The sequence below is a fragment of the Lycium barbarum genome, chromosome 8 (genome assembly GCF_019175385.1).
Source record: "Lycium barbarum isolate Lr01 chromosome 8, ASM1917538v2, whole genome shotgun sequence".
Classification (NCBI taxonomy): Eukaryota; Viridiplantae; Streptophyta; class Magnoliopsida; order Solanales; family Solanaceae; genus Lycium; species Lycium barbarum.
Genome location: NC_083344.1, coordinates 110,807,613 through 110,879,701, shown reverse-complemented (window position 1 = coordinate 110,879,701; position 72,089 = coordinate 110,807,613). Strand labels below are relative to the sequence as shown.

Genomic DNA, 72,089 nt, shown 5'->3' with positions numbered 1-72,089 from the left:
TGGTCCCTTGGTGCACCTTTGTATCTGCTTCCCTGACCATCTTACATTACCAATCCACAAGTCAAAACACTTTCTGTATATTATCCTTTCCTCGGTAGAATGAGCACATAATGCTAATACTACGACTTGAGAATTAGACAATATGCAAATCATGTTTGATCATATGGTCTTCCACACTAGTATCCCTTTTGCAGTGTGTGTGAACCTGCAATATTGTAGCATATCCTTTCCCATGTAACTATGATCAGAGCCACAAAGCAAGTCCTGAAATCTGCACTGGTTCCAGTAGAACGCCAGTCCTTGAGTCCCATTCCTGCACATCTCCTGAGAATTATTATTTGCTGTAGTAAATCCAAGGTCCATGTAGTAGATTTCACCTTTCGATCCAAGTCCTGAGCCTCTCAAATCATCTCCTGGGTGAATAGGATCAATAGGACAAAGTATGTGATCAACTTTGGTTTTAAGTTGAACCTGATCCTTTTCCTCCAAAGAGGAATCACAAATCCTACTTATACTCAGAAGCCTAGAAATTATGATGGTTGTGTACCAGTGTCCAGAAACCATATCATCTCCTTTGTGACAAAGATACATGGAGAAAAGTATTTGAATAACTTTACAGTGTATGAATTTGAGCTAGATTTGCAATACTTCATTTCCAAATTGAATAGGATCAGTATTACATTTCTTAGAAAAAGAACCTGATTTCCTGCTTTTGTGACAACTCCATTCAAGTTTTGAGAATCCCATATCATTTCCTACATGAATAGGATCAATAGGCCAAAGTATTTGATCAACTTTGGTTACAATTTGTACCAGATCACTACTTCAGAGAGTAGGATCAAAAGGCCAAATTATACTCAGAGAAAAGTGCGAGACTGATCTCTGCATAATCTTCCTGTGAGACCATGTCATTTCCTAGGTGACTAGGATCCATGGTGCAAGGTATTTGTATAACCCTGCATAAAATGGATTCAACCCAGGCTTGTACCACCTCATATCCAAACTGTGTACGATTAGTGGTCCATTCCTTAGTAAAATTCCTATTTTCCTGGTGTTTTGTCAAGTCCATGCATAATAGGTGCCTGCAAAAAAGGTAGATGATATTAGTGTAATAGATCATAATGTTCTCCTCCCATAGGATTTGAACATGATGGTAGGAATCCTCCAAACCAGCACTAACAACAATCATCTTTAGAATAGCCACTCCTATCCAAATGAACCAGCTTCCACCAGAAAGTTCAATCCACACCACCTTCCTCCTACTCATTTTCAAACTGTCAACAGAATGGGCACCTAGTGCCAATACCACACACTGGTAAAATGTCAATGAGTAGGTCTTGATCCCACCTCCATCCTCTGCAGCTACCACCAAATCTAACAACTCTAATTTCACATCATTTCCACTTAAACATAGATCAATGAGAAACCACCTAGTCAATTTCCTTAGTAAATCTGTCCCATCCATATCACTTAGAACCATGAATAAGAATGAGCATATTCAGACTTGTATCAAATCATTTCCTATATGAATGGGATCATTGGTAACAAGCATAAATAGTGTTGCAAACGAGTGCACCATTCTGATTGTCTCAACATCATGTCCTGTGCACATAGGATCAATGAGACAGTAGTAATTATAGGCTTTGACCCTGCATGCATCTTATCATTTCTTAAGACAAGATCAATGATACAAGCAGTGTTTCTTGAACATGATTTCCTGGCAATTCTATTTCTCCATATGACAGGCTTTACATTTGTCACAATGTAATCTGCAAACCAAAAAAATAGGTTAGTATGAAAAATTACCATTATACTCTCCGTCAGATGAACTTGAGTATAATGATAAATATTTTCCCGCACCAAATCACCAGGTCTCTTAATCAATATCTCTTCTTTGTTCTTATCCTTAAATATGGACATAGGATCTTGTCTCTATTCAGGATTTTCTTTCCCTTTGAATCCAAGTCTGCAAATGAATTGGTTGTCACCACTCCATGATCAAGAGAAAAATTAGCCAAATGATCATCCAATTGGTTTCCTTCCCTCATACTGTGCAAGACCTGAACATCTGCATTGTCAATTATATCAAGAATCTCCTCTACTTCAAAAGCATTGTTCTAAGGTGGTTTCCACTGTCTATCCAATATGTTTTTCATCAGTAAGGAATCAGTTTCAAGTATGAATGAATAAACATGCTGAGACAAACAATATTTAGCAGCTTCAAGTAATGCCAAGGCCTCAGACTTAGTATTAGTTGTTTTTTCAATTTCCTTTGCATGAGCAAACACCAGGTCACCTTCATAATTTCTCACACAAAAAGCAAATGAGCTTCTATCAGGATTGCCCCTAGTAGCACCGTCAGTGTTGCATTTCAAAGTGCCCTCCTCAGGTAAATTCCACATGACCTTAGTAACCTGCAATCTTGGAACAAACTGCTCTAAGATTCTAAGTGTTTCAGACCATCTATGTGGAACTGTCTTGATCCCAGGCTTCCTCAATCTCACTAGTTGTTGAATAATGCTTGAAACTTGATAGATTACTCTACTAGTAGTTACCTTGTTTCCATGCTTATCTCCATTCCTTTTCTTCCACAATTTCCACAAAATGATAGAAGGCACAACATAAAAAATAGGCTTGATTCTAGGTAGCAGATCAACAGTCCGCCACTTTGTTATGACTTGATGCAAGTGTAACCCTTCAATATTGATCCCTCCAGCACCACGGAAGTATGACCAGGTCCTTTGTGCAGTCTCACATCTCAGAAAGATGTGAGGAACAGTTTTTTCTCTTAGTTGAACATAACACAAGCACATAAATGGCATACGATAGCCCCAGCTTCTAATTATATCATCCAAAGGAACTTTGAAATGCCAAACTCTCCATATCAAGAATGTAATTATGAAGGGCAAACCTTTCACCCACATCTTCTAATAAACCTTTGTTTTCTCAGTTTTACTTTTTATGTACTCCCATGCAGATTTCACTGAAAATTCTCCATTTGTTTCCAGCTTCCATATTGGCTTGTCAAGTTCATCAGGTCTGGAAAAAGGCTGAAGATAATTGAAAATATAATCTGCATACTCTTCAGGCAAGTTGTTTCTTATGGGTGGAACATGCCATCTTCCTTCAGTCACAACATCTGGGACATTATTAATCTCTTTATTGCAATAGAAATCAGATGGAACTAAGAAATATAAATGACCAAGACCAGTCTAATTATCAAACCAAAACAATGATGAGCCCATTCTTAGCTGTTACCATGGTTCATGATCTATCAAATCCCTTGCTTGGATCATTTTCTTCTATATCTAAGATCCTTTCTTCCAAGGCACCAAAATAGGATTGTTTTTCTTCAAGTATTTGTTACTCATTAAAGCGCTCCATAAAGAAGCCTTGGTTTTAAAGTTCCACCATACCTTAGCAAATAATGCCATAGACATGTCTTCTAAAGATCTAAAACCAAGACTACCCTCTTCCACAGGCAAACAAACATGTTTCCATTTAGCCCAATGGCTGTTGTGTTCCCCTATATTGTTGCTCCAATAGAACTGAGCAAAGATCTTATGAAGTTTTTTAATGACAAATGATGGTGGATTAACAGCTGACAACAAATGCATAGGCATGGACTGCAATACATGTTTGATTAAAATTGCTCTACCACCAAAGGACAAAAATATCTTTTTCCGACTTTGCAGCCTGTTTCTCACTTTGGACAACATATCAGAGCAGAATGACATTTTACTCTTACTATAGTATATGGGGCAACCTAGATACATCAATGGAAAATCTTTCCTTGCAATACCAGTGACCCTTTCTACTTTTTGGAACTCTTCCTCATCCACTCTATCATGCAAGTAGACTGAACTTTTGGCCTTGTTGATCAGTTTCCCTGATGCTTTCTCATAATCAGACAAAACATTCGTAATCAAGCCTAAAGATATCTCACATGATGATGAGAAAATAATAGTGTCATCTGCATAGGATAAATGATTGATTCTTGGACTCCACTTTGGCAAACCAAAACTAGTAAACCAGAGATTATCATGCAATAAATTCAAAACCCTTAACAAAACTTCTGCAGCAATAATGAACAAGGTAGGTGACAATGGACCACCTTGTCTAACACCTCTGGTAGAGTGAAAGAAGCCATGTGGTTGGCCATTTATAAGAACTGAGTACCAGTTGTTCCCAATAATTTCATAGATAAAACTGATGAATCTCTCACAAAATCCCATTTTTCTTAAGACCCTTGTAAGGAAAATCCAAGACAGTCTATTATATGCCTTTGTCATGTCAAGTTTCATCACCACATTAGGAAAAATAATACGGCCATTCTTCTTGCCTTTATCAGTTTTGAGCCTAATATCAGTAATAATTTCCTGTGTAAGCAATATATTTTCCACTATGCTCCTGCTCCTCACAAATCCTTCTTGATTCTGAGAAATCAAACTAGGTAACAATAACACCATCCTCTCATGAACAACTCTTAAAAACACTTTGTTCACAAAATTGCTTAAATGAATTGGCCTCATGTCACCGAAAGTTTCAACAGCTGACTTCTTTGGCAACAAAACAAGGTTTGTGTGAGTAATATATCTAAGCAACTCTTGACCTCTGAAAAAGTCCCTAACCATAATGAATAAGTCATCTCCAACTATATCCCAATAGGTTGAAAGAACTTACCTGTGAAACCATCAGGTCCTCCTGCACTTGAACTATTCAAGCCCAAGACTGCATGTTTCACTTCTTCATTAGTAGGTGATGCTACCAGTTCTTTATTTTTCTCTCTTGTGATCATTGAAGGAACATGCTGCAATATATCATACTGTGTAGGCACCATAGTTTCATGGAATTGATCTTGATATAATCTTACAGCTTCTTCTGCAATTTCCTCCTTATTTTTAAGCCGTTGACCATGTGAATTCTGAATTCTCCTCAACTGTAAAAAACTTCCTCCTACCCTTAACATGTGCATGAAAGAACTTTGAGTTCTTCTCACCATCTTGGAACCAGGACATGCCAGCTTTTTGCTTCCAATACTATTCCTCCAAATGCAGAAATCTAGTCATCTCAGCCTGAACTTTTTGCAGCTTCTCCCTGTTAGCATAAGAAGGATTAGCTTCAAATAATTCTTCATGAACTTTAAAAACCTCCTCTAGATTAGTAATCTGCTGAAAAATATCTCCATATGTTTCTTTGCTCCACTGAGACAACTCTTTCTTCATTTTTTCAATTTGACATTGAATGTCATAAAGGAATTAGCCACCACATCAGTCTCCCAGTTGTCCTTGACAACATCTATAAATGTCTCATGCTTAGTCCAAAAGTTATGAAATTTAAAGGATTTCTTAACTTGCTGAACTTCCTGCTTGCACTTTAGTAACAAAGGAGCATGGTCTGAGCCAAGTTTGGTCAAGTGACTGATTTCCAATCCTTGAAATAGCTGCTGAAATTCAAAATTACGCAAGCACCTATCCAATCTCTTAAAGACACAATCATCAGCCCCACTTCCATTCCACCAAGTAAAAATGCTTCCCTTGTAACCCAAGTCTGTAAGGTTACAGGTCTGAATGCAGTGTCTAAACTCCTCTACTTCATTCATTGAAATTGGCAGGCCACTAAACTTTTCTTCTTCATCAACTATGACATTGAAGTCACCTCCAACAAGCCAAGGTGTATTCATGTCTGAAGCTAAATTGTACAAGGAATCCCATAATTTTATTCTTTCAACCCTGTCACATATAGCATATACCAAAGTCACCACCATCTCCATACTAATATCCCAGTTGGATAGTTTTAAAGTAAGTTGTTGAACACTATCAATCAAGATATTGAATTCATATTCTTCATAAATAAAGGCCCAAATCTTGCATGACACATTACTCAATGCAGTCTCTAGGCCTAATCTCCTTCTGTGGCTTTCCAAGTTATAAGCTTGCTGGAAAGGTTCTATCAAGCCTATAAGAAAGAATCTGTATTTATTATGCATTGTGAGAAGTCTCCTAAAAGCCTTCTTTGTTTTAACTGATCTTATATTCGAAATTAGAGCATTCATCATCACTAATGTTGGGATTTAGATGCAGTTCTCCTTGTATGCACCCCAATGAATGAGGTGCATTATTATCCTTGCTTGTTTTCCTCTTGGTTCTTCCTAAAGCTTTATCAACCTGTTTAGGAGACTAATCTCCTTCTCTTGCAGCATTCAAGAAATTCTAAGCAGTTGATTCCTCATCCATATCTATCTTTGCTTCCTCTCCACCAACAACTGCTACTTGCGAATTCCCTTTGTCTACATTGGCTAGTTGATTCTGCTTCTTCACTTTAGAATTTGATTCTTGTTGCATCTAAATCTTAGGATCAGTGTTAGAAATTGGCATATTTACATAACAATCCTGAGTGATTTGATTCTGCCGTTTTCCATTCCCTTTGCTTCTTTGTTGTTGTTGTTGTGCACTATAAGTATCAATATTCTATTTTCCATTTTGCTTATTTCTCTTTGCACGGCTCCTAGCCTCATGTATTACATCCTTACTCTGAGATTGTTGTAGTTTATTTTACATTGGCTTGGGAGTTTCATTTGCCTGAATCACACCAGTTGCTACACTTTGAGATTCATCATTATCCTCTTGATACTCCCGTATGTTATCTGTAATTTGAACCTTTGCAGTTTTGTCACGCCCCGAACCATGGCCTGGGCGTAACACGACACTCGGTGCATGACTGCATATGACCGAGCGAACCACATGGCTTGCTAAATCATCATGGGGCATACATGAGCAGAAATATAACGTGAAGTGCATGATGAGCTTTTATAAAACATAGTAAGTCATAATATTAAACATAAGTACTTGGTTAAGTCATAAATGCGGACAATATCATAAATGAGCCAAACCGGCTAACCAACTCTAGAAGTTTAATATGACACTTGTCTGGTCTATGAAACCTCTAACATGAGTCTGAAACACGTAACATACTTGCTGGGACAAGGCCCCCAGCATACCTTTATATGCAAAACTAAATAAAGAAAGATAATGTCTAAACCTCGAATGAGATGGACCTCACCAATAAGATGGTACGTGTAGATCCTAATGAGCAGAGGCATCGTCCTGTAAATCCGTACCTGCATCGTGAAACGCAGGCCCCCGAGCAATAAAAGGGGACGTCAGCACATTGAATGTACTGGTATGTAAAGTAACTGAAAGAAATAACATGGGACATGGAATAACATGATAAGAACTGAAACTGAAAACCTGGATATGAACATGAGCATGAGTATGGATACATATATATAACATAAGTAAAACATGATAAATAGGGAGAGCATTTCATAAACCGACAACATGATATCACCATGTGGGTACGTGGAGTCTGGTACCTCGCCGGACCAGCAGAGCCCCCATACCTTGCCAGGGCATAAGGTGGTAACGTGCTTGATGGATCCATTCAGTGTGAAATTAAGGAATCGTCCTAACTGGGCGGAGCGATCCTTGTCCTACGATGGCTACGTAGTTTCAGGCTATCTGGGCCTTCTCGGTAATTCGTGCAACTCCCAAAAACATGAACATGATATAATTGGCTAAGAAGCCCATTATTTTCGTGAATTAACTTGTACTTGTCTTGTAATCATGATTTCATGAAATAACTTGTAAACATGGATTCATGAAATAACTTGTAAACATGATTTCATGAAATAACTTGTATTTAGCATGTATGCATCTTGAATCATGACATGAAGATAGTTATATAATACAATTGTATGAAAACTTGTAGACATGTAGGATATTCATGAAATAAGCATTTTTATTTAAAAACATGCATGCAAGAACCCATGGAATACAAGATATGGGTTTTCATGGATTACGGACGGATTCTCAATAATCATAAAGAAATATTAAGAACTCAATGATGGAATTATAACAATTCATACATAATATAATCATGGACATGGACCTAGGGTTATCATGAGCATGATATAGAAACCCTAGTTTTAGTAGAGAATCATAATTTGTGGATTATGAGGTGTGGGGAAGAACAATGATGTTCCCACACATAGATACTAACTCTACATACCTGGTAATGCCCCAAACTTGAATTAAAGACTCTAACTTTGAAGAGGATTTCCAAAATCTTGAATTCTTGAACCTTGAGAGGATTTTCTTGAAAACCCTAGTTTAGGAATGATGATTTCTTGTTTAGATTACAAGGATATGTATTAGAATTGAGGAGGGTAAGAGGTCGTGCTATGGCTTGAAGGAATGAAAAATAATGATTTGAACTGATATGGACGAATATATAGTGTTCTGAAAAATTGAATTTTACGCCCAGTTAAATACTGGCCATATTTTGAAAGACGGGCCATATTTTGAAATACGATCCGTATTCCATATGGACTACACTGCGTCTCTTTAGTAAAATAGCCATAACTCTTTGCACATATGTCCTTTTGACCCCCATAATATACCGTTGGAAAGGTATTTCAACGTTTTACAACTTTCATCAAGGAAGTTTTCTCAAATTCCAAATACGTTTTGAAATACAAGCCTTATTTTGAAATACGGTCCATATTTAACAATGTAACATCCAAATGCCAAATTCCAGAATGCTCAGAAATCCTTGGTACCAGTTTACGACTTGAATTACGGCCCGTATACTGAAATACGGTCACTGTTCATGGGCGTAAACCCCCATCTTACAACTGAATAGGGAAATTCCAATTCTCACATCCTTTATCTGATTTTTTAAGTCTAGGATCATGGTCAAAGCTTAGGTTAAAGGTACGAGGTGTTACAATATCTCCCCCTTAGGATCATTCGTCCTCGAATGATGGGTCATGGTTAAGAATATGGCTGGGCATGGCTTGAATACATGAATGTGAAGAAAACATGAGACATGAAATGATGTGATTACATGAAAACATGGATACTCTGGCATAAGACATGAAACATGAGCGCTGGATACATGACATGAGCGTGAAATATGAGACATAACATGACATGGGCTATGGAAAGTTATCTTGAAAGTTCTCTGCTTGCTGTTCAAACAAAAATGGGTACTTGGATTTCATATCCTCCTCGGCTTCCTATGTAGCTTCCTCAACCTTCTGGCTCCTCCAGAGGACTTTCACTGAGGCTACTTCCTTAGTTCTCAACTTGCGAACCTGACGGTCAAGAATGGATACGGGGATCTCCTCATAAGCCAACCCATCCTTAACTGTTATAGTATCAGCAGGAACAGCCAAAGACTGGTCTCCTACACACTTCCTTTACATGGACGCATGAAACACAGGATGTACAACAGTAAAATCTTGTGGCAACTCAAGTTCATAGGCTACTAGACCTACCTTTCGCAGAATTCTATAAGGTCCAATATACCTGGGACTGAGCTTCCCTTTCTTGCCAAATATCATAACACATTTCATGGGTGAGACTTTAAGGAATACCTAATCATCAACTGAAAATTCTAAGTCTCTTCGCCTCACATCTGTATAAGACTTCTGGCGACTCTGAGCCGTTTTCAAATGCTTTTGTATGAACTTGACTTTCTCCATAGCCTGATAAACCAAATATGGTCCTAACAACTCTGCTTCACCAACTTCGAACCAACCAATTGGTGATCTACACCTTCGCCCATACAGAGCTTCAAACAGTGCCATCCCAATGCCAGCATGATAACTGTTATTATAGGAAAACTCGATGAGAGATAAGTGATCATCCCAATTACCTTTGAAATCTAGGACACATGATCTCAACATGTCCTCAAGGGTCTGAATAGTACGCTCTGTCTGGCTATCTGTCTGTGGATGAAAAGTTGTGCTGAGGTTAAACTTAGTACCCAATCCTTTCTGAAAGGATTTCCAGAAATTCGCTGTGAACTGAGCACCACGATCTGAACTAATGGACACTGGGGTCCTATGCAATCTGACAATTTCACTAACATACAGGTTGGCATAATCTTCTGCTGAATCTGTGGTCTTGACTGGCAAAAAGTGTGCTGACTTAGTAAGTCGGTCAACGATCACCCAAATAGAGTCATGCCTCCTAGCTGAACGAGGTAGACCTGATACAAAGTCCATATTGATCATTTCTCATTTCCATATAGGAATATCAATATTCTGAGCTAAGCCACCAGGCCTCTGGTGTTCGGCTTTCACTTGCTGACAATTCGGACACTTAGCTTCAAAATCTGCTACATTCCTCTTCATATCATTCCACCAATAAATCTCCTTAAGATCATGGTACATCTTAGTGAAACCTGCGTGAATGGAATACCTGGAGTTGTGAGCCTCTAACATGATTCGCCCTCTGAGCCCATCTACATCTGGAACACATAATCTGCCTCGGTACCTCAAAGTACCATCATCTCCTCCTTGTTCAAAAGCCATTGTTTTATGTTTGTGAATCTCCTCCTTCAGCTGTAACAAGTAGGGATCCGTATATTGTTTCTCTTTGACTTCAACGACTAAAGAGGAAAGAGTTGTATTCTGAACAACCACACTACCATCTTCGGAGTCCAAAAGTCGAACGCTAAGATTGGCCAAACGGTGAACTTACCTGGTCATCACTCTTTTATTTGAATCCACGTGGGCTAAACTCCCCATGGAGCGCCGACTAAGAGCATCAGCTACAACATTCGCTTTTCCCGGATGATAGAGGATATCCACCATCATAATCTTGAAGCAATTCGAGCCATCTCCTCTGCCTAAGATTCAGCACCCTTTGCTTGAAGATATACTGCAGGCTTTTATGATCAGTGAAAATATCGACATGCACTCCATACAAATAATGACGCCATATCTTAAGTGTAAAAACTACAGCTGCCAACTCTAGGTCATGAGTCGGATAATTCTTTTCGTGAACCTTGAGCTGACGAGATGCATAAGCTACAACCTTACCATGCTGCATTAAAACACATCCGAAACCAACTCCCGAAGCATCACAATAAACTACGAACCCTTCGGTTCCCTCTGGCAACGTCAAAACTGGAGTAGAAGTCAACCTCTTCTTCAACTCTTCAAAGCTTCGCTCACAAGCATCTGACCATTGAAACTTAACTTTCTTCTAAGTCAACTTAGTCAACAGAGCAGAGATAGAAGAAACTCCTTCTACGAAGCGTCGATAATAGCCTGCTAGACCTAAGAAACTTCTTATATCAGAAACTGAGGTGGGTCTGGGCTGTTACACTCCATAATAATCCATGCTACTTGAATTAAAAATAGAAATAATGAGTTAAGAAGGTCAAGGAAAGTTAATCGAGTTAGTAAGAATATCGTTATATATATGGTTGCCTTAAGTATCCCGAGGTGACATGGTAACCTAAAGGATTTGAAATCGCGTTATGAGTATGTATATGAGGTAATGTGAGTGACATTTTAAAGTATTTGAGATAATTAGTAATGATATAGAAGATGGACAAAAGATATGAATATACTTTTGCGATTGGAGTTTCGTCGAAGCCTTGTGAGTTCTCTAGTTATGTTTAAGGTTATTGTGATTCTCCGGACCCTTCGAGACGCGTATATGGATTGTTATGGATGTATATGAGTGTGTAAATTTATGTATAAGAGTTTACATGATGTTGGAAGAGGAGTAGAAGTTAAACGAAATGAATCGGAACAACTTCAGTAAAATCTCGGACCCGATTTTAGCCTATATTGTAGGAGGCATATCTCCTAGTATATGAAGAGTTTTAAGGTGTTTCAAAATCCTAAAATGAATTTCATCGAGTCTAGTTTGCAACGCAACAAACCGCTCGTCAACATGATATCGGGATAAGGAGATATGGACGATGCAGGTCGGGCTGAGTGGGGATTAAGACTTAAATATTCACTAATTATGCACTAGTGGCCGTGTGGGCCCCATTACCACATGACAAAATCAGATTTTTGCCATGCTTGAGTTGGGGGAACGTGTAAGACCTTCTTGGGCAGCAAAATGGTCTACTTTATTGACCAAAGTTGCATGCCAACTCATTTTCCAATCCCACAAAGTGAACTTAGAGAGAGAGGCTCTCATCTTCACCAAGGGAAGGGAGAGAGAGAGCCACGGCCAGCCCTTCTATTTTTCTTACCATTAAACCCCTAAAGTGTTCTACACAATCACCATTATGTTTCAAGTGAAGGAGAAACCATATACATGCCATGCAAGCTCCTATAGCTCACGGCCAGATTTGAGTTCTCCAAGTTGATTCAAAAAATATATTTTCTTCAAGTGTTTCAACCCTTGGAAAGGTGCATAGCAACGTGGAGTAGCCATTGGAGCAACAAGAACAAGTATTAGTTCAAGTCATCAAATTCTAGCCAAGTTGAGAAGTTAGATTGCCAAGGTAAGGTTTAACTTTCTTTTGCATGTATTAAGGGTGGTTAAAACGTATGGTAGATGTGTAAATATAAATTGCATGCATGAAATTATGAATGTTGGTGTTGGAATGTTGTTGAAGCCATAGGGGCTGTTTTAAGGTGATTTGGATATGTTGTGCATGTGGAAATGTGAATTGCATGTATGAAATTGTATGTTGATGTTGAAGCATTGTGGAAGCCATAGGGGACTGTTTGGTGTGGAATAATGGACTAATTTTATTTAGTAATTATGGTTGTTGCTATCATAGATTGCATGGTAAAAAGAATGAAAAGAATTGGAAGGTTAAAGGTGAAGTTGTGTTGATATGAACTTGTTGTTATTTTGTTGAGTTGTGGCCGTGTAGTGAACTGTTTTGTGTGGAAGATAGTGAACTGATTTTACTTGGTATTTTGATGGTTGTTTTCATGAATTTTATGATGGAAATGAAGGTATTTAATGGTTAGAGTTGGAACTAAAATTGTTTGTGGGTTGTTGTAAGGTTATAGTGATGACAATGTAGCTTATTGCGTACGAATTTGGTGATATAGTTGTCGTGTGACTGCTGGTCGTATTTCACTGAAATTATATGAAAAGAAGATAAGAAATAATGTGTAAGAATCGTATGTGGTTGATTGGTATGTTCGTAAACGTTTGCAAGAATTTCGGGCACTTCTATGTTGATCGGTTAGGGACTGTTTTGGGTGTGTCGTTGTTGTTCTTATTGAGCTTGGGAGATTGATGATAATTGAGATTATGCATTGTATTGAATGTTGGTTGGGCTGTTATAAAATCGTTTTGACGAAATATCATGACTATAGACTAACAAGAATGAATTGGATGTGTCATAATCGCATGTAAACTATTATCGAGTGTTGTAAGGTACAGGCTGTTTTGATACGTTGTTGTTGATCTTGTTGCGCTTGGAAAATTAATGATAGCCAAGAATATATACTACATTTATGTTGTTTGGGCTGTTGTAAAGTTGTTACATGAAAACGTTAAGGCTACAGACTATTAGGAGTAACTTGAGAATGTAGTAGCCGTATGTGAATCGTTTTTTAATGTTGTGAATGTGGGTTGTTTGGAATGTTATGTGGGCTGTCCGGGTTGGTATTGAACGTATGATTATTGATGTTGGATTGGTTGTATGTAGTTGGTTTGGATATAAGGAAAACGACGTCTAAACATCTAGAAAGGAGTTACTAACGTTAGAATACGTTTTGAATCTCCCTGTAGTTTAACCGTAGCTCTTGACGTCTTAATATAGGTTGAGACATTATTGGGCAGCGTATATATATTGTGTGGCGGATAAGCGCTAAAGGTATGTAAGGCTAACCCTTCTTTCTTTTGGTATGTCTTAGATGTAAGTGATGAATGATATGAACTTTTGGGTAACTCTATTCATAGGTTCTGAATGTGATTCATGATTCTCGTGTTATTCATTCTATATGTACTCAATATGATTCCATTCTTAGACGAGTAAGGTCTAAATGTTTCTTGTGATGGTTTATTGATATAGTACTCCTATTCTGTTCCGAAGGGAACACCCATAAGGTGCCAGTTGGGTTGTGTATATGGTTTTACTAATGATTTCGAGGAAATTAGTTTTATACTAAAGGAAACATAAAGTTTGATTTTCAAAACCACTCCGAAGGCGTGCGAGATTTTACTATTTAGATTTTCAAAACCCCTCCGAAAGGGGTGCGAGGTTTTACTATTACATTTCATTTACGACTTATGTTTACATTCCATAGCATCATCTCTTTGCATTGATATTGGTGGATTAAGTTTGTGTTGACATGATTGTGATATTAAGCCGGAAGCGGCTGCCCGAAGGGGCCATCATTATTAAGCCGAAAGCGGCTGCCCGAAGGGGCCATCATTATTAAGCCGGAAGCGGCTGCCCGAAGGGGCCATCATTATTATGCCGGAAGCGGCCGTCCGAAGGGATTATTGTGATACTAGCCGGAAGCGGCTGTCCGAAGGGACCATTTTGTTAACATGTCGGAAGCGGCATGTGTGTGAGATTGCATTATTTACTTAAAGATTGTTTTGGAGACTTCGTGTATATATTTATGTTTCTTCCAGCGAAGGCTGCAGGTATTGAGTTAGATTGTGATTTCTTCTATCCTAAATCAAATTATGATTATGATTTGTTACCACCTTACATACTCAGTACATTGTCCGTACTGATGTCCTTTTGCCTGGGGACGCTGCGTTCATGCCCGCAGCCCCAGATTGTTTGGCAGGTTAAGTGTATAGCTAAGATGCTTGGACGTCAGCTGGGATTGGTAAGTTCCACCTCATTCTGGAGCTGTGCTGAGTCATGTATAGATATGTATGATTACGGGTATGTCAGGGCCCTGTCCTGACTCATAATGTTCAGTTCACTTCTTAGAGACTTTTGCAGACAGTGTCTTGTAGTACGTTTGTCGAGGTGTCGACAAAGTGATGTCAGTTGAGTCCTTTGTGGATTTTAAAAGAGTATGTATTTTAGATGATTTAGATTGGTCTAAAGTACTTATTGATTGAAAGTTTTCATAATCGTTATAGAGATAATGATTTCAATTTGGAAAAATTTTATGTTCTTAAAAGTTTTTGAAATGACAGGTTTTAATAGAGTGAATGTCTAAGGGTTCGCTCGACTCTGATGAGAGTCGGGTGCCCGTCATGCCCTACCATTGCTAGGGTGTGACATGGGCTAACTCCTTACGGCATCAATATTCTAAGAATCAACTTTAACACCATCACCTGAGATCACATGGCCTAAGAACGCCACTGACTTAAGCCAAAACTCACACTTTGAGAATTTTGCAAAAAGTTCGCGATCTTTAAGAGTCTGCAACACTATTCTGAGATGTTCTGCATAATCAGCCTCATTAAGGGAATACACCAAAATATCATCAATGAAGACAATGGCGAATAAGTCGAGATAAGACTTGAAGACCCTATTCATAAGATCTATGAAAGCAGCTGGCGCATTTGTCAACCCAAATGACATAACAAGAAATTCAAAATGGTCATAACGGGTTCTGAAAGCGGTCTTTGGAATATCAACTTTCTTAACCTTTAACAGATGATAGCCTGATCTGAGGTCAATCTTAGAATAACATTGGGCGCCCTGAAGTTGGTCAAATAAGTCATCTATTCTAGGAAGAGGGTACCTGTTCTTAATGGTGACCTTGTTCAACTAACGGTAGTCTATACACATACTTAAGGAACCATCCTTCTTACGAACAAATAAGACTGGCGCACCCCAAGGAGAAACACTGGGCCTAATAAACCGTTTGTCAAGAAGATCTTTCAACTGGCTTTTAACTCTTTTAACTCTGCAGGAGCCATTCTGTATGGCGGAATAGATATCGGCTGAGTATCGGGAAGTAGATCAATTCCAAATTCAATCTCCCTGTCAGGAGGGACTCCTGGAAGATCTTCGGGAAAGACTTCTGGAAATTCATTTATAACTGGGACAGACTGGAGAATTGTAGTCTGGGCATTTGAATCCTTGACTCGAACTGGGTGGTAGATATAACCTTTGGAAATCATTTTTTTTGGTTTTTAGGTAAGAAATAAATCTACCCCTGGGTACTACTGAATTACCCTCCTATTCTATGACTGGCTCATTAGGAAACTCGAATCTTACAACTTTAGTTCTACAACATACTGTGGCATAGCATGAAGCTAACCAGTCCATACCCATGATCACATCAAAGTCTACCATTTCTAAATCCGCTAAATCAGCTATGGTTCTGCGGCGATAGACTAAAACTAGGCAACCCCTATAAATATGTCTAGCTATGACTGACTCCCCAACTGGGATGGACACCTCAAAGGGTTCATACAATTTTTCAGTTTCAATACCAAACTTTTTAGCAACAAAAGGGGTTACATAAGATAAGGCGGATCCTGGGTCAATAAGGGCATATACTTCAAAAGTGAAAACTGCGAGTGTACCTGTGACAACATCTGCTCTAGCCTATGTATCCTGACGCCCTGTCAGTGCATACAAACGGTTCTGACCACCGCCTGTATTGCCGGACCATGCCATGCCACGCCCCTGCTGGGTCTGATTGTGACGAGAAGCTGCTGAATTTATGGACTGCGTCACATTACCTCCGGTACCCTGTTTGGCTGATGGACAGTCTTTCTGAAAATGGCCCTTCTGACCACATTTAAAGCAGACATCAATACCTACACGACACTCACCTGAGTGTCTCCTGTTACACTTGCCGCATATTGGATGCGTATAAGTCGACTGACCCACACTAGCCTGAGAGTAAGAGCTTGATGGCCTGAAATTCTGCTTCTTATCATTATAGAACTTGGGAAGTGGGGCACTTGTTGTGGATGGAGCAGGTCCTGCTGACCTGTTCTTAAAGAATTTCCTGTTTCTGTTCCCGTTGAACTGTCCGGTAGACTTGACTCTCTTGTTGAATTCCTTTTCTTTCTCTTTCTTCAAGGCTTCCTCCCCCTTTAGCCTTGTCTCATTACCCTGTATGAAAGCAACTATCTTAGAGATGGTCATTCCCCCATTCTGTGCAGCAATATTGGCCCCATCATACAAATGGGAATCAAGTCCTCCAACAAACCTCCTCACTCTTGCCCTAATATCCGGTACCATATGTGGAGCATGCTTATCCAGACTGACAAATTCCAAATAGTAGTCCTGAACTGACCTGCCATTCTGCTTAAGCTTCAGAAATTGCTCAGCCTTAGCCTCTCTGACTTCTATTGGCATGAAGTGGTCCAGGAATGCGCTTATAAATTCATCCGATGTAGCGTCAGGTGCATCCTCACTTCGGGATAATTCCCAAGATTCATACCAAGTGTTAGCAATGCCCTGTAGATGATGAGCTCCAAAAGTAGCTGCTTCGGTTTCTGTAACTGTCATAATCTTGAAGATCTTTTGGAGAGCATCAATGTAGTCCTGAGGTTCCTCATCTTTGTTTGTCCCCGTAAAAATTGGGGATTCATCCGGAGAAAGTCCTTAGTCTTAGAAGACTCTCCATTACCTCCTAAACTTGACCTAGATTCTTGACGTTGGGCCTAAGTTGCTACCAGTTGTATGAGCATATTGATAGCATTCCTAACATCCCCATCCGAATCACTAGGAGGTGTAACTGTAGGAGCGGTTGGGGCTGCTGTCTGAGTCGGAACGGTCTCTTCGCGAGTTGCTTCCGCAGTAACCCCTTGGCTGGTGGCTGTAGCCTTTCTGGTGTATTTCCTTTTCGTAGGCATTTTCTGAAAATATGTACACACACGAATTAGAAAGACATCCTAAAAGTACTGCTCTAACTGCACGATCTAGAATATGAAAGAAGTGAGACAATCCTGAATGTATTGGTGGTCAACTATTTATATGAATGGGGCCTTCACACATATAAAAGTGACCCTACTGGACACGGTTTCATAGACTCCCTAAAGACACTTGAACCTAGACTCTGATACCAAGTTTTGTCACGCCCCGAATCATGGCCTGGGTGTAACATGGCACTCGCTGCCTGACGGCATGTGACCGAGCGAACCATATGACTTACTAAATCATCATGGGGTATACATGAGCGGAAATATAACGTGAATTGCATGATGAGCTTTTATAAAACATAGTAAGTCATAATATTAAACATAAGTACTTGGTTAAGTCATGAATGCGAACAATATCATAAATGAGCCAAACCGACTAACCAACTCTGGAAGTCTAACATGACACTTGTCTTGTCTATGAAACCTCTAACATGAGTCTGAAACACGTAACATACTTGCTGGGACAAGGCCCCCAGCATACCTTTAGATGCAAAACTAAATAAAGAAAGACAATGTCTAAACCCCTAATGAGATGAGGCTCACCAATAAGCTGATACGTGCAGATCCTAATGAGCAGAGGCGTCGTCCTGTAAATCCGCACCTGCATCGTGAAATGCAGGCCCCCGGGCAATAAAAGAGGACGTCAACACATTGAATGTACTGGTATTTAAGTAACTGAAAGAAATAACATGGGACATGGAATAACATGATAAGAACTGAAACTGAAAACCTGGATATAAACATGAGCATGAGCATGAGCATGAGCATGGATACATATATATAACATAAGTAAAACATGATAAGTAGGGAGATCATTTCATAAACCGACAACATGATATCACCACGTGGGTACGTGGAGTCTGGTACCTCGCCGGACCAGCAGAGCCCTCATACCTTGCCAGGGTATAATGTGGTAACTTGCCCCATGGATCCATTCAGTGTGAAATTAAGGAATCGTCCTAACTGGGCGGAGCGATCCTTGTCCTACGGTGGCTACGTAGTTTCAGGCTATCTGGGCTTTCTCGGTAATTCGCTCCCAAAAATATGAACATGATATAATTGGCTAAAAGCCCATGATTTTCGTGAATTAACTTGTACTTGTCTTGTAATCATGATTTCACGAAATAACTTGTAAACATGGATTCATGAAATAACTTGTAAACATGGCTTTATGAAATAACTTGTATTTAGCATGTATGTATCTTGAGTCATGACATGAAGATAGTTATATAATATAATTGCATGAAAACTTGTAGACATGTAGGACATTCATGAAATAAGCATTTTTATTTAAAAACATGCATGGAAGAACCCATGGAATACAATATATCATTTTTCATGGATTACAGACGGATTCTCAATAATCATAAAGAAATATTAAGAACTCAATGATGGAATTATAACAATTCATACATAATATAATCATGGGCATGGACCTAGGGTTATCATGAGCATAGTATAGAAACCCTATTTTTAGTAGAGAATCATAATTTATGGATTATGAGGCGTGGAGAAGAACAGTGATGTTCCCACACGTAGATACTAACTCTACATACCTAGTAATGCCCCAAACTTGAATTAAAGACTCTAACTTTGAAGAGGATTTCTAAAATCTTGAATTCTTGAACCTTGAGATGGGTTTTCTTGAAAACCCTAGTTTAGGAATGATGATTTCTTGTTTAGATTACAAGGATATGTATTAGAATTGACTTGGAATAATTAGAGTAGGCTTACCTTGGTGTTCTTGATGATGGAGGAGGGTAGGAGGTTGTGCTAGGGCTTGAAAGAATGAAAAATAATGATTTGAACTGATATGGACGAATATATATTGTTCTGGAAAATTGAATTTTACGCCCAGTTAAATACTGGCCGTATTTTGAAAGACGGGCCGTATTTTGAAATACGGTCCGTATTCCGTATGGACTACACTGCGTCTCTTCAGTAAAATGGCCATAATTCTTTGCACATATGTCCGTTTGACCCCATAATATACCGTTGGAAATGTATTTCAAAGTTCTACAACTTTAATCAAGGAAGTTTTCTCAAATTCCAAATACGTTTTGAAATACAGGCCGTATTTTGAAATACGGTCTGTATTTAACAATGTAACATCCAAATGCCAAATTCCAGAATGCTCAGAAATCCTTGATACCAGTTTACGACTTGAATTATGGCCCGTATACTGAAATACGGTCATTGTTCATGGGCGTAAACCCCCATCTTACAACTGAACAGGGAAATTCCAATTCTCACATCCTTTATCTGATTTTCTAAGTTTAGGATCATGGTCAAAACTTAGGTTAAAGGGTACGAGGTGTTACAATTTTCCTGCACCTTAGTACCATATTTCTGTACTTGAGCTTAAGTATGTTTTGGTGAAGGATGAGCATCATATTGTTGCCCATGATTCTCATTCTTCGTCTGATCACCCTGCTGCCTAATATGAGTCTCTTTTTCCTTTTTATCCACCACTTCATCATCATTCACTTTTTCAAACATCTTATTAATCTCCCGTGAAGATGAGATGGAGTCAATAGACTATATTGGATCAGCTTCTTTGTCTCCAACAAATTCACCTTCCTCCCCATCTTCCTCAACTTGTTCACTCCACAACTTCCCTCCACTATTTATAACATTATCATCAGCAATTGGAGGAACATCATAGTAAGCCTGGTTAGTAGTAACCACTTCCACCATGGGTTTGAAAGTTGCTTCCACCTATTGTTTAGTCTTAGAAAGAGAAGATTTCTTCCTTCCAATAGTAAACATAGCAGCATTGACATTAAAAGCTTTCTCATCTTGAATACCAACTGCAACTTCTTGAACAACAGGTGCCACCACCAACTGTTTCTGAACAGATTCAGCCGCAATATCCACCACTTGTTGTTCTCAGCCATGCTCATTCAGTGTTATACCAACCTCATTCTGTACCCCTTCTTCATTATCTAGTGCTGCAAAATTATTAGTTGTTTAGACAGCACCAGATTTCACTGCTGCCACCTGCTTACTTGAACCACCAGGCTCCTTAGTTAATTGCAAAGCAACTTGCTTATGAGCATTGTCTTTTACTTCTACCTGCTTCTTTCCCTTTTGAGTCTTCTATTTGTATAAATCTTGCACATCACTAACAACCTTACCACTTTCTAAAACCTTTATTACATGTCTATGATTCTTATTCTTTGCATGGTTTGCATGGCTAGGGTTTGCCTGTTTACTTTTATTTTTGCCTAATTCTGCTTATTTATCCTTTTTGGGATCTGCAACCTGCCTCCCCTTATCTCCATTATCATCCTCTATCTCTTCTTCACTTCCTTTTTTTGGTAAAAGCTCTGGATGGATCTTCCAGCATCCTTCCTCATCATGACATTGCAGCATGCAATTCTTACAATATTTGGGCATAAAGTCATAGTGTATTTTCACCCACTTAGACTTAATAACACTAGTTTTCCCATCTATAGCCTGTATCTGCACCCTCTTAGGATGTGTAGCCAATAAATCAACTTCAACCTTCACTCGTGCACAACTTGGCCTGGTTTTATTCTTTGTAGCCATATCCAAAGTTAATGGCTTACCTACAACTGAGGCCGTTGAAAACATCTGTGATTTGCCATAGTAGTTAGGTGCTAAAGTTGGAAACTAAATCCATGTAATAGCAATAGATGTCTCTTCCTCAGGATTAAACCAAGGATCCCACTTCAACTTGCGCATGGGATAACACTACTACGATTCTTTAATCCAAAAACTTGGCTTAGACAAGAGATTCACATAGTCTTCAAATAACGTATACCTAATCAAAATAAGTCTATTGCACAAGAATCTAATTGTTACTTCTGCCTTCAACTCACATTGTTTTGCTAAATTATCACGTAAGAATTGTAACTCAGGCAAACCATAAGTGAACTTGCCTATAACTGTGTATTGAAGATTCTCCTCAAGAATCATACACTCTAGCTCCTCCATGGTATATTGTAGTGTAGGCTCACCATGCACATACACAATATTCTTCATAGGAAAGGACAATGTAGTCGAAGAAGACGACTGTTCAGCCTCATTAACATTGAAAGTCGAAGGTTTCAATATTTTTGAGTAATCTAATGGTTGTGTGGGTGGAGGTGGTGCGATGGTTTGTGGGGGCTGAGCAACCTCAGGAGGAGGCTGCTCCTTGGCCGTGGAGGCCATGAATGACCTAAATGGAGTTTTCTCTCACTAGGTCGCCAATCGCCTAGAGAGTGAAGCTCTAGGGTTTTTTCTTTCATTTTAATTTTTAGCTTCAAGCTAGTAGCACTATCATATATATATATATATATATATATATATATATATTTTTTTTTTCTTATTTCATCAATCCTCTTCTCAATATTACACTTCAAACTTCATTTCTTGATCCATGCCGGTAATCTCAATGTATATATATATATATATATATATATATATATATATATATATATATATATATATATATATATATATATATATATTTATTTTCTTATTTCATCAATCCTCTTCTCAATATTACACTTCAAACTTCATTTCTTGATCCATGCCGGTAATCTCAATGTATATATATATATATTTATTTTCTTATTTCATCAATCCTCTTCTCAATATTACACTTCAAACTTCATTTCTTGATCCATGCCGGTAATCTCAATGTATCAATTTTGCCTATTTCAAGTTTCGATAGTATAGAAGTAGAATTAAAAACACCGTTTAATTTGTAGGGGACACTTTAATGTGTGTGTGTGTTTTAATATGATAGTCATTTTAAAACTAATTACGAGTGCCTTTTCAAATTACATAACCACAAATTAAATGCCTCGGATATTTTAATCCACAAATATCTTGAATATCTTAATCTCAATTTCTAAATAATAAAATCAAAAAGATAACAAAGTATTTGAAACCTTGAAATTGTGTCTATGTTCAATTTTTTGTGTTAGTATATCTACTTATCAGTGTTGTTCAACTTTTCTCAATTGTGAATATATGTATTTTCAATTTTATTAATTTACTGAATTAATTTTTATATGCATGCATACACATGAAAATTTTATCTCTTCTGCCTCAACTAAATTTTTAATAGTTCTAAAAACTTACTAGTGAATCGTGTAAAGCGCTGATAAATTTACTAATATAATATATAATTTGGATTTGAGCGGATGGATATTCTCAACATTAATAAGGTGTTCGAACAATATTTTGGATGAAATTGAAAAAAAAAATAGAATTGAAGTTGAAATAAGATATTTAAAAGTTAAAAATATGTCTAGATATAAATTTACTTGAAAAACAAAAGATCTTGAAATTTTGTGAATGAAAACCTCCAGCAATATTTCAAATATTGAACTTCAATAATTACAAATAATGGTTAACTTAAGTATTTGCAGATAATGAAATCGGAGTAGCATTTTTTTTTATTGCAAATAATGAAGAAAATGATAAAAAAAAAATGGTCCATTATCTTTAGTAGTAGGTTTAGAATAACCCTTTAAAGTACTAACTAAGTAGATTTGTTCCTTTAAGTTTTCCAAAATGAGCACTTAGTCTCTGAAATATTTTCCAAACTCCTATTGCTAAATTTAATCGGAATTGTGAAAAGAAATTTTACCAGAAGCACCAGTAATTTCAGTCAAAATTTCAAGAACCTCAACATAAATAGAGCCACATCAGACACAAAAGATAGTCTAAAATAACAGAAATTGCACCTCAAAAAGTTGCACCAGACTCTTGAAATAGACCAAAAATAACATAAACTACAAAATTTATTGTGAGCCCCCATCAAACGTTTTCTATTTTAATAGTTTTAATTAAATTTAACAATCAGAGTTGGGTAAATATCAAATAAAGACCAAAATGTCTCACTTTTGACAAATATAAATGACCAAAAATACTTAGTTGATACTTAAGGGACTATATTAAACCTACTATCAAAGATAGGTGACCATTTATGTTATTTTTTCCAAATAATGAAATCGGAGTAAATCAGTTTTTTCCTATCGCATAAAGTCGGGGACTATATTGACATATACCCAAAAGCTTGCAAAATAATTTGTGACCATCAGATCTTTATGCTTTGTCATCGTTTAAGTAAACTACTGAAGAATTTTATGCTCGGTATACTATTACATAGGTGTATATTGTTGAAGTATGCTGCAATAAAATACTATATAATATAGCAGTATATTTTTGGCAATTTTTTTATTTTTGCCAAATTTAAAAGACTAAAAATGCTTAATTGGTACTTAATTGACTATTTTGGACAAACTATCAAAGTTAAGAGACCATCTGTGTCATTTTCTCCAAATTAGATGGCGTACAGCACGGGCCCAACACATTGGATAATAGTGTATCTATGTGTATGTAGTTGTGTTTTGGTAGTGATAATATAATATATATATATATATATATATATATATATATATTATATTGCTAATAAACATACATAAGCTGCACTGTTTTTATGTACAATGTTCAAAACACGATTAATATAACATTGTAGTTTATGCTCCGTATCCAAAACTTTATTATATTAGAGTTTGCTACGAATACAAAGTTTGCAAAAATTATTTAATACTTTTTAAAAGAGAAGACTTGTTTAAAAGGAAACTATTTTCCTCTCTTTGAGACAAAACAATAGCAATATTTAAGCATCAGTTAATACTTTGAATTTTAATTCAATTAATTTAAAAGTGTAAAATATTCTATTGTTAATGTATGTAGATTGGACCTAAACAACACTTATTATTTTTTTATCAAATTTTGATTTGGATAATTCTAATTCTAATTATTAAGTTAATTTTACATGTTTAAAACGAAACAAAGTAGAAATTTGATTTTCTATTTAAACGAAGAACTGCTATTTTTTAATTTTTGGTGAATATTTTTGGTTTAGCTCATTTTACTTGTCATGTTGTCTTTTGCACGTTTTTTTAAGGAAACGTCAATTAGAATTAGAATTTGACTAATTTACCTTATTTATTATTTGATCTCCATTTAATATTATTTTTTCTTTTACGACATTAATCTCTTTTCATATTTATTAGAGTAAGAATAAAGATGAAAAAGTAATTAAATTCTATTTTATTTTAAAATATAAATATTTTAAGTATATTTATTTTAGTAAACATAACAAGTAAATGACATGGCGGAATAGCAAATACAATAGTTAAATATCTAGATTTGATTTCAGTCTAATATAAGAAAAGAAAGAAAATTGTATGGTTTGGCTACTTAACCTTTTGAAGAAAAATAATAATATGGGTCCACGTTTTTTGCTGTACGATAATTTTATTTGCTCCCACTAATGAGTTGATACGCATGTGGCAATGAATCCACCATTATTGACTTAATGAGGATACTTTGGGAATTACATGAATATTGTTTGATTTTTTTAATATGGAGATGAATTTTTTTTTTTTTTTTGATATTGCTTGTTTTTTTAATATGGGGTTCACTTTTTTTTTACATGAGTTTGGAGGTGGTGGAGTCCACTTTTTTTTTTTCAACACAAAAATAGTACCACACTTTTCTTTTTAGTTTGTCTAAAAAAAATGATGTATTTTTATATTTAGAAATCATTTAAATTGAAACTTCGCCTTTTACATTTAATGAAATGATTTAAATCCACACAAATATCTAAGATTTGTTTTAAATCACAAGTTTCAAAAATCTTTCCTTATATCTATGACTTGTTTTAAACCACAAGTTTAAAAAATATTTCCTTTCTTTTTTAAACTTCGTGTTTAGTCAAACTATGTCACATAAATAATGACAGAGAGAGTACCTTTTAGTAATATAATTATGGAATTTTTATTATAGAAAGTATTATAATTCAATTAATTAAAAATATCAATAAATTATTTTACTTAGTCGGCTTCTCCAATATATGACTTTCCTAGTTTGGTTCTCCAATTGAAAGATTTGAAATATACTTTCTCCTACCGAGTTATTTTAAGTATATTTATTTTAGTAAACACAAAAAATAAATGACATGGCGGAATAGCAAATACAACAGTTAAATATCTAAATTAATATCAGGCTAATATAAGAATTGTATGGTTTGACTACTTAACCTTTTGAAGAAAAGCAATAATATGGGGTCCACGTTTTTTGCTGTACAATGATTTCATTTGCTCCCACTAATGAATTGATACACATGTGGCAAAAAATCCACCATCATTGACTTAATTGGGATACTTTGAGAATTACATGAATATTATTTGATTTTTTAATATGGAGTGCACGGTTTTTTTTTTTTTTTTTTAGTTATTGCTTCCTTTTTTTAGTATGGGATCCACATTTTTTTTTAATTACATGAGTTGGAGGTGGACGATGAAACCACCTCCAACTCATGTTTCTATAATAGTATAAATAATGAAATCTGTCATTTTTGTTATTTTCTCCAAATAATGATATTTATTAGAGTTATATCAAATAAAGACAAATATTCTCACTTTTGACAAACATAAATGACCAAAAATACTTAGTTAATACTTAAGAGACTAGTTTGAACTTATTACCAAAAATAAGTGATCATTTTTGTTATTTTCTCCAAATAATCAATAATAGTAAATCGGAAAAGGTCCAAAAATACCCTTGAACTATTGAAAAACGCTCATAAATATCCTCCTTCCACCTTTTGGTCTAAAAATACCCTTAAGGTTTGTTTTTGGCTCAAATATACCCCTCAAACTAACAAAGTTAAAGTTAACTCTTTTAAAAAGCCAAATGGCATTTTGTGATTGGACGCATATATTATTTAATTTAAAAATTAAAAAATATGAACAAAACTGATTTTTTTTTGCATTTCGTGAATAAAAAAATGAAATAGGAAATTATAATTTTTTTTTGCATTTCGTGTATTGAAAAATGAAATAGGATAAAAAAATTAATTTTGTTCATATAAAAACAAAATTGGAAAATATATTTTGTCCAATTTTCCAATTTCGTTTTTATATGAACGAAAAAAAATAAAATATCCTATTTCGTTTTTATATGAACGAAAAAAAAAAATTATCCTATTTCGTTTTTTAATACACGAAATGCAAAAAAAATTATAATTTCCTATTTCGTTTTTTTATTCACGAAATGCAAAAAAAAACATATTTCGTTGATTAATTCACGAAATGCAAAAAAAAAAAAAAACATTTTCGTTCATATTTTTAAATTTTTTAGTTTTTAATTTTTAAGTTTCCACACAATTTTTTTTAAAACAAATATGTAAATTACGGAATTTTATTATTGGCAATTTTTTTTTTTAAATCTGGAATTTTAAATTACTGAAAATTTATTATTGGCAATTTTTTTTTTAAATTTGGATTTTTTTTTTAAATTACGGAATTTTATTATTGACCAATTACAAATTGCCATTTGGCTTTTTAAAAGAGTTAATTTTAACTTGTTAGTTTGAGGGGTATATTTGAGCCAAAAACAAACCTTAAGGGTATTTTTAGACCTAAAAGGTGGATGGAAGGGTATTTTTAGACCAAAAGATGGAAGAAGGGTATTTATAAGCCTTTTTCAATAGTTCAGGGGTATTTTTGGACCTTTTCCGATAGTAAATCTGTTTTCCTATTGCATAAAGTTGGGGACTATACTGCAATATCCAAAAGCTACCAAAATAGTTTAGTGACCACCAGATCTGTACGCTTTATTATTGCTTTTTACTTATTCCCCCCAATCAGATCGCAGGGAAGCGATCTCTACTTCTCGGCTCCACGGAAAAACTTATTTAATCAGAAATATCATAAATTTCCGCCAAAATTTCAGAAACATCTGACATAAAAAACTACCTCAGTCCACGAGATAGAAAAATAACATAAATTACGCCTCAAAAATTACACTAAACTCTTGAAATAGATAAAAAATAACATAAACCATATAATATGTACTTTTAAATGTGAGTCCCGTAATGTATTTTTTATTTTCATAATTTTGATTAAAATTAAGTAGACGGGACATGGTGTAGTTTTAGCTTACTAAGGAAGACTCAGATTAGAGTAGAAGGCTAGTAGGTAATTCCATGTATCTCCGAAGTATCTCTTTGTACTAGTAGTCGCATTTTTGATCTATAGTTTATTGTCCTTTGATTTTTGCTATTATATGTTGTTTCTTATAATTCGATTGTTTTATTTATCTATGGTAGCTATTGCTTCTTTTTTTTCCAGATTGCGTTATCATAGCTTTTTCGCTCTGGTTGGTTTCATTTTCATATTGCTTTGAACTGCTTGTGCTTATCTGACCTTTTTTCGTCATGTTTTCTCTTGAGTCGAGCGTCTTTCGCAAAAACTTTCCTATCTTCCGAGACAGAAATAAGATCTGCGTACACTTTACCCTCCCAGACCCCGCATTGTACGATTTCACTAGGTATGTTGTTGTTGTTGATTAATTAGGACCCATTTGGCCATGAGAATTTTTCACTTTTTCCAAAAAATTATTTCACTTTATTTGAAAATCAACGTTTGGCCATGAAAATTCCAAATACAACTTGAAATTGTATTTGGAGTTTGAAAAACACCAGCAAACTTATTTTCACTTTCAATACATTCAGTAGCCGTTTGGCCATAAAATTATTCACTTTTTTTCTGAAATTTTTTTCACTTTTTTTCGGAATTAGCGTTTGGCCATGAAAATTCCAAATACAACTTGAAGTTGTATTTCGGAATACCAAAAACTCAAAAAACTTGTTTTTCAATTTTTTTTTTTTACTTTTGTCACTTTTTTACAACTATATTTCACCAAAAACTACAATTTCAAAAATTATGGCTAAACACAACTCCAACTCCAAAATTCAAAAAAAAAGTGATTTTTTTTTTTATATCTATGAACAAACGGGGTCTCAGACAACCAAATATTCTTTGCAAAACCTATAACCAAACACAATTCCATCTTCAACTCCAATAAAGCGAAAAATATTTGAATGCCTACTAAAATTAAGTGACCATTTCTGCCATTTTCCCCAAATAATCAATAATTAGTATAAATCAGTTTTCCTATTGCATAAAGTTGGGGACTATACATATCCAAAAAAGCTAACAAAAATAGTTAGCAAGCATCAGATCTTTGCGCTTTTGTTATTATTTTCACTTTTATTTTTTCCCCCTGAATCAGATAGCGATCTCAACTTAGCCTCCCACGGGACAAACAGGTTACCGGTCACACACACACACACACACACATTGTAGATTTGAGAATTGCAAAGGTGGAGAAGGCAAATGAAGAGTGTTGGTATAGGAAGTGGTTTACCGGTTAAGAGACGATGGAAAGGTTTTGTAATTGCTGTGTTAGGTCTTGTTTTTCTCTCATTGCTTGTCCCTTTGGTGTTTCTCCTTGGCCTACATAACGGTTTTCACTCTTCAGGTAATTATGCATTTACTTGTTTGAATTTGTTGTTATTGTAAATTGGATCCACGATTTTGCTCTCTTATAATCTAAATCTGTGGTGCAATTAGGCTATCTTTATCTGCTTTGCCTGAATTTTAAGTTTTCGTTTATATGTAAGGAAGAATATTCAAGTTTATTAACCCAGACAAATTGCATTTTTAGTAACTTTTTCCACTCCTCAGGTAATTAAGCAATCCGCATTTACTTGTTTGATTGCCAATGTGTGATGCAATTAGGCTATCTTTATCATAATTGGCCGAATTTTAAGTTTAAGTGTTTTTTCCGTTTATATAGAAGGAACAACTTTCAAGTTTATCAAAGCAGATAAATAGCATTTTTAAAGCTTGTTTGGATGATTGTTACCTATTGTATTGTATTGTGTTGATATTATAAATACAGTTTTTGTTTCGATTGTTATTTAAATTTTACTGGATCGTATAGTTAAATCCGTCGTTACTTAATGAAGAAAAGTCCTCATTTATTTATCGAATGCCAAAACTTTTGCTCATTGCAAATTGAATGCTTGATTTGTTCTCTTCTATTGCAAATCTGTGGTTCAATTAGGCTATATTTATCATAATTGGCCACATTTTAAGTTTAAAACCTTTTTTTTTTCCTTTATATGGAAGGAATAACATTCGAGTTTACAACCTAGACAATAGCATTTTTAGTTACACTATGTTTGGATGGTTGTTACCTATTATATTGTATTGTGTTGTTAGTTTAAATATAGTGTTTGTTTTGATTGTTACTTAATTTTTTTTTTATTTTTTTTAGATGATCAATTGTTACTTAAATTTTATTCTACCGTATCGTTAAATCCATCGTCCCATTTTTGTAACGACCAATTTGTCTTTACTTTGTATCTGATAATTCTATTTTATTCTTAACCCTACCTTTTTATAGTAGCTCTACCCTGTACCCTACTTTTCTCGTAGGTTTATCCTTCAAATTGCTGATGTGTGACATTATGTAATGACAGAAAACGATTCAATCTATCCAAACGTTGTATCCATTAAAACAACATAGTACGATACAATACAATACAATACGATACATTATGAAAAAATATGTAACAACCATAACTTAATTTGTCTTCCCAGATCGAAGAAATTGGTCTTGATCCCCCTCGCCCGTGCTGAAAAGAGAATGACAATATATAAAGACTAAAGAGAAAAGAAGAAGAGAGATAACAAAAGAGTAGCAAACTTTTATTTTGTCATTTTAAAACCTTTGCCCTTCTTAAGATAAAGATGAGGAAGACATATCTACATGCAGCTTTTTAGTTCTAGCCATTTTTAGAAGGATTTGCTCCTAACTTGATCTGGCATTTACGTTTTTGTAGGATATACAACAACACAACAAAGTTCAGCATCAGTAAGTACCTGCAGCATTTTAATAATGATATTACTGTTTAATAACTACTCATTGATCTTCTAAACTGGGGAAGTCCTGATGGAATCAGGGTGGACTTAGAATCTACGGTCGACATAATGCTGCTAAGATTGGGAATCAGTCGAAGGTAATTCTTCGCTATAAGCAACATCATGAGCTGCTTTTCTCTTGGTCATTTTGAAATTTTTAGCCAGGAGAAGAAGTGGACTATCTTAATTTCCAATACTACATCTCGACTAGGCAACATATTTCTGTTCATTATTGCATTTTTGTGTACACACAGAGAAAAAGGTGATCATGACGTATCTAACAGTTTTTGGGTATCTTGTTGCAGGGTGATGAATCAAAACATGTGGATGACCTAATGAGAAGATTGGAACCAACTTTTCCCAAGGTTTTTTTTTTTGATGATGCTTGTTAAGAATTTAAGTTTTGCGATTTAAATAGACTGTTATTGACTAGGTGAATTGCTATAATGGAGGTTTTACCTTGAAAACGGACATAAGTAAAGCTTACTAGTCGGGCTTTTCTGGAAATCTTAATTGGTTTTAGCTATGAATATATTAGCATAATTTATGATGTGTCATTAAAACTATTTTCATTGTTAATGGCGTGCCCTTGCTTTCACTTTTTAAATTTGAAAAGGGGCTTGAGACAGGGGATACTTCATCGTCATATTTGTTACTTTGTTAGTCTTATTGGCTGCTATTGTGTCTATGAACACAATTTGGTGTTGCAAATAAAGTTTGCAACAAAGTTTTTAGACTTAGAAAAATCTCTCTGATGTATGACTAAGATCAAACCTAGAAAGATGGGATATTGGATTTATCAAAGCAAAAGAAGCAATAATCAAATCTCAAACCATGATGTTCCAAATATCTGTTGTTACCTTAATTGATGAAGTAATTTTAATGGTCATGAGAACAAAATGCTTGATTTAACTTAATAAAGTAGAGATGTAAGTTGAGGCTGTCCAAGAATCCGTGGGAATCGGAAGAACTGTTATCAGCAGTATACAATATTATCTGAATGTTTCCCTGCCTTTTTGGTGTCAGAGAATGAAACAAAATGAGTTAGGTTTAGGATCTATAGATACAGGACTGCAGACTGCTTGATTTGAGCTAATCCTTTATGTTAAACTACATGATATGTGCTATTAACCTTTTAACGGATGCATGCGATTTTTATTTACTTAATTCTCCAATTTCTTAATATTATTATACTGATAACCAACTTTAATTCTAAACCTCAAATAATAACTAATAACAAAACTTCATTTTTTGTCATTTAGTTCTACTTAACATGACAATTGTAGCTATCATATTAATGCAAATGCAACTTCCATGATTTAAGAAAGTGGTCCTGCCACTATTGCCACTATTTCTTTCCTTTTCCATTCCATATAGAGCCTGTTTGGATGGGCTTAAAAAAAACAGCTTATAAGCTGTTTTCAGCTTATAAGCTGCTTTAGATAAGTTAAGCCAAACAAACCCAATTAACTTTTTGGGCTTATTTTAAGCACAAAATGGCTTTAAGCTACCAGCCAAACACTCAAAAAAGCTGAAAACAGCTTGTAGGCAACTTATAAGCCAATCCAAACAGGCTCATAGTTTGCTGTTTGCATGTAGTACTAGATCTAGAGCTAATATTGAGTTAAGAAAAGTAGCACCACATTCCATTTGTTATTCTATGGGAAGAGTTGATGATTAAAACTCGTGTGGTTTTGTCTATCTAAGTTTATAGTCGTGCCAGCACAATTTAAAGACTAGTAATTATAATATTTATATTTGAAGAATGCTCTGAGTAAAAAGTTTATGTTTGGGAGGATGTACCTAAGTGCTGGTAGAAATAGCGTTCATAGGGAACCTGAAATTATTACGTGTCTATAGGTCTAATTGGATAGATTTGTCCGAATACGAAGGGAAAAAAAGAAGAAGACAAGGATAAGTTCGAAGGGGAAAGATCAGGGGAAAGAAAGATATGTCACGTCACATCCTGGTTGGAGAAAAAGGAAATGACTGAAAATACGTTAATGTGTCTCTTTTAGAGAGCAAGAATTTTTTCCACCCACTCACCTAGCCAGTCAACCTACCGGTGACCTAAGAATTAACATGGTAACCTTTCATGTCATGAGTCTCCGTATAGCATATGTTGATGCCTTTTTTCATGATTCTTTTATTGGAATATCAGTTTACTGATTGAAGCTTGTTTGATTTGAAGATACCCCCCACCCTCTCTGTTTTTTTTTTTTGGTTTATTAATCTATGAAGAGATTTGAATATGCTCTTTTTATTCCCTTTGATGTGGGGTACATATAGGAAGTGTCCAACCTTTTAATTCTATGGAAAAGGGCCAAATATACCCTTCGTTATACTTTGGGTCTAAATATACCCCTCCCGTTATACTTTAGGTTTAAATATACCTCCGTTAAAATTGTTCAAGGTGGACACTAGATCTGATGTGGCATGACAACTCAGTGGTCCCCCCCCCCCCCCCCCCTCCCCCTTTTTTTTTTAATTAATCTATGATGAGATTTGAATTTGCCCTTTTTATTCCCTTTGATGTGGGGTACATATAGGAAGTGTCCAACCTTTTAATTCAACTTGGAGCTAATTTTAAAAGCAAAGCTTTTCAATATCACATTTGTTAGTACACCTTGTTATGAGCAGAAGATAATTTAATCTTCTAATTACTGCTGGATATGGTTAGTGTCTGAAATCTTGGGGTCCTAGATATTGGCAGTTTAGATGTTAGATCATGAGCATATATATGTAAAGACGAGAGATGCACGGATTTAATGTTTCATAATGACGTGATTTTGAACAATATTGGGCTTGAGAAGCGTTAATAGAGGCAGCCTTCTATCCCAAAGTTCCTCTTTAATTTGTTTTTCTCCCTAATAGATATTGAAATTTTCAAGTGGTACCTGAGAATTTAAGATTTTGTCTTGCAAGTTTTTCCTACATTTACATTCCCTTGTTCCACCATTGATGTCGAATCATGTTTCCTTCCAATTTTAAGTCACGGGCTATGAAGTATTCTTGTCGTTTCATCAACATATGAAAAGCACCACCACTAGGATCTTTGATTTTGTTCTACTTAGTTTCGTCGCCTGCCTGTTGTGCGAATTTGTGCCCAGTGTAATCCAACTATAGTCTATAGTATAGGAAACTATTTCCATGTACCTGTTTTTACCTACTAGACTATCTGTTTTAGCACTACTCTGGAATTATTTCGAAGGTAAACTTTTCTCTAAGTAGTTCTCAATCGGACTAAAGGATACTCTAAAGTTCTTTTGGATCGAATTTTCTGATAATTCTTTTACATATATTTTGAACTTTGAAATACTAGGCCGTAATTTACTTTACTTCACTAGCAATTTAAGACAGCAAGACATAAGATTATCAATTGTGGAGGGAGGAAGCCAAAAGTTGCTAACGTGCTTATTACAGTAGAAAATAATGGAAAACAATAAAAAAAGAAGAAGCACAAGTTACCACCAATTCAAGCTACCATGCAAGCGGACACTTTAAATTTATTCATGCTTTGTGCATAGATATTAGAAGTTTCTAATATCCTTTTATGTTGAACTTGCATGTATTTACCTAAATAACACAATCGTGGACTCATGCATAGGTACTGATATAAGTAAGAAGCACGCAGCTTCACATGAATAGACATTTGTACACTATCATTACTGTCAATCAGCAGTTTCTCATTTGGGCCTTTCTTTTGCTGTAGTGTTTGATCTTGCTTGTGGCCCATTTTGCTTTCTTATTCTACTTCATAATACAAATTCTTCAGTTTTAAAATTCTGATTTGACCATGCTATCAGATGGGGAAGGAAAAAGAAGAGAAGCTTTATGCTTTTTGATGAAGCAAGAGAAGTCTTATGCTTTATCAAAAAAGGAAAAAGAAAAAGAGAAAGAAAGAAAGAAAGAGAAGCTTTATGTTGAAAATGTCTATTATTGAGAAGCTTGAGACATGTGGACTACCTTAGTTGTTCAATGTTCAAACTACCGTTGCTTGTCTCAATAATTTCAGCTCTCTTTCATCATTTATGGCTTTGATCTTGGAAGAAATCACATCTTGTAGTTAAAAATGGGTAGATGATAATTGCGCCAAAGTTTCAGTGTTCATTGCATATAAGTTATTTGATTGATTTTTCTTCACCATTTTCTCAGGATTTTGGGGGAAATGTTATTGTCGGGGAAGCGGAGAACAAGACTGCTGGTAGGATATTCCAACTTATTTCTCTGAAGAGGAACATGTCTCTCTCTTTATAATGTGTAACTATATCTATGCATGCTACATATACAAACAAGTATTTTGTTTAGGTATAGACAAACTTTCTATGAACATGTAGATTCACTTAGACATTAGGGCATGTTTGGTATGGCGGAAAATGTTTCCAATTTTCCCATGTTTGGTTGGTCAAAAATTTTGGGAAATATTTTCTCTAGGAAAACAAGTTCCTTAAACATTAGGAAAATGACTTCCCTAGTGGAAGTAGGGAAAACAAGTTCCATAAGTGGCATTCCACATTAGTTCTCTCCCCCCCACCCTCCAACACACCCCACCTCCACCCCACCCCCATAGCCCTCATCCCCACCACTCCCACATTCTTGCCTTCCACCCCCACAGTCCTACCCTGCCACCCCATAGTGTTTTCCTGGATTATATAAAATGCTTTTGGGACAAAATTTCCTTACTTACCAAACACCAAAAGATAAGCAAGAATTCACTTATTTTCCACGAAAACATTTTCCTTCACACCAAACATACCCTTAGGTGTTTAGCCTTTTATTAAAATGTGATCCTGTCTCTTTCCTTTTAGTGTGTGAAGCTAATGTAACCTTCAGATCTATTTAGATTTTAAGCTATTCCTCTTTGCTATGTTATTTTTCCAGGCTCTACTTTGTTGGATGAATTGCCCAAAGAGCGCTTAGGAGCAAATGTATGTAGTTCTGCAACCTTATGTTTTTACATGTTCTCATCTCCTTCTGATACAATAATAAGATTAACCTTAGATATGTGGAACAGAGTACAGATGTTAGTCACTTCATAAATAAAAAGCCGAGCACAGATGTTGGTGACTCCACAAAAATAAAGCAGAGCACAGATGTTGTTGTCTCCACAAAAATAAAGCAGAACACAGATGTTGGTGACTTCACAAATAGAAAGCATAGCACAGACGTTGGTGCTACGCATGCTGCCACTGAGAATATCAAAGGCATTGATGAGGGTGAGAAATTATGTGAGCTAAAATTTGGGAGTTACTGTTTATGGCGTCGCAATCATAAGGAAAAAGTGAATGATTTCACTGTGAGAAAGATGAAAGACTTGTTGTATGTGGCTCGGGCTTATTATCCTAGCATCGCGAAGCTTCCGGCTCTTGACAAGCTGTCACAGGAAATGAAGCAAAACATTCAAGAGTTTGAGCGGGTGCTTAGTGTAACTACGGTGGACAAAGATCTTCCTTCTCTGTATGTGCAAATAGTTTCCTTGCAACTATGCAACAAAAAAAAATGATTGGATTTAATCTTTTTTTTTTCTTTTTCAAATGATCCTGTAATGTCAAAAGGTTTAATCTTATCTTTTATGTGATTAAGATTGAGAAATGGGTGTAGCTTGCTTTATGTGTTTGGGGAAGGATCTTGACTTTTGTGGTTGGTTATTGCTGTCTAGATGTTATGCCTTCATGCATTTAGACTTAACCTCAGCTCAATTGAAATTGATCAGGAGCAAACTGTTTGATACTAGATACAGAGTTCAACATTCCTCAGTATCCACTGCTCAGGCTTGCTTGTCTCTTTTCCTTCTTCTCCCATCTCTCTTCCCTTAGTGATGCCGATTGAAAAATGTTATTGGGCACTTGGTCATGTCTTATCAAATAAGTTATAGCAAATTAAAACTTTTCAAATAACATTCACTCATTGACTGAATTCGATTGTGGTAATAGACGAAGATCCCAAACATTGACCTCTTTGAATCAAATTACTTTTAACCTGGCCTAGTTCTAACTCCAGTAGTTGAGCTTCGCTTCTAATCTGCCTTCTAGGCTAATTGCTTTTTGTTGTATCTGCTCGTTTGCTTTAATCAGGCACAAAAGTATCTCAACTACCTGTTTCTTGTCTTCCTCTTATTCCTTTGCCCCTAAGTAGAAGAAATTTGTAAAGATGTCTTTTGATTATATTCCGTAAATAAATTTCTTGAAAACCCTTTACAGAAAATTCATGCTTTTGCTTGTTCACCAGGATTGATCCGAAGCTAACTAAGATGGAAGCTGTAATTGCTCAAGCAAAGGCATGCCGTGTAGATTGCAGTAATGTAGACAAGAAATTCAGACAACTGGTCGATCTAACTGAAGATGAGGCTGCTTTCCATATGAGACAGAGTGCCTTCCTCTACCAACTAGCAGTTCAAACCATGCCCAAGAGTCATCATTGCCTGTCAATGCGACTAACTGTAGAGTATTTTAGAGACCCTCCACCTGATATTGATCAGTTATTGGTAGAGAGACATTTGAATCCAGATCTTCACCACTTTGTTATATTCTCCAGCAATGTGCTGGCGTCATCTGCCGTAATCAACTCCTCTGTAACACATGCAAAAGTATGGTTTGTATATTCTCTCTTGAATTGCAATGTTTTTTCTATTGTTAACACTATTATCAGTTTTTCTGATTGTGTTTTCTTCTGTATGCAGGAAACTGAGAATCAAGTATTTCATGTGGTAACAGATAGACAGAATTACTTTGCCATGAAGTTATGGTTCTCGAGGATTAAGTATATGGAGGCCACAGTTGAGGTGTTGAATATTGAAGATCTTAAGTTGGAGAACAATAAGGTATCAGCATCAACTCGTCTTTCCCTGCCTGAAGAATATCGCGTCTCCTTCCACAAGGTTGATAGACCGCCTACAACAGAATACCTATCTGTTTTTTCACATTCCCATTATCTTCTTCCTGAGATATTCCCTAGTTTGAAGAAAGTTGTTGTCTTGGATGATGACATTATTGTGCAAAGAGACTTGTCTGTCTTATGGGGCATCAATATGGATGGGAAAGTGAATGGCGCAGTTCAGTGCTGCTCAGTTCGGCTGATTCAGCTGCGGAAACTTCTTGCTGACAAGAAGTTGGATGAAACATCTTGTGCTTGGATGTCTGGATTAAATGTTATTGATCTAGTGAGGTGGAGGGAACAAGATATTTCCGGAAGATACCTAAAGCTGGTAACGGAGGTCAGTGATCCTTTACTTTTTGACTTACATTTGTTGTTTTCGCCGACTTTTGCCTGCAAGTTGTTATGGCAAAGGTAAGTAAAATATTTCCGTCTTTCTTTGCTTTCACTTGTGGAGGCTAATACGGTTTAGGAATTTAGCATGTTATTGTTGTATTGCACATATTTCTACTGTGAAATAATACCACAACATGACAAATCAAATTTTGGTAAGTAAAAGTGATTGCTATTATAATCGCCCCAAAAAATGATCCAAATATTGTTATCTACTTTTGGATGATTCCCTCACACAATGTAGTCGGGTCTCTTATCGATTTTATGTCCACAAGCCCATGGACAATAATAATTGCTAACATATCTATCACCAATAAAGGAATTTTCAACAACTAGATATAATGTTTCACATTACAGTCTTAGTCTTAAGTGAAAATATCTTTTGTAATAACTTATGCCATCCTAACTATGCTAATTAGTTGGATTTCTTTAATATCCATCACCTCCCCCTTCTGAATTAGGACGATGGAAAATGAGCTGAAATTCTTTTGAAAAAATTCATAATGATACAGTTGATATAAATAATTCATCTTGTCTTGAAACAACTAAAAATGCTATAGTGATCTATGGGCTGGTTTTAGAAAGGAGTTCCATCACCGTTCTAACCTGGACGTAGCCAAGAGGCCAAGGCAGAAGATTTCACGAGACCTGTATATGTGATGGACCAACAAGGACTTATTGCAGGCGGCCGGTCGACTCTAGTTTTTGAGGGAAAGTGCAACCGGAATTTTGTTGATGGAGAGGCAATACTATCAATTCCAAGGGACAGCTTGGAAAATGAAGATATTTATGGAGACATCCTTAATTGGGAGATTGGCAAAGTGGCATCCATCAATTGCGTCACTAAGTGGGTTGGTAAGGCTTGGCAAGTAACGAGGAGTCTTAAGGTCTCAAGAATGGGAGATTTGCTGATTATGCTCAGGTTTCTTTCGAGGAGTGAAGCTAATAGGATGCTAAAATTTGTGAGGCGGACAAAGGATGTCTTCCTAATGCTAGTTAGTTGGACCTTTAACACCGCCTGCATGGTGGATGGCGGAAGAATGGCGGTAAGCTTGGTGGGAATCTCGGTCCTACTGTGATGTTACGACCTTTTAAGGAAAATAGTTGACTTATGCTGGGATTCTCTAGATAAAGATTTGCCCCTCATTGATTTATCTAGGGAAAAACTGATACTCCCTCCGTTTCGTTTATGTCTTAGTTTTGTTAGGCACAAATTTTAAGAAATTATGAGACTTTTGAATCTTGTGGTCTTAAACTAAAGTATGTAATGTACCAAAATCCCTTTGAATTTTGTGGTCTTAAACATGCACTGTGGGATGTTGGAATTAAAGAGTTACTAAATATGGAAAGAGACATTCTTTTTTAAATAGACAAAAAAAAGTAAGACATAAATTTTTTTTTTTGGATAAAAAGTACTCCCTGCTTCCCAATTTATGCGATATAGTTTGACTGGGTATGGAGTTTAAGAAAGAAAGGAAACTTTTGCAACTTGTGGTTTAAAACAAGTTTTAGGCTAAATTATTTTTAAATATGGAAATGTATCATTCTTTTTGGGACAGACTCAAAAGGAAAGTGTATCACATAAATTGGGACAGAGGGAGTTAGACATATCAATTGAAACAAAGAGAGTAGTTAAGGATTGGAGGAAGTTCTAAACTATGAGGGAGTAAGACATATCAATTGAAACAGAGAGAGTAGTTAAGGACTGGAGGAAGTTCCAAACTATGTCCTTGTTGAAGACAACGAATTTGAGTGGATTTCTCCTGGTAGTCGCGCGCTGTCTTGTTTCCCTTATTGGTATTATTATTATTTTTATTCTCCTACTTTCTTATACTTCAATTTTATTATTGCCTGTTAATTTCCTTTGCTCTGGTTACTGTATTATTTGTTGTTGCTAGCCGAGGGTCTATCGAAAACAACCTCTCTACCCTCACAAGGTAGGGGTAAGACTGCGTACACACCACCTTCCCCAGATCCCACTTGTGGGATATCACTGGGTATGTTGTTGTTGTCTGTTTGTTGGTAAAGTTATTTTCACAAGCCAAACTGTTTGTTGGTAACACAATACTACCTCCGTCCTAATTTATGTGGCACCGTTTGACTTGGCACAAAGTTTAAGAAAGAAGGAAGGCTTTTGAAATTTGAGGTCTAAAACAAACTTTGGACAGTTGTGTGACTATAAATGATTTCATTAAGGGTAAAATGAGAATGTTATAAGTTTCTTGTTTTTTCCCATTAATATGAACGGTGTACTAGTATGCCCAAAACGAAAGGGGACAAAGGAAAAGGTAATTTGCATCAGAGACCAAAACAGAAAAAGATGGAAAGCCACTAATTGCGTTCATAATTGTCCTGTCAATATAAATATTCAAGAATATTTTATGTTGCTTTTTGTATGTGGACTGCTACCTGCCTAAATACTGAGTGATGTCCTTTGAGCCTCCTTTCTTTCTGTTTTGGATTATATTTTTGGTGGTCAGGGGTTAACCCTTTCCAGCACCACAAAATATGGGAAAGCATAAAAAAAGGTAGAAAAATACAAAACACATCCATTACTGTTCTCTCTACATAAATGTTAGATTGTTTTGTGTGGGCATGTGCGCTGCCACCCACCTAAATAAAGACGTCCCATTTTTTGGGCCTCCGTTTCTTTTCATTTTGGCATGGATTTTTTGGAGTCCATGGGTTAACCCTTCTAGCCCCACAAACTATGGGTTTTCAAAGTCTACTGCAAGTTCACCTAACCCATTGGGCATTTGTTCTACACACTAACTTTTATGCTTAAGGGGCAGGGCTGCGGGGTTCTTGTAGGGGGACTGTGACAGGTAATCGTCATCTATCTAAATACAAATGAGACATGGACAAGATTCTTGTTGTGGAATCTCGTGTTAGATTGTGTATAGGGCTAATCCATTTCTTTTGTCTCCATTTATCTGTATGCTATTTTTATATTGACTTACACCGTCACCTTTTCATTCATGTTGCAGATGAATTCAGAAGAGGCTGTTGCATTGCGCGCAAGCTTGCTTACTTTTCAGGGTGAAGTTTACGCTCTTGATGATAAGTGGTTATTATCAGGACTGGGTCATAAATATGGAGTGGATACTGAAGCTGTGAAGAAAGCAAGAGTACTGCATTTTAATGGTAACATGAAACCTTGGCTTGAGTTGGGCATCCGCGATTATACAGTTTATTGGCGGAAGTTCCTAAACCAGGAGAATCCGTTTTTAAGTGATTGCAATATTAACTAGTACAGTATGGGCTAATACCTGCATTTGCTGCTGAAGTTTCATGAGGTTATGGGTGATGAAGTTTGCACAAGTTTCCTGTTTGTGATCTTGTGTAGAACCGTATCTGAGGTAGGGGGACTGCGTATAATTTGGTGTGGATATCTCTATTGTTTGGTTATTGAAGGAAATTTGTTTAACCTCAAGGCAATGCTAAAGTGATGCATAATACTTGTCAATGATGGATTGCTATACACCTTCATCGGCTAATTTTTGTTGGAGCTGTTAAGGATATAGTTTATGAGGAGATTACCCGAAATTATCTCTGAAGAGCTGGATATGAATCTTGTAAAAAATGCATACCTTGGGTTAAATATATGTCTACCGAAATTGGACGACAAGTACTTGGACCCCTGCTTCACCTGTGATGAGCATCTCGGATCCGCTGTGATGTGTGATTTTGCAATTGACACGTTCAGTGAATTCTTTCTTGTAGAATTGGGTCTGTTTGAATACATTCTTTCTTAGCATTGATCAGGCATCTCAATGTTTTAAAGCTTTGCACTAGCTGCTGGAGAATTGCCATTGCTGCTAAAATATATTTAGTGTTAACATAATATAACATTGTTTACCTTCTATTTTTTGTTTTGACAAGCAGCTTTTCGTTTGTGCCTTGCACTTAGTAGTTTAAGTCCTATGCACTAATGATCAATCAAGTTACTTATAAGGTAATTATTGATAAACTGCATTAATTAATAATCTGTTAAAAATTGTAACTTACATCAATCACAAGTTAAACTACATTGGTAGTGCTTTATTAAGTTCGGGTATTTATAATGGTTGTAGCTGTAGTCTTACCGTTTGTCTTTTGTGTAGATTGAATCATAAAAGAGATGTGAACTGGATTGATTATTGGAACATATCAAAGTTTGAGGAGATGAAATATTTTTAAAAGATATTACGAGGACTAAAATTACAAACGTTTTGCAAGTTCTCTCTTTATTTTTAAAATTTTTGTCCTTGATTTCTCCCTGCCGCACCCCACCCCCCTCCCCCTCCCTTTCTTTTCTTTTTCTGATCATCAATTGATTCCACCACATCATTATAGTCCATTTGCCTCTTACCAGTAAAGGGAAAATCCCTATATATCTTATTAGTCCAGTCTAAAGGCCTCTTACTAATATAATACTCCCTCCAGATTAAAAAGAGCGTTCACTTAGCTATTTGCATACCCCTTAAGAAAATACTAACTTCTAGACAAAAATAGGTAATTTGACTAAACTGCCTCTAATTAAATAGGTATTGGGATTTGATCACATAGCAGTTAATAGGTGCAGATCTGGAAAGATAAGGTTAATTCTTTCTTGATTTGATAAGTGGACACTCTTTTTGACAAAAAAAAAAGGCTAAGTGAACATTTTTTTATCCTGAGGGAGTAGAAGGTAAGACCGGCTTTCGTGCTGCTGCGTCTCTGCTCAAACAAAAAGTATATCTTTGGTGAATATCCTCTGATTTGGTGAATAATTGAAGAAAATTTCGAAGAACCACAATTAAATGTTCATTTGAAACTTGAATTCGAAATCTGAAATTTGTTAGTAGTTCTTAAGTGGCCGCATTTGATATTTGTCGTAGACTATATATAAAATCTCAACTGAGCAGGATTCAAAATTCGAAGCTGAAATTGAGTTTGAAAACGTCATTACTAAATTGTATATCACGTTATTATCACATGCAGATGTACATGCAAATACACAGATATACACCTTCCTTCAAAGTCAATCCAGTACACGGTCATCTCAACAGTACTCAAAACCACCGTAGCACCATCATCCAACCACCATTAGATCATCAACCCATTGCTGCACTCGACAAAAATCATTTCAATCCAACCAGAAAAAGAAGAGAAAGAAGGAGAAGTAGAATTTGTAGTAATTTGGAAGGAAAATAAGATTTCTAATGGTGGAATCTCCTTTCCAAGCCAAACGACAACACCAAAAGCGAAGGAGAACTCATCTCTGAGGGTGCAAAGGCAATCCTTGACATACCTATTCACTCAACCAACACATGCTTAGTAGTCCTTGACACAGTATGCTATTGAATTATGCTGTTGTCATAACTGATACTATTACCTATGCGGTATGGCATATGGCATGGGCCTTCATTTTTCTTAATTTCTACACATGAATAATTGCAAATTATACCTTCATATTTCGTCTTCCTTTTTTTTACTTTTTGGTTTCCTTCCATTATCAAAGAATAAATGCGAATATTAGAAAATGAGGAACAAAGTAAAGTGTTCGGGAAAGAAAATACATGGAGATTTGAGGGTGGAAAAGAGAGAAAGAGGAGGAGAAGAAGTCACACATGAAAAGCTTCAAAACAAATTAACTGCTCTATGGAAGAACCACAAAAATATTTGTTTATGACCATGAAGGGGTTGTGTTGGGATTGTAGGAATTCCTTACTCCTTGATAAAAAAATCTCGGATTCGAACCTTGAAAATAGAGGATCTCTTGGTAGGAAGTGTTTAGCCCCTTTAGTGGACCTACACGATGCGATCTGGATTAGCCAGCCCAATGTGCTTCGTTTTGAAAGATGCCTCAAGCCGAAGAAAATATTCGTGTATGGTCCAAAGAAAAGCTTACTATATGCAAATTTGATGTATGAACTCACTCTACTTAACTATATATTTGGAATGTGTAAGATTATGCGTGTGGAAAACAAGTTTTGAATAAGCTATCCATAATTGCGTAAAAGAACACAGAAATCCAACACCCTCCCCCCCCCCCCCCCCCCCCCCCAACCCAAAAAAAAAAAAAAAAAAAACCCTTTTTTAGACTGTAGAAGGTAAAGTAACCAATTTCCAGGGGGAAAAATCGACCCAAAGTTTGACACTTCAAATCTAAGCTCGTGATTTCCCAGTTGAGTATTACTCAGAGGAGGAAATAAAAATTACTACATTTTTTTTTAAAATTGGAAATAAAAGTTACTACTAAAGTTTCTATTTATAAAAATAGTGGTGTCCAACTCAGTTTGTTCACATCTTAATTATTTCACAGGAAGACCTGCATCCATCCACCATTACACATACCAGGTAACTTTGCCAACCAAAAATATAGAAAGAGATCACCCAATTTTTTTCTCTAGTGACAATTGAATCCATAATCTTCATTGCAACTTTATTGAACGCGCACCCTTCTGTGCAAAAAATACAACGTACGAGTCTGTTATATATGAGTTGAATCACTTGACATCACACCATGTCACTCTGTCCCACTTCCTACTCGCTTTCCCTCCTTCCCAGAACATTGTAATAATTAGGGATCCACAAAGTTCAAGAAATGTCTGTACAAGTAATCTGTCAATGGACTAGTCAGAAATCTTACTCTTATATTGTTCTTGACATTGTCAAATAAAAGAAATATCTTGCCACATGCTCCATCTCACCCATCGGTATCATATGAATGTAGTGGATAAACTGGTTTCCATTCAGAATGAAAAGCGATACAAGTCATCGACGGTGAGAATCAGAGACTTTATAAGGAGGAAGCATAATTTGAAGGTAAACTTCACCCATTGTTGCAGTGTGGAGGTTAACAGCACATTTTACACGTATCACTGGCGAAATTCCAATATCAGGTAACAAGGGATTAAAATGTGAACCTGATTTACTTACAAAAGTTACAGGAATGGTATGGTAATAATTATTGCGATATGGAGGATTCCTTCTAAGTTGAACTAAGGTTTGCCCCTGCTCGGATTTGCAACATTTCAGTTCTCTTACTCCTCTCCATTACATCTACGAGCCAATTCACACTTTCCTTAATTCCTAACCTGCAATCAAGCAAGCGAAAAGCTTGTATTATTCAAGCTTGTTTGCAGAGCTTCTTAGATAGAGCTTTTAAACCATAATGTGTCGAACCTTCTGGGAAAATGGTTTTATGCAATTGGCTTTCTATACGACTAACCTGGAGAATATAGTTTTTCTTATGTGTGATACTGATAAAGAAGAAGTATTACTCACCCATCATAGGCTGAAACAGCTAGAAAGGTGTAAGCTCTCTCATCGAGTTTCTTGAGATCCAGATACCGAGCAAGTTCTTCCGCTGATACAGCATCTGCAAGGTCCTGCTTTGACAAATTGATGCGCATAAGCAAATGACTAGTCACATCAAGCACAAAAAAAAATTAATGTCATAAGTCAACTGTCACCATCTCCCTCCGGAAAAAGTCAGGCGAAGCCAGATAAGCAAAACACTTATAAAGGAATCAAGGGAATATCTATAGCACTGAAGTCGGTATCTGCTAGTCGCATAGTCTGAATCTCTTTTTTCTTTTCTGATGGAGGCACATGTAGGATAGAATCCTTCTTGACAACGATAAAACAAGAAACATAATGAAAAAACATCTAGTCTTGGCAAATAAAGTACAAACATTATTAAATCCAGAGATTACAGAAATATAATTATTATAGACAAATGAAGTAGACAAGGAAGAGAGAAAAAGCTGTGCTCGTTTCAATTAATAACATCCACTATAAAGAACCTCTTTTGTGTGGAATAAACTGCTTTGTGCCTTACCTGCTTGTTTGCTAATATCAGAAGTGGTGCTCCTTGCAGATCCTCATGCCGGAGAGCTTTTTCTGCCAATCATTGAAGTAAAAAAATAAATAAACCATGATGCCCACTAATGGTGAACTAGACAAAATCTTGTAAACATGACTAAACAACAGTACATACCAAGTGCAGATTTGGAGTCCTCAAAGCGTGATGGACAAGCAGCATCAACAACAAATATCACAGCATGTGCCTCTTCATAATACTTCTCCCAGATCGAGCGAAGACCAGGCTAGAAGTATAAACAGTCTCATGTTAGTCAGAGAAACTTATATGAATGTCTATAACCGGCTGAAATAAATAAAAAGTATCTTGCTGTCAGAGAACTGACACCCTCCTATCTGTTGACTAAGCTCTAGCGAGAAAATGTAAGAATATTGTATAATTCCACAACCCATTATTACAAGGGTCATGCTTGAAAGAGCTGTTTCTATATATCCTTTTGGGATATATATGTCCTAAACAAGAGTAGAAGATGACCATCATAAGTTGCACGATATACACCAAATATCATGCAACTGTGATAACAAAACATGCACTTCATCATCAAACTTATAAGTATAAAACAGATGCCTGATGTCAAGCACCTCTACCTTATCTTTTGTCAGACATCATACATTTTATCTGCTGCTGCATTTATTTTACAGACCCTTTACGGTTCTAAAATGGAAAATTTAATCATCTCAGAGATCACAGGAAGGAAGTTCATACCTGACCTCCTAAATCCCAAAACACAAGCTTTGAATTTGATGCTTCAACACGACCAATATTGAGCCCCACAGTTGGAACAATACGATCTGGTGGCAGGCCTTCCAAGTTTGAGTATTGTGACTTTAATTTCTCTAACAATGTCTAGAAATTTAATAATAAAAAAGGAGGATTAGAAAGAAACCTTTCAAGACTAGACTTTGATAAAATATCTGGAAATGGCTAAGCATGTGAAATTCGCACAAAAGGAAAGGGAAGTTACAAAAGATTAAAAATTAAAAGCAAATAAAAAAGAGTAATAAGGCAATTAAGATCAGTGGCATGTCAAGGAAAAAAAAAAGATGCAATTCAGATCAGTGTTCACAGCACACTACAGTAATTTCAGGGACAACTTTACTTTAATAAGTATGAAGGACAACTTTTCATCTTATAGAGTAAAGCTAAAATGGACTTCACTCATATATCCACATTCCACTCTAGCTCTAGTACTGTTGTATTGTAGTCTACTCCCATACGCTAATTTATTTTTAAAAGTAACCGAAGATATAATAAATGCTTGCACTAAGCCACTGCGAGAAGACATAACTACAGATTGTGCAGATCCCCTCTTGTATCTAAATTTGCATCAACATCCTGTACAATAACCAGGTTCCACCCAAAAGCTAGCAAAAAAAAAAAATTACATCCTTGTTTAAGGCTATGTAAATTTCTCCTATGGCTTCAAAATTCTGTCATTTCTTTCGAGCCAAACAATCCAACTGGCTTGAGGGATGGTATTCCAGGTCTTGTGTGATTTCTTGCACAATCCTGGACATATGCCAAGGATTGCCAGAAACATGCTCCACAGCTGACTATTAACCCTACAATGCAAAAAGAGGAGGCCAACATCTTCAGAGTGCTCTTCACACATGGGGCATCTACTACAAAGTTGAAATCCCCTCTTTTAGAGATTGGAATGAGTAAGTGCCTCCCTAGCCGCAATCCAAGAGAAGCAAGAGATCTTCAAAGGAGCCTTGCTAAAACAAAATTTTTTCAAGGCCAAAACACCTTTGTTGTTAGCCTTGCTAAACCAAATCCTTTTCCAAGGCCAAAAGACCCTGTTGTAACTCCCATAATCTCTTCTTCACAAAGGATATGGACTACTTCTTTCTCTCCCTCTCTCTCTCTCTCTCTTTTTTTTTTTTTTTTTTTTTTTTTTGTCTTCTTGCTTCCTAAGTTTAAGAACATGTGCTCCATCAGTAGATATGTGCATGTTTCTAGATATCTAGATTTTATTTTTATTTTTTATAACCGTGGTCTCCGGGCCAGCTTGCCCGCACCTCAACTAATTCCACGAGATACCTGCTATCTCCCATCAGCAACAAGTACCAGGTAACTCTGTCCACCAAGACTTGAACAGATGAGAATAAATCACTTAGTGTTTCTGTCTCTTTGGGATTTGAAACTGAGACCCTCATGGTTCTCGACTCACTTCATTGACCACTAGCCACATTCTTGGGTGCCTAGATATCTGGATTTTTTAAAAAAAACTCTTCTCCTTTTCTACAATTCATCCTCTTAATCTAGGGTTTTACTCAAGACTCTGGCAGTGATTTGTCTACATTTCTAGCAATCTTGTTTGACCTTATCTTGCGGTCCAATCAGGGTCCAACTTGCGACAAGAATTTTAAGATTCATTGACTAGTATTGTTTCCCCTATTGATAATCCATCAAGAAGGTAGGCTGCCCAACTTCACGGTTTAATTTTATCACATAGCAATGCTTGGTTTTAAATTACAAGCAGAATTCTGCTCAGAAAACTTTTCAAACTTTTTATTTTTTTTGATAAGGGTAACATCAACTTTTCAAACTTTCTTGGATTAACATTTACATCATCCACGGAGGTTCATCAGCAATTCCACAGGCTCGTTACTTTCTAATAGATTTATATAAATTTCAGCAGTATCATGGCAACCACCATAGACTGCATAGAGAAAGTCCAGTTCATGTGACTCGATAGACTCCCTAAGTATTGATTCTGGTCAAATTTGCCATTTCAGAGCACTAAGCTATAACCCTCAATAGCTCCGTCAAGTGTCAACCAAACCACTGGTCCCAGGCCCTTTGAAATTCAGATGGGTATGCTGTTAGGATTTGAATCCCAAATCCGACCTTTGTAAGCAGGTTCCCAGGAAAGATTGGAGGGTCACAGCTGGACCACTTAAATACCAACCTCCTTAGACAGAACCTACTTACGCCGTGATGTAAGCGAAGAATAAATAGCACACACAGATTTATAGTGGTTCACCCTCAATGTGAGCTATGTCCACATTGCTGCTGCAGATCTTATTAAAGAAAAAATATTACAAGTGTTTACAACACTCAACCTCACAACCCGAATCCCAATTACACTCAAGAATTTTACCACAGAAAATTCTCTCAAAGACCTTCTCTTACTTAGGCCTTTCACTAAGAGTATTTCTCTTAGATTTTTTTTTCTCTCTTTGGGATGTGTTTAGCAAATGATCTTGATGATGTCTTACAAATGAACCATAAGCTACCTATTTATAGGAATGAATTTCCTATGATGAGGTAAGCGCTTACATCACGACTATCATGAGGTAAGCGCTTACATCACGACTAAGATGAGGTAAGCGCTTACATCACGACTAAGATGAGGTAAGCGCTTACATTACGACTATGTGAGATCCAACAAATCTCCCACTTGAAGACTAATTTTAATTTGTCTTCACACTTTGATCGATACAGCAGCTCTTTCCTAGTTTCATACTTCGTGCAGGCCAACTGAAGCTGAGCATAGCTTCAGTTTGTCTATCGTCACTGCCTTTGTCAGCATGTCTGCTGGATTCTGACTCCCTGCGATCTTCTCAAGCACTAGCGCTCCATCTTCCAAAGCTGATCTAATGAAATGGTACCGGAGTTGTATGTGCTTCGTTCGAGCATGGTAGACCGGGTTCTTTGCCAAATGAATGGCACTTTGGCTATCACAATATAGCACACTTCCCTCGTGGTCCTGATCCAATTCCTGCAGAAAAGATTGTAGCCACATCATTTCCTTTGTGGCCTCCGTCACAGCAACGTACTCAGCCTCACAACTAGAGAGAGCTACTATCTTTTGCAACTTGGAAACCCAAGATATTGCAGTACCTCCGAAGGTGTAAACATACCCGGATGTGCTCTTTCTGCTATCAATATCACCACCGTTGTCAGCATCAACATACCCTTGCAATCCTGTTTTTGATTTTCGAAAATACAGAGCTGAACTCGAGCTGCCTTTCAGATATCTGAATATCCACTTCACAGCCTCCCAGTGTTGCTTTCCCGGATTGCTCATAAATCGGCTGACAACTCCCACTGGATGTGCAATGTCTGGCCTTGTACATATCATTGCATACATAAGACTACCGATTGCAGATGCATAAGGTATCTTGTCCATATGCTTCTTCTCATCCTCGGTTGTCGGCGACTGATCCTTTGACAACCGAAAGTGTCCAGCCAACGGAGTGCTGACAGTCTTGGCATCATGCATGTTGAACCTTTTGATAACTTTCCTCACATATTCTTCTTGTGAGAGTTTGATGCCCTCCTTGCTTCGGTCGATTCTCATCCCAAGGATTTGCTTTGCAGCTCCCAAATCCTTCATTGCAAACTCTTCCGATAACCCTTTTTTCAACCGATCAATCTCCTGTAGGTTTGCTCCTACGATTAGCATGTCGTCAACATAGAGTAGCAGTATCATGTACGAGTCTTCAAATTTTTTGAAGTAACAGCAGTGATCTGCCTCGCACCTTGAAAAATCAGCTTTCTTCATAAAGCTGTCAAACTTTAAATACCACTGTCTTGGAGCCTGTTTTAGTCCGTACAGACTCTTTTGAAGTTTGCACACCAGATTCTCCTTTCCTTTGACTTTGAATCCCTCCGGTTGTCGCATGTAGATTTCCTCGTCTAGATCACCGTGAAGAAATGCAGTTTTCACGTCCATCTGTTGCAGATGTAGATTTTCCTTTGCTACCAGTCCAAGAACAGTTCTGATAGTCACCATCTTGACTACGGGAGAGAAGATCTCCGTATAGTCGATGCCTTCTTTCTGTTGAAATCCCTTTGCAACCAGCCTTGCTTTATAACGTTTGCTTCCATTGGGTTCTTCCTTTATCCGATAAACCCATTTGTTTTGCAATGCCTTCTTATCCTTTGGCAACTCGGATAATTCCCATGTATGATTTTTTGATAGTGAATCCATCTCATCCTTCATTGCCAGCTCCCACTTAGTCGATTCATCGACTTGCATTGCTTCTTCATAACATTCCGGCTCCCTTCTATCAGTGAGTAGAATGTAGTTGAGGGATGGAGAGTACCTGTGAATCGGCTTCCTGATCCTGGATGATCTACGCAGTTCTGTGATTGGCGTCTGTTCATTTGTTTCAGAATCAACACTTTCATCAGCACCTTCTCGGATTGTTTGTTCCTCTGCCTCGGTTGTACCTGGCTGTGGCTCAGGTGTCGGGAAGTCCCTTAAATCGACTATTTCCGATTCCTTGTCCTGACATTTTGAATTCTTTTGCAGCTTGTCCTTGTACAGTACCTCTTCGTTGAAGACAACATTCCTGCTTCGGATGATTTTCCGATTTTGTTCATCCCAAAATCGGTACCCAAGCTCGGTGTCACCATAGCCAATAAAGTAACACTTCTTTGATTTTGGATCAAGCTTGTTTCTAGCCGTATCATCATTATGAACATATGATAAGCAGCCGAACACTTTCAGAAATGAAAGATTTACCTTCTTACCACTCCAGACTTCTTCTGGAATTCTGAAATCCAAGGGAACTGACGGTCCTCGGTTAATTAAGAAGGCCGCGGTATTGACTGCATCTGCCCAGAATGTCTTGAGCAGTCCAGAGTATATTCTCATACTCCGAGCACGCTCGTTCAACGTTCGGTTCATTCTTTCGGCTATTCCATTTTGTTGCGGCGTTCCAGGAATAGTCTTCATCATCTTGATCCCATTATCGGCACAGTACCGTTTGAAATCACCATCAGTGTATTCTCCGCCGTTGTCGGACCTCAAACACTTCAACTTGAGGTTTGTTTCATTCTCGACCATGGCTTTCCATCTTTTGAATACACTAAACACATCGGATTTATTTTTCATAAAATAAACCCATACCTTCCTGGTTGAATCATCAATGAAGGTCACGTAGTAGTGTGATCCTCCAAGAGAGGGGACAATGGTAGGTCCCCACACGTCTGTGTGCACCAATTCCAACTTCTCGACCTTCAACTCCCTGCCTGCATTTGAGAAGCTTACTCGCTTTTGTTTTCCGAGAATGCAGCTCTCACACGTATGAAGGTCCACCGTCTTCAGCTCCGGAATTAAACCATTTTTCACCAACAGCTTCATCCCCTTCTGGCTGATATGCCCTAGCCGACAATGCCACAAATCTGTCTTCTTTGTGTTGTCAACCACAGCAACAGTATCACGACAGCTAGCCGTCATGTAGAGAGTGTCAATCTTCTTTCCTCGGCCAACTACCATAGCACCTTTCGCCACCTTCCAAGACCCATTACCAAAGTTGAAATCATATCCCTCATCATCAAGCTGACCTACTGAGATCAGGTTTCGCATCAGCTTGGGAACATGTCTAACTTTAGTAATCTTCCACGAGGATCCATTTGACATCTTCAAATTAATGTCTCCCGTGCCAACAACATCTAGCGGCTCTCCATCAGCTAAATAAACTTTGCCGAGATTCCCAGCCACGTAGTTTGTCATTATATCATGATGTGGGGTGGTATGAAAGGACGCTCCTGAATCAAGCACCCAAGAGTCTATCGGGCTGTCAACCGATAACAACGGATCGCCAATGTCTTCCGTAGCAGCGTTGATTCCAGCCCCCTTGTTGTCCTCCTTTGGCGCCCTGCAGTTCTTCTTGAAGTGACCTGGTTTTTCACAGTTCCAACACTCAAATGTTCGTCCTGGTCTGGATTGACCCCTGCCATTCCTTGACTTCGATCTGCCCCTATTTCGGTTGTAGTTTCTGTCATAATTTCTGCTTCTGTTTTCAACATTAAAAGCAGAACTCGTCGATGCCTCTCCAGAATCTGTCCTGCGCACTTCCTCAGCAAGGATACGATCCCTAACATCGTTGAACTTTAGTTTGCCACTGCCGATAGAATTGCTAACCGCTGCTCTCATTGGCTCCCAGCTATTTGGTAGGGATGCCAACAAAATTAGAGCTTGCACTTCATCATCGAAGTCAATTTTTACCGATGACAATTGATTTACAATGGTATTGAATTCATTTACGTGTGCAGCAATATGAGCATTTTCCATCATCTTTAGATGAAATAGTTTCTTCATGAGAAATACCTTATTATTTGCCGAAGGTTTCTCATACATGTCAGACAATACTTTCATCATATCTGCAGTGGTCTTCTCCTTTGCCACATTGTGAGCAACGTTCTTTAACAGCGTCAGCCGAATGACTCCCAGAACTTGTTTGTCGAGGAGATTCCAATCTGCTTGCTTCATCTCCTCTGGTTTCGGACTCAGAGGTTCATGAAGCTTTCTGCCATATAAATAATCTTCAATTTGCATTCTCCAAAACGCAAAGTCTGTACCATCGAATTTACTGATGCCGTGCGTCGTACCATCTTCGCCTCCCATCGTTTCTAAATCACAACACAACCTGTTGCTCTGATACCAGTTGTTAGGATTTGAATCCCAAATCCGACCTTTGTAAGCAGGTTCCCAGGAAAGATTGGAGGGTCACAGCTGGACCACTTAAATACCAACCTCCTTAGACAGCACCTACTTACGCCGTGATGTAAGCGAAGAATAAATAGCACACACAGATTTATAGTGGTTCACCCTCAATGTGAGAGCTACGTCCACGTTGCTGCTGCAGATCTTATTAAAGAAGAAATATTACAAGTGTTTACAACACTCAACCTCACAACCCGAATCCCAATTACACTCAAGAATTTTACCACAGAAAATTCTCTCAAAGACCTTCTCTTACTTAGGCCTTTCACTAAGAGTATTTTTCTTAGATTTTTTTTTCTCTCTTTGGGATGTGTTTAGCAAATGATCTTGATGATGTCTTACAAATGAACCATAAGCTACCTATTTATAGGAATGAATTTCCTATGATGAGGTAAACGCTTACATCACGACTATCATGAGGTAAGCGCTTACATCACGACTATCATGAGGTAAGCGCTTACATCACGACTAAGATGAGGTAAGCGCTTACATCACGACTATGTGAGACCCAACATATGCAACCAAGGAAACCTATTGACTTGGTTCCCTTACCCTTCTCGGGCTACCACAGGAAAGCATTCACTGAGCATAGCTCATCAAATTCATACTAATGTACGACCCAAGATTATCTATAGTAATGCAGATTACAAAAGTTATCCAGCTCTACATTGACGATGAGAAGAATTTGAAGGTGGGGATTTATATTAATGTTCAGTGACCAGAAACATTTCCCAACCCACACTAAAAAGTAGCTTCATTATCAAAATGCAGGACATCAAACTGCCAGAGAACACGGGAATTAGCAATGTCTTCCATAGACAGTCCATCGTGGAGATATTAATAAGATGAATGTGGTTGCTGCTTCTACAGTTCAGGAGGAAACTGAAGACATTTTAGTTACGAAGAGTCTCTATCAAGGAGGACAATGTCTGATGAAGAATTCTATTGATTAAACTGGGATATTAAAGGAGGTGCCCTCTTTTTAACTCTTCATGGTCGATTTTTCCCAAACCAGCAAGAGATGATATAAATATTAATCCACGAAAGTTTGGAAAATATTACAACATGAAGTGTAATCCAAATTCTCAGACAAACTTCAATAATTGAACTACCTTGGGGCTTGTCAAAAGTTGGTGCTTACTTCTGCTCTTTTCTTAAGCTTTCCCTCTCACAAAAGTCATGTTAATCTTTGTGTTTGACACAGTGAATACAATGATCTCAGAGAAGCTTCAAGTGATTACTTTTCCTTTATCTCTCTCTCTCCTGTTTCCTTTCTTTCCCATCTTTCTTCTCTATCCTATACTTATTCACCGCTGTTTCTGCATTTCCTTACACGCTTCGCATAATCTTTGCAGCCACAAAACAGTAAAAGAACACAACTATTACCTCAGCTTCCATCAATATATTAGCCATTTGACCCCTCCCTTTCATATTTTTAACATGTAAACCTAGAGGAATTTCTGTCCTTAAGTTATTCTAGATCTGTAAGTGTTTTAGTGCTGAACTTTAAAGATCATTGCGATATAAAGTAAGACACCTAAACGATGACCTACCGGAAATACATTTAATTTTGAGATGGACGACTAGCCCCCAAAAGACCATTTCTAGAATTTCAAAACCTACCGCTGGTCTCAAACCCACTACAAAACTGATTTAAGACAATCAGAGGTACCATATATAGCTTCAAATCCTATGTTTCACTAAATAATGAAACACAGAGATATATATAATCATGTTATGTGGGCGGGATGTTAAAATAATCAAAGCCTTATCAAAAACAAAATAAAAAGTGGTTAAAAACTATTAAACGTAAAAATAGATGCATAAAGTACATGAAACATCGCATGTCAAAGTTATTAAAAAAAAATGAAGGAAGAAAATAGTTAATAATGTACCGTTTTCCCAGCCTTGTCAATTCCAAGAATAAGGACATGAAACTCTGTCTTGCTAAACATGTATTTGTATAGTCCATAAAACAATGAAAACATCTCTATATTCTTCTGTTTCCTCTATGATTCACTACAAATTGCAACAGGCTATATGGCGACTTGTTCTCTAGTCATCACTCATCACAACGAAACCTGAAAGGAAAGGACCCATTACCATCTCCATGGATAGCAAAAGAGACATGTCAATATGAACAAACTAAAGCTTATACTCCCTCTGTCCCAATTTATGTGGCACACTTTCCTTTTTAGTCTGTCCCAAAAAGAATGTCACATTTCTATATTTAGAAACAATTTAACTTTTATGAGATGATTTACAGCCACACAAATATCTAAGGCTTATTTTTGGACCACAAATTTCAAAAGTCTTTTTTTTTTCTCCTAAACTCCGTGCCAAATCAGATGGTGTCACATAAATTGGGACGAACGGAGTACTAAAGTGAATGAACATTCTTATATTTGGGAAAGGATGCCCATAACAATCATGATGCTCGCTAGGCACGTAGAAATGCAATTGAAGTCCCAATATCAGTAATTAGGAGTTCTACAAACCCAGCTGGCAGCTGGAAAACCCCATTCGCATCTCAATACACATGCTTGTAATGGCCTTGCTCAGATCCTCCACAAATGTTATCGCACCTGTGTCGGATCCTTAAAAAATGCAATACTTTTGGAGGTACCTATATACACCCGGTGGCATTTTTGGAGAATTCAAGCAACGTAGCTTATACTCCCTCTGGTTCAACATAACTGTTCACTCAACCTTTAGCACACCCCTTAAGAAAATACTAACTCCTACAAAAAAAAAATGATATTTTGACTAAACTATCTTTAATTAAAATTTGCATATTACTATTAACTGGACACCGTGGGATCTAGTCACTTAGCACTTACTAAGGGCAAATCTGAAAAAATAAAGTTAATTCCTTCTTGATTATGTAAGCGGACACTTATTTTGGACCAAAATAAAAAGGCTAAGCGGATACTTATTATGAACCGGAGGAGTAGCTGGTACCGCAACTCTCTCTTTCTGAAGTTACCACTTAATTAACTGTAACTTCTAACGAAGAGAGAATTACTCTTCTTCTATCCCACCAACTGAATATTATGCAGCCCTAAATATCAAGGATCAACAGCAATCTCAGGAATTGGCATTACAGTGCTAGTGAATCCACCCCACACCACAAAAGTAACAAATACTCCCCCGGTTCAATTTATTTGTCTTACTTTCCTTTTTATTCCGTTTCAACAAGAATCCCTCTTTCCTTTTCTAGTAACTCTTTAATTCCAACTTTCCACATGGCATGCTTAAGACTACAAGATTAAAGAGCATTTTAGTACATTACACATATCTTTAGTTCAAGACCACAAGATTCAAAAGTCATCTTTACTTTCTTAAACTCCGTGCCAAGTCAAAACCAGACAAACAAATTGAAACAGAGGGAGTAATATTATTAGTAGAACGGCGTCATTTATATTTGGGGATGACAATTATCCTCCACACCAGGACAGATAGAGTAATAAACACTAATGTTCAGTCCATCATTTACTATGGACCCGTTTGGCCATGAGAATTTTTCACTTTTTTCTCGAAATTTTTCACTTTATTTGAAAATCAGCTTTGGCCATGAAAATTCCAACTTTGAAAACACTTTTCATTTTTTTTCACTTTCAGTACATTCAAACAACCAAATATATTTGTATGATCTTTATGTACACCATTAGCATTTCCATTGAAATACAATAATTAAAAATAAAAATTAACACACAAAATAAAATAACCCCAACTTGTCTAGAACAGAGAAGTATTTGTTGTCATTGTTGCATATAGATCAAATTAATTATGGAACATTATTCAATTTTGTTAATTATCTTAAATAAGGACTTACGATTTTTAAAAAAAAAAGTTATTCTCCCAGAAATTGCAACCAGAATTAGTACTCCAATTACAAAAAAAAAAAAAAAAAAAAAAAAGGATACCTAAAGTACCGATTTAGATTTTTGAGCTGTAATACAACAAATAACACTAATTCTCTTGTGATCCAATATTGTAAATTGCACATATACGAAAAAAGAAAAGAAAAAATTAAAGTAGTAATTAGTGATTTGAAAGAGAAATGAAACCTGAATCAAAGAAGGAATCAGCAGAAGTTAATGTTGCTGTTTGTGTACTGAATTTTGTATGTATAGATCCACCGAGTTTTTATTTTAACTTAAAACATGGATGATTTGTGCAAATTTACTTTTTTGGGGGGTCAACATTTGGAATTTGTACTATTTTAACGTAGGGGTAACTCTTAAGTCCAATGTTTGCTGACTCAATTTTATTGATGAAATATTACACTGTCGTCTATTTTGTTTTTCTTACAATAACTTATAGTAGAATTTTAGATTGTGATCTACATTTTCTTGTAAGATTTTCAGTTTGCTCAAAAGAGATTTTAGACCATGATTTAAAAGATAAACAAATTGATTGAAGAAATGGTCATTTGGTAAACAGTTATTCCAGAAAAGGACAACCAGCGAAAACTTCCTCGGATGGGTCAATTGATTTTGTAATCCTTTATATATTTATTTTTAGTTTTATATCCTTTTGATAAGTGATATTCATTTTTATTAATAAGAGATTTGAAGATAAGACACACAAAATCGAACAAAGTTATTTTCTTCTATTCAATATTTTATGTGGCCATAAGAGATCATTTTCTCAGACTTTAATCTGGCTCCAAGAGGGTGCGAGATTCTATATCAAAATCGAGAATAGCACAAACTAAGAGTGAACTTGTCGAATTTAACAATAACGCACATGTGTTTCCTTCAGTTAATATTTGAACAGATGTTAGGGTGCTGCGATCAAAGCTTTAAAGAGCAACGCCGGAAGAACAACAAGAAAATAGAGAAAAGCTAAGACTAAAATCTAGAGCTAAATTATGTGATAATCATTGATATCTAAAAAGGGAATAGTTACAGCTTTAATTTGACAGCTATCCTAAGTCATACAAGGATGAGTAGTACTTTGCCAGTAACTAGCTTGGCAGGTGGATGGAATATGCTTAACAAGGCAAAGCCTTGGGGCTTAATTGGAAATAAACAAACTAACAACTTAAAAAAATAAGGGACTAAAGTGTGTATATAAAAGACTCAATTAAACCCATCATTTAACGGCTAGGTTCCATCACGCAAGCTCTTGGTACAACTCTGGCATACACAACATTCTCCTCCCTTAAGAACCTTCCTTGTTCTCAAAGAAGAAATATGAAGGTCTCATCTTCAAGGCATGATGATCCTCCTATATAAGTTGATCAGGAGGTAGCTGATTCCATTGAACCAGAACTTGAAATGCTACTCGATTTCCCTTTTTGATCATTCTTCTGTCTATAACTGCCTTAGGAACTGGGCAGTAAAAGATGACTAAATTAGGATAGGAGGGTGATTGATGGTATCTGGGGTCTTGCATCATGGTTTAAGTAGCGAAACATGGAAGGTAGGGTGTATAGTGACTTGGGAAGGTAAGGTTAATTTGTAGGCTATTTGACCAAACTTTTGTAGAATTTGGTAAGGCCCATAGCACTTGGCTATTAGCAGAAATAGTGTGTTGCCTATAGAGTTGGATCTTGAGATAGACCCAATCTCCTACTGGAAAGATCCTATGAGTCTTGTGGTTATTGGCATAGGATGTTATTCTCTATTATGCTTTCAAAAGATGGAACTTATAAAGCTGCATTTTCACCTCTCTCATTCTACTTGCTCGTTTACAATATCTTTTGAAACATTTTTTTTAGGAGGGGGGGGGGGGGGGGAGGGTAAATGTATGGGAAGGGGTTGACCATAGAGGGCCTCATAAGTTTTTTTTTTTTTTTGTGTCTAGCTGAGTGATGGGTAGTGTTATACCACCATTTAGCCAAAGAGAGATAGAGGAACCAATCTATAGGTGAACATATCTGAGCAATAACACCTAAGAAATATCTCCAAACATCTATTGAGCATCTCCATCTGTTAGACAGACCGAGATGATATGCAGTTGATATGCTCAATGTGACTCCTGAGAAGAGTTCCTGCCAAACATTGCTTACAAACATTGGATCTTTATCACTAACAATGATTTTTGGCATGCCATGAAGCTTGTAAATGTGATCCAAGAACAATTGGGCAATATCTGCAGTTGCATTAGGGTTTAATATGTGCCAAAAAAGGATGGTAAGATCGTGGTTCCTAGTGAGAATAATGAACTAATCCCAATGCATATGGTCATGGGTGGAAAGTAGGCATAGACTATAGGAAGCTCAACCATTGGGTAAAGAAAGATCACTTGTCAATGCCTTTCATGGATCAAATGCATGATATCACTTCTCAATGCCTTTCATAAATCAAGTGCATGATAGGCCAGTGGGGAGAGCATTTTATTGCTTCTTGGATGGATACCCGGGATACAACCAAATCACAATTTCCCCCAAGGACCAAGAAAATACCACGTTCACTTGTCCTTATGGGAATTTTACATTCCCATTCGGTTTGTGCAATGCTCCTGAAACTTTTCAAAGATGCATGATGGCAATATTTTATGATATGGTTGAGAATTCCATAGAAATCTTTATGGATAACTTTTCCGTAGTTGGAGATTCTAATTTTAAGAGATGTGAAGAAACAAATTTAGTTCTCAATTGGGAGAAGTGTCCCCAAATTGGATGAGAAAAAGTGAGGAGAAGATGATAAAAAGAAAAGAAAAAAAAATTGGGAGAAGTGTCATTTAATGGTTAAGAGGGAATTGTTCTTGGTTACAAGATCTCGAGAAAATGCATTGAGGTAGACAAATTGAAAATTGCAGTGGTTTAAAGCTACCTCATCTTTCTACCGTGAAGGGTGTTAGAAGCTTTTTTAGTCATGCCAGATTTTATAAGAGATTCATCAAGGACTTCCCCAAAGTTGCAAATCCAATGCATGTCTCAAAGCATTTGAGTTCTTGAAAGAGAAACAAACTCACTTCAGCTCCGATTGTCTTCGGATTAGTCAAAGCCCTTCGAACTCATATGTGATGCTAGTAGCGTAGCTACGGGGTTGTTCTTGAGCAAAGTTGTGATAAAATCCTTCATCCCATTTACTATGCAAGAAAAACTCCTAATGGTGCTCAAATGAATTACACCACAACCAAATAAGAGTTACTCACAATAGTCTTTTCTCTTGAGAAGTTTTGGACGTACTTTTTGGGGTATAGTGTTATCGTCTACATCAATCATGCAACTATCCAGTATCTCATGGCCAAGAAGGATTCAAAACTAATATTGATAAAATGGGTGCTCCTTCTTCAATAATTTGACTTTGAGGTCAAATATCACAAGGGATGTGAAAATTAAGTGGCGAATCATGTGTCAACACTTAAAGAAGAGGGGAATCCCAAATAAGAACTCGAAATTAATGAATCCTTCCCGGATGAAAAAATATTTGCAACTTCTCAAGACTTGGTGCCATAGTATGCCAACTTTGCGAACTTTATTGCTAGCGACATCATGCCTGAAGGTTTGAATTTCCATCAAAAGAAGAAGCTCTTAAACGATGTCCGGAAGTTTTAATGGGATGAGCCATTTCTCGTTCAGGTTTGTTCCGATAACATCATTAGAAGGTGCATTCTGAAATTGAAATGATTCCAATCATTAAAACTTGTCATTCATCGCCCGTTGGGGGCTATCATGGTAGTGCCCGAACGACATCGAAGATTCTTCAAAGTGGTTTCTATTGGCCAACCATCTATCAAGATGCTCACGATTTTGTAAAAATGTGTGATCAATACCAAAGACATGGGGGCATCTCAAGGCGACATGAGCTACCAATGACTCTAAATCTCGAGGTTGAGTTATTCGATGTTTGGGGGATAGACTTTATGGGTCATTTTGTGAGTTTTTTCAACAACAAGTGCATCCTTGTGATGATTGATTAGATGTCCAAGTGAATGGGGGCCATTATGCTTCCAAATAATGAAGGGAAGAGTGTTACACCTCGAAATTTTTTGATTTGTTATCTTGTGGATAGGCTAATGTGAGCTCAGGGTGGTTATGAAATCCTTACGAGATTAAAGGAAGTATTAGATAGCCTAAAGTGTGTACTATAAGATTTTGAAGTAATACGAATATGTGAAATTTAGTTTGTTGAAGGAAGTCAAATATAAGTCGTGTTCAGAAAGGTTTTCGCTATAATTGAGCTAATATTTATTTGATGATGTCTTGAGAGGCTGCTATAGGTCCTATTGTATGGTTAATGAAGTATTATGTAAGTGACAAGAAGGTTCCACGAGGATTGGAAGTCAAACGAATCAACGAGATGAAGTTTTGCATAACTGAGAGTTATACAGCCACTTATACGGTCCGTATAACTTTATACGGTCCGTATAAGGAGGTTCCGTATAACATGACCTTCACAGAAAGGGTCATTTTCTTGGTGGTGTTATACGACCACTTATATGGTCCGTATAAGGGGGTCCATATAACTTGACCTATTTCAGAAAGGGACTTTCCCATAGTGGTGTTATACGGTCCACTTATACGGACCGTATAAGTCCATCGGGCAGAATTTTTATGTTTTGTATAAATAGATGGCCTTTGCTCTTTTATTTCATTTTTCATTTTCCACAAGTCTTGAGAGCTCAAAAACCTTCTCCAAGCACATTCCACCCCAATCCAAGAGAAAACAAAGATCAAGAGGCAAGAATCAAGGTACCCATGTGTTAGGAGTCTTGCTAGGGTTAGTAGACTATAAGGAATTCTTGAGTATTGAAGCTAGGGTTTTCACCTAAGTTGATAGCTGCTCCAAAGCTCATTCCTATGAGATAAAAGGTTAGTTTTCATGCTTGTTTCATGTTATCATGAATGCTTGGTTGTTGAAGAACTTGGGTAGAAGAAGAAAGTAGAAAATGAGGGTTAAATGTAACTTTTATGATGTTTTTGAGTAGTAAGCTAACTTGAGTCATGATTCTTAGTATAATATGGATATAATTTTGTTATGGAAGGTAGTAATAGTGATAAGGAAGAATTGTATGAAAATGTGCTAAAATAGGTGTCACGACCCAACCCCGTGGGCCGCGACTGGTGCCCTACTTGGACACCCAGACAGACAAACATATCAAATCGTAACACACTTATCCAAATCGAATCACACACAGAATAGCGCATACGGCACAAATATCACACGCTGCCTTTAATTATATCAAACTGTATCAAACACATTTCAACGCAACCATGTGCGAACATATATATATATATATATATATATATATATATATATATCAAAAAGCCGGCAAGGCTATCAAATGTATCAAAAGCCGACAAGGCTATCAAATGTATCAAAAGCCGATAAGGCTAACAGATGGCGCAACGGCCCAAAACATATACAAAGTGCACGCCGACAAGGCTGGTGTCACACTCCATTTTAACCGGATGGGTTTTAGGAGTATGACGTATTGGTGATTCCTGTTTATTTTATTTAAGGAGTCGCCACCTAATTAATTTAACGGTGAATTAGGACACCTAAATGTTAATTAAGGTAAAGTTAAAACTAAACCTCCGTTAATAGTCTGCTTAACCAGTGTGATTCTAGGTAAGGGCTCTATATTATCCTAAAGGGAAGGGGTTAGGCATCCTTTAGAATCCGTTAACTTACGGTTATCCAACCAAACTTAGGTTAATTAATCAAAAGGTCAGCTGTGATTAGTTTTAAAGAAAGTTAGACACTTAGCTAAATTCAAAACTTACAAGTGATAAAACAAATTTTGTGAAGTAAAATAAATAGATCTAAGTTTATGAAACAAGTTGGGACCGCATCCGATGTGGTAAGAAGATCAGTACGCGGACCAAAGAACGATTTAGATTAAAAAAAAGAAAAAAGGGTATTTTAAGGAAGGTATTTCAAGGAAGAAAGCTCTTAGTTAGTGAAACTTAATTAAGTCTGAAACTGATTTCTTAAATCACCGAAAGTACTCTCTTTGACGCGATTTTAAAAAAAATACTCCTACTGTAAAGATAGAGGAAAGACTCAAAACGATTTAAAAAAAAAATAATACTAATTCTATGTTAAGTGTGAGTCTCAACTAATAATCCCAAAAATTGGAATGAACCCCAAATAACATCCCTCGATAATTAGACATGAAGGGTTAAACAAAATAAATGGTAGAGAAAATGAAGAAAGACGCCATAGGCGCTCCCAAGCCAATCCGCTCGTCTCTTGCCGTCGAATATGATTAAAGAAGATGAGATGTGATGACTCTATGTTGGTATGAGGAGTCTTGTATCAAGACTCCATGTTGCTCCAAACGTGTACATGTAAAGAAAGATAAAAAAAGAAAATAAGGATTAGGAAAATAATTAAATTGTTAACCAGCGAGAAAACTGTAAACTTAAGGAAAATCTGAACTAGAAAAATTTCAATTACCACGTACATACTTTTAACATAACGGTAGCTACAAATGTGAGTTAAAGCAAATCTTAAAGCATTTAAACATTTAACACATACTACTTTTAAAGAGCCATAATGTTAGTATTTGACAACATATATATATATATATATATATATATATATATATATATATATATATATATATATATATATATATATATATATATATATATATATATATGAATATACAAGAAAGAAATGCACACAATTAGCGGAGAAACTCATCATCACAATATATCAACGTATGCAGCCAAATAGAACAACAAAAAGGCGTAACGGGATTCGTTTTATAATCTCAAATAAAATATCTTTTGGCACATATACGCATGAATTAGAAATCTGGAAATTAATATGTGTGTTTTTCTATCAAAACATATTTCATCAAGCACCAAAATATGTTTTTTTTTTATATATAATTTTAGTTTAAGGAATAAAAAAAAATGAAAATAAGTACTACTCCATTAAAAGAGATGCACGTAGTAATAAAGGTTGATAAATAAAAAACCATCAGTGAATTCAAATGTCTTAATATTAAATTATAACTACCTTTATAAAATCAACATTAAAGAAATATATTCTTTTTCTAATTATTAGATGTCACTAGTCTTGAATCTAATAACAAAAGCAATGGAAAGTTGAAACACATAGGTTTACTTAGCACCACTTCAGACATTTTTTTTTTTTGACCCAGTAGCCATGAGGTGAAGATCATACGTATAAGATGAAGAACATATATTGAAAACTAAATTTAATAATATCATGTTGTACACAAACTAATGGTTAAGCTTTGATCTTTAACCCTCACAGAAGAAAAGAAGGCTATATATTTCAACAGGAGGCCTACAGACAAAATTTTAACATGCTTACACATCACCTTCAAGTGTCCCAATAGATTCCAGCCATTAAAATAACACCATTAGATTTCAAGAACGCCTAAAACTCATAATTTTTGCATGTCTTTATACAACAACAAAAAAAAAGGTAAAAATAAGAAGGAAAAGAAAAGGTGAAGATATTACCTTTCCACGGTGCAGTGAATATGGAGCTCGAGGCTTCAGATCTACTTCCCTTTTTTTATTAAGGTTTGTCGAACAAAGAGAGAAAAAAAAATAGTAGTATAGTTGAGAAAATTACAAGCAAAATGAAACAGAAAGGTAAAAGTCTTCGATCGATTCTCCCCCCCTTCCTCAGTTCTTAAAGGTGGTATTTATAGTTGAGGAACTAGGGTTTTAATTCTCACATTTTGGGCGGGATTTGAAACACCAGTTTTAATTCGAAACGGCTCAATTTGGATTAATACAAAATGTGACAGAAAAGAAGATTATCCAAATCGTCCTTTTTTTCCCAAAATTGCGGCAACTTGGTCAATATAATGGCGAAAATTTCGGCTTTTGGGTGAGAGAATTCAAAAAATATGAGAGAGAGTGGACAAAATTTGCATTAAAAAAATGGTGAAAAACCCCTTTCTTCTGCAATAGAGAAATGAAGGTCAAATGTTTTCCAAATGGGTAGGAAAGAGAATGGGTGGCTGTTTTGGCTAGAATGAGATTAGGTTTAAGGTATTGAATTGGACTAGTTTATTGGGTGTTCCAGATGTATTAAATGGGCCAGTGGGGAGGAAGAAATGGGCTACTGTGACATTAAATTGGGCCACATTTGTTGGGAATTTTCTTCTTCAATTTAATTTGCTTTGAGGCTTCTTTATTTCAATTCTTTAAGCATGACATAATAATCATCTCACATCATATAGACAAATTAAAATATCAACCATAAAATAAAATATTAATGGAGTACCAAGTATAAATATTACTAGCTATAAAACAAAATACTAGTGGAGTAATAATAATATTAACATAAAGGATAACTGCAGCAACTAGTAAAATGACAATAATAGTACTAACATCACTAAATAGAAATTATATACAGTAAGAGTTATGAGTAGTGTATCTATGGTAATAACACTAATTTTTTAATATTAATAAGCAATAATAATAGTACTATCAATAGAATAGTAATAATAAATATAATAATAGGTAAAATATTATATTATTATTAACTAAGAAGCGCAAAGAAATAGAGAAAAAAAGTGGGACAAAATTGGGTGTCAACAGCAGGCATAGCGAATAGGATCATACAAACACATCTGAACAGAATTAGGCACACACACCCACAAATACGTCTACAGACCTCTAAACAGACCAACAGAAACATATGGCGGGACAGGGCCCCGCTGTACCCCTGAACAAATATATATACATATGCATCGAACAAGTATATATACCAAAATGTAGGCTCCGAAATAAGAGGAGCACTCCAAAACGCAGAAGAAGGTGTCCTAAACTGGTGAATCACCAAACTGTGCGTCTGTACCTGCGGGCATGAAACGCAGCCCCCGAAGAAAGGGGGGTCAGTACGAAATATGTACTGAGTATGCAAAGCAGAAAATGCAGAAACAAATCTGAGGCATAAACGAAATAGTAGTACAGAACATAAGTATAAATCCAACATATCAAAATTTGTTTACTTTCAAAAATATGTAAGTCATGCGTAGGGTACAGAAGAATATGGTCGCCCGCCCGTCGATGGCGCCATAACACAGCATAACACCAGAAAGTTTCAAATCTCCGTATCCCCGTCACATATCACCTCACAACATAACGCCATACACAGCATAACACCAAATATAAGTGGAACCCGACCCTCTTTTGCGAGTAGCTCGGTGAACCATAAACACAGCATAACTCCGGAGTATATCAAAGCGCGCACGATAACAGAACCGGCCCGGGAACCGGCGAAAGATATAACAGAACGCACGAGCAGAGTCATGAGTAACCATATGCATAAAATCATTATCATAGACTCAAATATAAGTAAATGACCATACTTGAAATTCGAAATGATAATCATACCAAATTCTTTCAAAAGTCATCTGAATTACATAAAGGAAAGTCGCGGGACCCACGGACGGGCATTGACCCGAATCGGGCCCGCCTATGGAAAATATACTCATTATATGTCATATAAACTTCTACAAAAATATTGAAGCAATCCGAGCCTTTCGGTGAAAGATATGGCGTTCACAAATTACGAAATTCTTTAAAGTGAAACCTTTTTATGCAAAGTTCGGAAAGCGATTATTTCAAAGATATAATGGTTCATATTTCATCAAATCATACATAAGAGTGCCAAGGAATATTTATAAGGTTCATAACATGCTCGGATTTCGAATTTAGAATTTCCTCGAGGCTCGTGATATAGCCTATTGAAAACTAAGGCATGCCAAAAGAAAGAAGGGTTGCACTTTACATACCTCGTCGTCTGTACCAATTCAATAATTTAAACTCGTCTCGATTGGCACTTCAACCTATAACAATGGTAGCATGTCCGTCAAATCTGTGGTTACTATTATACGTTCTATCTCAAACGATAACTCATTTTTATATAAAACAAGTGGGCAGCACTTCCACTACTTGCACACATCCACAACTCACATACGAGGTCAACAACATCAATAACAAGACACAACTCAAGGACATAACAAAATCAGCCCCATATGCACTACATACACCATTGCTATCATTTTTTCTCTTTACAACCATGGAGTACAAAAACCACAACAACAAAGTGATTAATACACTAATTCCTTATGTTTATCCAGCCCCTTTAACAATGTTAGACCAGCCATCAAGAACAGCCCATACTCCAGCAAATATACTACATATATTGTACATAATCATAACTATAATCCCTGCATTTCGACTCAACAAGAGCAGCCACGAAAATTACAACAAACAGCCCCCAAACTGTCACTACAAAACAGCCACGAAATTCATTACAAAACAGCCCCAAAACAGCCCTTAGTTACCACATAACAATGACCGATAATCTCACGAACATCTAAGAATATACCAAGCAGATCGACACACTTCGCATACCATATTTTATACGCTTCTTTCCTCCAAGTTTGATGATTCGCATCAGCAACAACATCAACCTCTATATGCAAGAAAACTATCGTAACATTACAACAAGTTCTAAAACAGCCCCATCCATTATAACGTCACAATACAATTATTAACTATCCATAGTTCTCCAATTACTCAAGAACAGCCCCTAACTACAATTTAACCATAACAATGACAACCTCAAATAGCCATATAATCACATTAGATATTCCACCAAAAACCTTATCAAAACAGCCCATGACAACAACAACATCAACTATTATATGCAAGGAAACTGCTCTAATTTCACAACAAGTTCTAACATGATCTAAACTTCCCTTTCACCTTTTACACATAATCCATAACATTAATGACAACAACCATCCATGTACAAGAAATTACTTCAATTTCATTTCAATAGCAAACCCAAAACAGTCCATCAACACTACAACATCGAAATACAATTTTCGACCTTTATTCCACAAAATTACAAACACATGGAATCAAGTGTAATTTTTACCATTGACAACAACCCCTATACATGTCAATAACCATATTTCCAGCCCTTCAACATAAACAAATTATCTACAAATGTCATACCATAATTATGACAACACTAATCAAACTCAACCCAACTAAAACAACTCCAAATTTGCCCACTTTTAATACTAACTTTAATCAAACAATTTTTCTTACTTCCAACTTCACATAATACAACTTAATAGATCCATTACAACATCATTAACTCCAATCTTATAGCAAAAAAACGAAATCTTACCTCAAATTAAATTAGGACACTTTAGAAGCTTAAGTTGTTCCAAAAAAAATCTGCCATGGCCATGAGTTGCGATGGCTGTTGTAATCCTTGTTTTCTTCCTCTAATTGGACTTGGAAATCATCAACTTAATTGTGTAGAAGGGGGGGAGAAGAGGAGTTGGCCGTGAGCTTCATGAAGCTACTGCCATGTCCATGGCCGTGTAGCTCTCTCCCTCTTTCTTTAGTTCACTTTGTGGAGAAGATGAGTGTCTCTCTCTAGATTTTCAGATTTGTGGTTGAAGAGGAAATCCCTCTCTCTCTCTAAATTTCGAATTTAATGAGTATTGGAAGTGTGAGTCATCCACTAAAACCTCACATGTTGTCTCATCTCTCTAATTTTCAGATTTAGGAATGAAGTGTGGAAGATGACAATGTGATGAATGAATTATTTTAGTCATTAAAGTGTTGTTTATGGGCAGCATAATGCTCCCACACGTGCCCACTATAGAATGTCTTCAAGATCAGATTTTTTTTTTTGGTTATAATGCTTGGTGGAGCCCACTTAATACACTAATTAGCCTAATTAATTCTTAATCCCCACGAATATTTCTACACTAACTGCAATTAATTAACAAGTCGTGCACTTATTAAAATCGAGGATTAAAAGTCTTTGTCTCATATCCCAAAATAATCTTGTCCTTAAATTTATGTCCATTAGCTCACAAATAATCCAATGTACAAAATTACGGGATATAACATCCTTCCCCCCTTTAGAACATTCGTCCTCGAATGTTAAACTAGTCCCATAGGGTCTTACAAAAATTTCGGGGGAATCTCTTTTATTGCTATAACAGGTAGTCTCTTTCTTAGCATACCAATATTCTTGTACAACTTGTATAAAATATATCCAATCTTAGTCGTAGTCTTTCCTTCTCTTGGTTCATTCTGTTTTTCATATCTCATCCTCCTTTTATTTCTAGGAAAATTTTGGCAGAGTTTCCTCTATATTTCTTACTATCCCAAAACCTGCACGCAGGAAATACCAGCAATGCCTCACAGGGCCAACATATATATGTATACATTATATCGTATCATAGTCGCACAGGGCTCCCAATTTCAAGTAAAAGTATAAAGATGTCGAAACTTACCTCACATATCACACCCCGAGACGTACCTGATCCTTAACGATCTATCCTGTTATACCTTCCTATCTACCTTTCCTTTCATTCCTCAACTTTACATTTCAATCATACTTCAATATTCTTACCTTATTCGACATGCGTCTTTCACACCGTTGCTCACCTGTGTACTTTGTAACTGCCAATATCATCGGTCGCTTTCTTCTGTCAATGTCGTTCTTCAGCTGAAATTAAAGGTTAGTACAAGGAATTTCATTTCCTATGGCTGGGCTCTATCGCACGATCTTAGATATGAAAGAAAGGTAACATCCTAAATGTCCTGTAGCTTCCTGTTTATAAATGTGGTGCACAACACATCGATAAACAAGACTCTACTAGACACGGTCTGTAGACACTCCGAGGAAGGACCGCTCTGATACCACTTCTGTCACGACCCAACCCCGTGGGCCGCGACTGGTGCCCTACTTGGACACCCAGACAGACAAACATATCAAATCGTAACACACTTATCCAAATCGAATCACACACAGAATAGCGCATACGGCACAAATATCACACGCTGCCTTTAATTATATCAAACTGTATCAAACACATTTCAACGCAACCATGTGCGAACATATATATATATATATATCAAAAAGCCGGCAAGGCTATCAAATGTATCAAAAGCCGACAAGGCTATCAAATGTATCAAAAGCCGATAAGGCTAACAGATGGCGCAACGGCCCAAAACATATACAAAGTGCACGCCGACAAGGCTGGCATAGCGAATAGGATCATACAAACACATCTGAACAGAATTAGGCACACACACCCACAAATACGTCTACAGACCTCTAAACAGACCAACAGAAACATATGGCGGGACAGGGCCCCGCTGTACCCCTGAACAAATATATATACATATGCATCGAACAAGTATATATACCAAAATGTAGGCTCCGAAATAAGAGGAGCACTCCAAACCGCAGAAGAAGGTGTCCTAAACTAGTGAATCACCAAACTGTGCGTCTGTACCTGCGGGCATGAAACGCAGCCCCCGAAGAAAGGGGGGTCAGTACGAAATATGTACTGAGTATGCAAAGCAGAAAATGCAGAAACAAATCTGAGGCATAAACGAAATAGTAGTACAGAACATAAGTATAAATCCAACATATCAAAATTTGTTTACTTTCAAAAATATGTAAGTCATGCGTAGGGTACAGAAGAATATGGTCGCCCGCCCGTCGATGGCGCCATAACACAGCATAACACCAGAAAGTTTCAAATCTCCGCATCCCCGTCACATATCACCTCACAACATAACGCCATACACAGCATAACACCAAATATAAGTGGAACCCGACCCTCTTTTGCGAGTAGCTCGGTGAACCATAAACACAGCATAACTCCGGAGTATATCAAAGCGCGCACGATAACAGAACCGGCCCGGGAACCGGCGAAAGATATAACAGAACGCACGAGCAGAGTCATGAGTAACCATATGCATAAAATCATTATCATAGACTCAAATATAAGTAAATGACCATACTTGAAATTCGAAATGATAATCATACCAAATTCTTTCAAAAGTCATCTGAATTACATAAAGGAAAGTCGCGGGACCCACGGACGGGCATTGACCCGAATCGGGCCCGCCTATGGAAAATATACTCATTATATGTCATATAAACTTCTACAAAAATATTGAAGCAATCCGAGCCTTTCGGTGAAAGATATGGCGTTCACAAATTACGAAATTCTTTAAAGTGAAACATTTTTATGCAAAGTTCGGAAAGCGATTATTTCAAAGACATAATGGTTCATATTTCATCAAATCATACATAAGAGTGCCAAGGAATATTTATAAGGTTCATAACATGCTCGGATTTCGAATTTAGAATTTCCTCGAGGCTCGTGATATAGCCTATTGAAAACTAAGGCATGCCAAAAGAAAGAAGGGTTGCGCTTTACATACCTCGTCTTCTGTACCAATTCAATAATTTAAACTCATCTCGATTGACACTTCAACCTATAACAATGGTAGCATGTCCGTCAAATCTGTGGTTACTATTATACGTTCTATCTCAAACGATAACTCATTTTTATATAAAACAAGTGGGCAGCACTTCCACTACTTGCACACATCCACAACTCACATACGAGGTCAACAACATCAATAACAAGACACAACTCAAGGACATAACAAAATCAGCCCCATATGCATTACATACACCATTGCTATCATTCTTTCTCTTTACATCCATGGAGTACAACAACCACAACAACAAAGTGATTAATACACTAATTCCTTATGTTTATCCAGCCCCTTTAACAATGTTAGACCAGCCATCAAGAATAGCCCATACTCCAGCAAATATACTACATATATTGTACATAATCATAACTATAATCCCTGCATTTCGACTCAACAAGAGCAGCCACGAAAATTACAACAAACAGCCCCCAAACCGTCACTACAAAACAGCCACGAAATTCATTACAAAACAGCCCCAAAACAGCCCTTAGTTACCACATAACAATGACCGATAATCTCACGAACATCTAAGAATATACCAAGCAGATCGACACACTTCGCATACCATATTTTATACGCTTCTTTCCTCCAAGTTTGATGATTCGCATCAGCAACAACATCAACCTCTATATGCAAGAAAACTATCGTAACATTACAAAAAGTTCTAAAACAGCCCCATCCATTATAACGTCACAATACAATTATTAACTATCCATAGTTCTCCAATTACTCAAGAACAGCCCCTAACTACAATTTAACCATAACAATGACAACCTCAAATAGCCATATAATCACATGAGATATTCCACCAAAAACCTTATCA

General features: G+C 36.6%; 2 protein-coding genes across 4 annotated transcripts; one reads left to right on the top strand and one right to left on the bottom strand.

The window, feature by feature from the left end:
* Positions 1–28,645: 28,645 nt before the first annotated feature.
* Positions 28,646–41,576, top strand: LOC132606695 (probable galacturonosyltransferase 7). 2 transcript variants are annotated; one of them, XM_060320296.1, is made up of 10 exons: positions 28,646–28,997; positions 30,367–30,398; positions 30,487–30,543; positions 30,751–30,810; positions 34,601–34,649; positions 35,327–35,373; positions 35,460–35,902; positions 36,674–37,031; positions 37,125–37,658; positions 40,699–41,576. In XM_060320296.1, the coding sequence occupies exons 1-10, from the start codon at positions 28,853–28,855 to the stop codon at positions 40,960–40,962; spliced, it is 1,989 nt and encodes a 662-aa protein (XP_060176279.1). In that variant the 5' UTR covers positions 28,646–28,852; the 3' UTR covers positions 40,963–41,576. The 2 variants fall into 2 exon arrangements, with proteins under 2 accessions (XP_060176279.1, XP_060176280.1); XM_060320297.1 differs by lacking the exons at positions 28,646–28,997; positions 30,367–30,398; positions 30,487–30,543; positions 30,751–30,810 and adding an exon at positions 32,072–32,530.
* Positions 41,577–44,308: 2,732 nt separating this feature from the next.
* LOC132606694 (uncharacterized) lies at positions 44,309–57,371 on the bottom strand. 2 transcript variants are annotated; one of them, XM_060320294.1, is made up of 7 exons: positions 57,096–57,371; positions 54,921–55,106; positions 46,266–46,406; positions 45,678–45,786; positions 45,519–45,580; positions 44,963–45,066; positions 44,309–44,772 (listed from the first exon to the last, which is right to left on the bottom strand). In XM_060320294.1, exons 2-7 carry the CDS (start codon positions 55,011–55,013, stop codon positions 44,667–44,669), a joined length of 615 nt encoding a protein of 204 aa, XP_060176277.1. In that variant the 5' UTR covers positions 55,014–55,106; positions 57,096–57,371; the 3' UTR covers positions 44,309–44,666. The 2 variants fall into 2 exon arrangements, with proteins under 2 accessions (XP_060176277.1, XP_060176278.1); XM_060320295.1 differs by lacking the exon at positions 57,096–57,371 and adding an exon at positions 55,652–55,676.
* Positions 57,372–72,089: the final 14,718 nt, after the last annotated feature.

Bases quoted from the DNA above. Each gene is read 5' to 3' on its own strand.
- LOC132606695 (XM_060320296.1), top strand. From the start codon at position 28,853: ATGAAGAGTGTTGGTATAGGAAGTGGTTTACCGGTTAAGAGACGATGG. The intron at 28,998-30,366 runs GTAATTATGCAT...ACGTTTTTGTAG, and splicing joins TAACGGTTTTCACTCTTCAG to GATATACAACAACACAACAA. The intron at 35,903-36,673 runs GTATGTGCAAAT...CTTGTTCACCAG, and splicing joins GACAAAGATCTTCCTTCTCT to GATTGATCCGAAGCTAACTA.
- LOC132606694 (XM_060320294.1), bottom strand. From the start codon at position 55,013: ATGTTTTCATTGTTTTATGGACTATACAAATACATGTTTAGCAAGACA. The intron at 45,067-45,518 runs GTAAGGCACAAA...TTGTCAAAGCAG, and splicing joins TGATATTAGCAAACAAGCAG to GACCTTGCAGATGCTGTATC. The intron at 44,773-44,962 runs GTGAGTAATACT...GCTTGATTGCAG, and splicing joins GCTGTTTCAGCCTATGATGG to GTTAGGAATTAAGGAAAGTG.